The 69525-nt window shown below is 36.5% G+C and overlaps 3 protein-coding genes across 6 annotated transcripts; 1 reads left to right on the forward strand and 2 right to left on the reverse strand.

Moving 5' to 3' along the window:
* The first annotated feature begins 8282 nt into the window (after positions 1–8282).
* Positions 8283–15677, forward strand: atic (5-aminoimidazole-4-carboxamide ribonucleotide formyltransferase/IMP cyclohydrolase). Its single transcript, XM_026204681.1, has 15 exons — positions 8283–8428; positions 9072–9198; positions 9313–9456; positions 9943–10031; positions 10521–10672; positions 12058–12214; positions 12309–12434; positions 12513–12620; positions 12740–12825; positions 12930–13019; positions 13554–13679; positions 13948–14040; positions 14146–14328; positions 14776–14931; positions 15094–15677. The coding sequence occupies exons 1-15, from the start codon at positions 8413–8415 to the stop codon at positions 15211–15213; spliced, it is 1773 nt and encodes a 590-aa protein (XP_026060466.1). The 5' UTR covers positions 8283–8412; the 3' UTR covers positions 15214–15677.
* Positions 15678–15679: 2 nt separating this feature from the next.
* On the reverse strand, positions 15680–38798 carry LOC113044581 (fibronectin-like). 4 transcript variants are annotated; one of them, XM_026204679.1, is made up of 46 exons: positions 38457–38798; positions 37933–38058; positions 37551–37688; positions 37313–37444; positions 36818–36955; positions 36109–36270; positions 35366–35563; positions 34757–34939; positions 34327–34503; positions 32856–33008; positions 32082–32210; positions 31689–31829; positions 30187–30299; positions 29307–29475; positions 29028–29204; positions 28689–28817; positions 28334–28423; positions 28008–28202; positions 27165–27443; positions 26777–27040; positions 26599–26693; positions 25835–26003; positions 25554–25640; positions 24983–25174; positions 23834–24112; positions 23213–23398; positions 23030–23119; positions 22656–22922; positions 22461–22577; positions 22195–22368; positions 21936–22091; positions 21693–21806; positions 21223–21522; positions 20929–21116; positions 20711–20798; positions 20435–20617; positions 20084–20173; positions 19712–19891; positions 19514–19603; positions 18019–18146; positions 17775–17913; positions 17520–17681; positions 17318–17443; positions 17134–17240; positions 16904–16993; positions 15680–16745 (listed from the first exon to the last, which is right to left on the reverse strand). In XM_026204679.1, exons 1-46 carry the CDS (start codon positions 38614–38616, stop codon positions 16668–16670), a joined length of 7128 nt encoding a protein of 2375 aa, XP_026060464.1. In that variant the 5' UTR covers positions 38617–38798; the 3' UTR covers positions 15680–16667. The 4 variants fall into 4 exon arrangements, with proteins under 4 accessions (XP_026060464.1, XP_026060462.1, XP_026060465.1 ...); XM_026204677.1 differs by having other exon boundaries at positions 18019–18491; XM_026204680.1 differs by lacking the exon at positions 23834–24112.
* Positions 38799–59526: 20728 nt separating this feature from the next.
* LOC113044584 (carboxypeptidase O-like) lies at positions 59527–63523 on the reverse strand. Its single transcript, XM_026204683.1, has 9 exons — positions 63217–63523; positions 62916–62976; positions 62738–62839; positions 62420–62524; positions 61872–61988; positions 61673–61766; positions 60921–61123; positions 60736–60820; positions 59527–59875 (listed from the first exon to the last, which is right to left on the reverse strand). The coding sequence occupies exons 1-9, from the start codon at positions 63264–63266 to the stop codon at positions 59601–59603; spliced, it is 1092 nt and encodes a 363-aa protein (XP_026060468.1). The 5' UTR covers positions 63267–63523; the 3' UTR covers positions 59527–59600.
* Between the last annotated feature and the right edge of the window lie 6002 nt (positions 63524–69525).

The raw sequence follows: 69525 nt of genomic DNA on the forward strand, positions 1-69525 counted from the left end.
CTCATCATTTATTTACCCACTGTGATAAAATAAAATAAAATATTATCTGGCTTATTTATATAATTTAATATGATTGATTTAAACAATTAACATCAATGGAAGTCATTTTTATCATCCAGATCAGGTAGAAATGGTTGTTGTTATCCTGTGGGCTGTTTGTCAAGATAACTGTTTACAAATGTTCATCCTACAATAAAATTACAAAATGTACATTAAATTTAAAGAAAAGAAAAGAAAAGAAAAGAAAAGAAAAGAAAAGAAAAGAAAAGAAAAGAAAAGAAAAGAAAAGAAAAGAAAAAAATCTTAAAGATTTTTTTATCGACATCTTTGGTTCCATAATGACCCTCGAACATACACTATGGAACCTATTGCACTGAAGGTTTATATAACGGATCCTATAGTTCCTTAGAATATTACAATATTCTCTATACCAAGAAAAAAGGGTTCAAGAACTGTTTACTAAAATATTATTTGAGGAACCAAAAATGGCTTCCATGGCATGAAATACTTCAGATATGGACTATAACTGTTTGTTTAATTTCTATTTTAATCTTATCTGGATTTTGTCATACATAAATATGGACTTCTAAGAGGGTGCAATGAAAATCTGATTTACAATGTCTGTGTAGAAGTCTGTCTGAGTAGCTTTATACCCAAAATATTGACCTGATAGATTGAGGTTATAGAGTTAAGTAGTTTAACGGTTTTGCCAATAGGAACCCTGTTGAAACTGCAACATGTGCCAGTTTTGCACTTCACTGCTGACTGTTGAGCTTTGATGACTATTGGACTGCAAGATGAAAAAAATCAATTACTCAGTCAAGCTGACAAATTTTATTCAATTCCTCATAAATTGTCTGGACAACAAATGGCTTTTTGGTGGCAGTATTTCGATTGAGTGTCTGTGTCACCTTAGCTGTGATCAAATGGAGTCCAACATCTCACTTGAGCTCTTATTGGATGACATTCATCAACGGTTGCTAGGTAAAGGCCACAGTGTTGGTGAGTGGCTGCATTAAAATATAAGAGTATGGAAAGCAATGAACCTAATATTGACTTCTGCCTGAATCTTATCATTCATGAGCACATGTTGCCACACTTCACTACTGTAAGTTAAGACAGCTATGCATTCCTAATTTTTGTGTGACTTGGTGTATTTTTAAATAATGTTTTTACTACTATTTTACTACTGATGTAACAGATACAGGAGGTAGTCACATTATTTGATAGATATGACAGATGTGTAATGCAACAAAAGTTAAACAATAACATTTCTGAAGTGCATCATTTATTTTTACTTTTAAGTTTAAGTTTAAACTTTAAATTGATTTTTTTTTTACTTTAAAATTGAATTATAACTAATATATAACATCATTGTGATTATAAAATCATTGTTTGACGATGATTCAAAAATATCAATTTCGAGATCTCATTAAGTTTAGACATATGGCAAAAATGTATTAATTAATAAAGAAAGAAAGAAATTATTTTGAAGTCCTTGATTAATAAATGAGAGACAAAATCTCAACAATTACAATAATAACAACAATTTAAACAAATAGATATAAGATCTTCTAGATTTCAATATGTTTGGCTTTGTTCAGCTGTTACTTTTATTTAAATAAAAAAAAGTAAATACATATTTATTTAATACATTTCAGGATGTTTTCTCTCACAGTGACCCATGAAGTATTTTGATGTCCTTCCCAAATCCTCCTGGAAACTCTACTGAAGATGAAGGCAGTCAGCGATGTCATTGATAGATGTGGTTGGGGATATAATACTCAGTTCATTTCATCAGTAGGGTTAATTAACTGGTGCTCCATTGGACCTGAGGTTAATCTGTGTGCCGATCTGACACATTGCCGTTCATCACTCTCATCACTGAATCTCCCTCTCCTCAGCTCTCACACACTCGTCCAGAGGAAGACGGGTCAATTAGTTCATGTCTTGTTGCACAGATGGCCTCGTGGCCCTGGAGCCGGCAGCTAACTGACTGAAATGAGCAGCCACGCCCACTTATAAAACACATTCAACATGTTAAATCAAGACACTGCACACTGCCAAGGACTACTATTTGCACACACTAATATAAATGCTTCCCAAATGCCATTTTACATGTTGATTTAACATGAAATCTAGCCATCTAGCCATCAGTCTTAAGGATGTGAAAATGTACTTATATATATATATATTTTTTTTTTGTTGTTGTTTAATTTGTAATAATCCCAGCAAATGTGACTTCTCAGGTTTGAGAATGAAGTAACCTTGTTTATTGAGTTTGACATGAATGGTACCTCAAATCCAGCAGCTTGTTGATGAAAGGTGTGCTATTAGTTTTCTAAGCATTTTTACTTCGAGTTATTGCTTACTGGATGATATGAAATTGGTTAATCTGCATTATTCGTTTAGATGATAAAATATAACATTGCACTTTCCTTATACTTTAGGGTTCTTTAGGATTTAAAGAACACATGTGCCTACAGATGGGGACATTTTCTCAAAAAGGTTTTATGATTTTATTATTATTATTATTATTATTATTATTTACATTGCATTATATGATATGCACACATGATATTGCTTAAAATGTATATTAATGCTGTATTTCCAGTTATCAACAAGGCATTGAATTGAGTGCATAGGCACAAACCCGACTGTAATACTAGTATTCGGGAAAACAAATAAATTCTTGATTTTAACCAAAAAAAATGTATTAACAATTTTTGGATGTAACTTACAGAATGAGTCACTGAAAACTTTCCAGCACCGATACAATGGATGGTGTATCAGAAAATTACTCTGTTTTACCCATACACTCCCTTCATTAATAAACAAACACTTAACATAAACACATAAATGACATGGAAATTTCTGTAATGCTTAATATATCTCACCGGACAGGCAAACCTTCGAGGAGATGAATGTATGTGCATATATGTGCGTGTATATGTGTGAACCTGTGTATTTTTGTGTCTTGAAAGATTACACCCCTCATTTATCAGAGCACTTCAGCTTGTGGCAGAAGGTTGTAATCCAGAGTGAAACCATCCACTTGGTATAATTACAGCCATTAAAGGTGATGCCATCCTGAGTTCCATCACCTCATTCAACATTTCCCCTCATCGCTGTAAAATTGTTATACCAAAACTGACAATAAAGGTTATTCAAGCAATCGTAACAGTAATGTTTGCATGTCCAAATAGCAAATTGGATTTTCTTTTTTACAGCACAATAAAACAATTGCATGAAATGCATCATTCATACATTAATTTATAAACTTGATATAGCTATAAAGAGGTGAAAAAAATAACAAACACTTTCTTATAGGTTCATTTTGACCATTAATATCCATATCAACTAATATCACTCGTATCAACCGTTCTTTGTGTCAACATTCCAGCAAGCTGTTTAATGCAAATGGTTACTGCTTTCTCACTGTAATCATGATAAGTGATACTAAAATGTAACTGGATGAATGTGTGTGTTTGTGTATGCAATGAGATGAGAGGATGAACAGCGTCCGGGGACAGATAACCGAGTGTCACTCCATCTTTGCATTTGTCTCCTCACACTCCATCAATATGAAGCGGCTGTCAGCTGCCTATTTCAGGAAAATTAAACGGGCTTACGGTAAAGATGCTCTGTGAGGGAGGGGTGTGCATGAATTTATTACTGTGTGTTTTTATAACCTCTGCTTAATACAAATGCAAAAGTGCTACACATACCTTGTGTGTTTGACAGGCTGCGTAATTGAGCAAATGGAAGGCTAGTTGTCACACTTTTACTGCAGTGAAAAAAAACCTTTTTGTCATTGGATTTCAATTTTTGATACAGAAAACAAAAAGATTGAGTGAACACACACTGATAGTAAATCAATAAGCGAAATATTGAATATTACTTTAAATAAGTAATAATAATAATAATAATTGTACCTTCATTAAAAACAGTATAACCTATATTGAAATAGAAAATTATTATTATTATTTGTTTTTGTCAATGTTTTTGTAAATTATATACTATTTGTAAATTAAATATTCTTAAAGTTAAAATGCAAAAACTTTGATTGAAAATTGTATTGTTCAATGTTATTTAGTATCCTTGAGATACTTTTATAGTTGGAATTTTTACTTTTTTTATATATAAAATTTTTACAAATTCTGATATGTTAATGTCATTATTATTTATTTATTTAATATTCTATATAATACATTTTTTATTTTAACAAATTTTAGTTCTAGTTATTTTAGTAGATCTAGGTAAATTAACTAAGTTATTTTAAATAATCATATATATATAACAGTCCTTCCCTGTGTGACAACTAGCCCCAGAATCCCAGAAAGGGCATGTTTGCAAGACATTAAAATACAAAGAAATAGATGCAAACACACACACACACACACACGCATTTCTCGCATGAGATTGATCGCCTGCAAAGCAGTCTCCTGCAGATGGCATCTCTCCTTTTGACATGATAATGGCTCTAAATTGATGAAGACACCTCACTCATTCTCTACCAGCTCACTGACAGGCCTTACCCAAACACTTCAACCTGCTGCAACCACCCATCAATCACCCGCAGCCCCTCCCACCTTATGTCCACGCGCTTGTCCATTTTAATCAGCTAATTCTCTCCTTCACGTCACCTCGTTCACCGATATAACACTGTGTTTTGTCCATCTTCCCTCACACTTAATCTGCTTTAATGAAGTCCTGATCTGCCAATTAGATATAATCACAGCAGCGCAGAAGATAAATGATAACACTGATCAAGCTGGTGAAAAAAAATTAAAATAAATAACCTGTAAAAGATATACAGATATGGTTAGCAAGGACAATTCAAGGACGATGTTCCAAGATTTGTACTGTAGGAGTATACTTTATTATCAATGAATCAATGAATCACCAAATGAAATGTTGGAAACCAACTGAGTGTGAGATTTCAAACAAACCTTAACACCTAAAATTGTGCCGTTTGTTGAGAAGAAACGTGCCATTTTCATTTGATGGATGATAAAACAGGTGAAAAAAATCCCATAGGTTTACACTGAAAAACCATTAGACATCAGAACAGATTTGGAGAAATGTAGCATTACATCAGTTTACAGTGAATAGGTGCCATCAGAATGAGAGTCCAAACAGCTGATAAAAACATCACAATAATCCACAAGTAATCCACACCACTCCAGTCCATCATTTAATATCTTGTGAAGTGAAAAGCTGCAGGTTTATAAGAAACAATTTAATCAAGGTGTTGAGTCCTGAATGCATTATATTGCTTTCTCCAGCAAAAAAAAAATATCTCTTCTGAATCAAGAGAGAAATATGCACAGATCAAGCGATGTTTACCAGCAAATTAGTTGGAATTTGATGTGGGAGGCCAACAGAAGATGGTGTTTTGGCCACTGTAACTTGCACATAGCTTTTCACTTCACAAGATGTTGATTGATGGATGGGAATTATCAGCTGTTTTTGGGCTCTCATTCTGATGGCACCTATTCACTGCAAAGCATCCGTTGGTGAGCAAGTGATGCTACATACATTCATCCAAATCTACTCGGATGAAGAAACACACTTTTAATTTCTTGGGTGAACTATTACTTGAAATAGCATGTTATACCACAAATAATATCATGTTTTAACCTCCTCAAATGTTAGCACAAGCAATCCGGAATATTTGACCGTTATGTTGCATATGTAAGTGGGTTTCAAAACATATGTTATTTTCCCTGGTCTAGGCCACTTTCTCGCCTACCTCAGCATTTTGCGCTCCTCGACTAAAGAGAGTCGTGATGCATTTAAGAGCATCAATAACATCCAACCTGTGCTGACCCTGAGGCAAATAAAAAGTTATTGATTCCCCCAACCTCATGGCACCCTTAGCAAAAGATACTTTTTGTTGCCCCTGATGAAACACTTCCATCTAATCACTGGCAAAATCTAACGAGGTGGACTGTGGAAGGCTAAATAAAGAAATAAATAATGCCTCTGGAGATAGAGTGCACACCTTGGGAGATGAAATTAGCCTGAAGCTGTTGCAAATCAATGAAATCGATGCAATCAACTTAACTGACATAGGTGGCGCAAATCGTCCAGTTGGGGTTCACTCGCTCGCAATTCTGTCTTAATTGCCCTCCAGGGCCAAGTTTGCGCATGCCATTTGTTCACTTTAATTAAATTACAAAGACAGGTTTCCAAAAGTCGTAAGTGCGCTTGGATTGGCACAAGCCCAGTAATTAAAACGACACCCTTTTTGATTACTGGAATGTGCCCTAATGAACTCATTATGTATTTTAACCCAAACACACCAGTTACTGAGCTGGCAGAAGACATGCGGCTTACTGTAAAAACTCGAGGCTTTTGTAGAAGCAAATAATTGAAGTGCTCCTGATGGGTGGGTTTTTGATTTTATTTTCCACCTTGAAAATAAAGTGGTACTTGGAGATGTGGCCTAGTTGTTTGCACACATGCTGTGGTGCTTGTGTGGACAACTTGATTTTGAATCTGGGCCAGTGTTATTTTTGTATCACTGTGATTAATAACATAAATAAATAAAAAATAGGAATTATCTTTTCTATTTTAATTTCCATTTTAGGTGACATTTTATAAATGTAGCGGTTTATTGTCATTTTTTACTTTTTGTGTTTTAAAAATGCCTTTTTTATTTCAGTAAGTATTATATTTTTTATGCAATGAAAATTTCATATTATTGTTTTAGCTTTAGTAATCTATAATAATCCTGAATTTGACTGGTTTTCTTCGCCAACTCATTTTGATGGCCAAATGCTTTAAAAAATTTTTTACTACATATAGTGTCATGGTATTAATCATGTTCTTGCTAAATCCTGATTTGATTTCAACTACAGCACATATAAAACCAGTCTATATAAATTAGGCTATTAAATATATATACAAGGAGCAGTGTATTGAAGAGAAAACACTACATTGGATTGACATAAATGGTCAGTATATATTTTTTTATTATTATTTGAATATAGAATTTATAAATTAACCACCAATTCAGCTAAATGTAAAATAGTGAATTGCCATGAGATTAGTCTGAGATTAGATTAGATTAGATTAGTCTGTTTTTATGACATGCATAGGGATCAACCAGATATGATAAAAAATTGAAAAAAAGAAAAACATAGTTTAGTTGTTTGCCTTTAAAGTTTGCATCATCTACATTGTTATCTTGCCATAAAAATAGGTGAAATTCTTCTGTAAAAAAAAAACAAAAACAAAAAAAAAAACATTTCATTACCTGCTTGAAACTTTAAGTATTTAATCTGTTATACTCCAAAATGAGCTAGCTTACTTTACAGTTCAACTATTCTTTTATTAAGTTACTGCATTGTTACATTTGGCTAAAATAGCTTTTGTCTTCATAAGAAACATTTTTTTTTAAATGTTTTTCATTGTATTATTATTATTATTTACAAAATCTTGATATAAAAGGCTTTTTTACATTTTGTTATCAGATATGTTGCATTCAGATAATTGGTTCCGTTAAAAGGTACTGTAAAAGAGCTTGATGCTCTGAGATTTTCAGTTCCATGTTTTTAGATAATCATCATGTCAATCTCTCTGAACTGTTCATTCTCTACTGGATCAAAAGTGGATACTGAGGACAAAACAAGGAGCCTGAATGCATACAAATGATGTGACGTGTTGTACGAACGCAAGCTGTGGTCGAGGCGCCATCTATTGGTGTGTTCAGGAAAATGTCAACTTTGTTATATCACTCAATTATAAGTCTTTTCTTCATTCAATTTCAGATAAACTATAATATAATTGAAATACCTTGCATCCTACATTTTACGTCTCCTTCGTCTAAGCGTTTATGTTTTTGTGTTTTCATTGCTTAACTTTATATTTATAAGTTTGCATTTACATGTACATGTAATCATTTAGCAGACGCTTTTATCCAAAGCGACTTACAAATGAGAGCAGAAGCAGTCAGGCCAACAAGAGAACAACAACAGTATACTAGTGTCATGACAAGTCTCAGTTAGTCTAGTAACATACAGAACGCATAGCCAGGTTTTTATTTATTTATTTATTTATTTATTTTAATGAAATACAAGAAAAGGAAAAGTGCTAGTATTAGCTGGTTACGTGCTGGCGAAAAAGATGAGTCTTTAGATGTTTCTTGATTAAATATTACTAATGCATTATGGTTTGTATTATATATGCATTATTTGTTATATATATTTTTTCTGTCAATAATAAAATTGAATGAACACTTCCTTGTGCTACAATAAGTTGGGAGTGTCGTTTGATGTAAAAACTACTTTTCCCGTCATGCATCCACGCGGATAAAACTACTCCATCCACGTGTTTTGATTAACATCGCGCGGTGCACGAGACGCTACAGCACAAATCTTAGATTTTCTCTATTTTACTTGCAGCATGGCATCCGAACTAGGTAATCTTTTATCTTTTTTACCTTCTGCACCTTGGTGCCTACAAATCAAATACTTTGTGTTGTGTTTGTTTTTGTTGGAGCTGTATTGTCGTAGTAGCTTGAGCTGTCGCATAACTTACTTTACTGACATTAAAATGAAACTTTATAGGCCATTTCAAATTTAGAAAAGTTTGTATTTGGTTCTCATTCTGAAATAATACCAAAGATACGATGGTAATACCATGTTTTTGACACTACCGGGATAAAAGTACTACATATGCTAATGTATTTGAACTGGTCTGGATACAGTCCCGTATCAGCACAGTATAGCTGTTTTCTAAACCCTGGTATCAAGGTAATACCATGGTTTTCTTTAAAATACTACCTATAATGCGGTGATGGACGAGTGATGATTTTTATTTTAATTTTTTGCATTAATTGTAGTAACACTGATTATATGGAAGTACCTTCAGATTTACTATCTGAAATGGTACTGTGACAGTATTTAATGAAGTACCATGGTATTAACTAACTTTGTGCAAACACATGCATCACATGCAGTTGAAGTAAAATAAACCATCCTGCTGCAGTTGCTAAATACCAGATGCATTTGTTTCTTGTAATATGTGCATTGAATTGATGACTAATTTATGATCTGTTTCAGCATTGCTGAGTGTTTCTGATAAAACCGGACTGGTTGAGTTTGCCAGGCGTCTGGTATCAGTGGGTCTGTCCTTAGTGGCATCAGGAGGCACCTCTAAAACTCTCAGAGATGCTGGACTCACTGTCAGGTCACTCTTTTTTTTTTTTTTTTTTTTTCTGCATGTCATTTAAATGTATTTATAGCTGCTGTGATTTTTGTAATGTTTAGTGTGTGTGTATGTATATGTAATTTGTTCATACAGGGATGTATCTGAACTCACTGGATTCCCTGAAATGCTTGGAGGAAGAGTCAAGACCCTTCATCCTGCTGTCCACGGTGGGATTTTGGCCAGACAAACTCCCTCTGATAAGGCTGATATGGAAAAACTAGGCTTTAGTCTTGTCAGGTAATACTGTTCAGTAAGCAAACCATTCCAATGCGATCTATGTTACGGTGGTAATACCATGGTACTTGTTTTGCAAGTTCTGCATTATTGATTTAAAATTCAGGTCATGTTATTTCATGAATGATCCTCATGTGACCCCAGTCTGGATATAATCAGTTTTAGTGGTGCTAACATGCTTTCCATTGGCTTTTTTGTTAGAAGTCGAGACTCTGCATGGGTAATCTAATCACTGATAATTCAAATAGTGCTGCTGTGGTGTAGCCAAAAGTCTTCATCACATTTTCTGGCTCCCAGCTATTTAGAGAGAAGTTTGATTGGCTGACAGGGTCATATGATCACTGTGAATAATGTATAGTAGTAATGATGCAAACTAGTCTAGCAACTTGTAGTCTACATATTTTTGTTAACTGTAAATGATTTTTAAATGATTAAATCCAGAGCAAAGAAAGTAGTGCTTAATATTTATGTGCCCTTCTGTTTTTCAAGAGTGGCTGTGTGCAACCTTTACCCATTTGTGAAGACCGTTGCATCCCCCAGTGTGACTGTGGAAGACGCTGTTGAGCAGATTGACATCGGTCAGTACACTGTTAATAGTACACTGTTAATAGTACACTGTTAATGGTTCACAGGGTTTTGATTTAAAGGGCTTATAAATGACTCCTTGTTTAATATCTGCTTTGGTTTTTGTACGTTTAAGAAATGTGATGATGCATTTCTATTGAAGAAAACTATTGAATACGCTTTAGAGGAAAGATAAGCAATATTATAAGAATAAGAGTTAACTAAACTAGGAAATTATGCCTTCAAATAAAAAATAAAATATATTTTGGAAAGAGGGGAATTTTTTGTTTTTTTGTTCGTAACCAGTCAGCACTTTTCCTCCCAAAATTAATCTTTATTGTTATTTTAAAAAAAATACTCTTGCATCCAATACATGCATATTTATACTGCTTATTTACAATTTTCTATTGATAAATAATTTTTATATAATTTTTATTTTATTTTATAGCCTTTTAAGAGATTCACCCGGTTAACAAAAAAATGAATCCCACAATCACATTTAGGTGGAGTTACTCTTCTTCGAGCAGCAGCTAAGAATCACGCCAGAGTCACTGTAGTCTGTGATCCGTCTGACTATGATGTTGTTGCCAAGGAAATGGAATCCTCCGACAACCATGACACCACAGTGGAAACCCGCAAGACTCTTGCACTCAAGGTAACCTCACAATCCCTTCTGAAAGGAGTTTAGATTGAGCTTTGACAGGCCACTGACCGTTGTGTATCCCAAACTCATGTGAACATCACCTGACGTGATCTGAACCTCCAGAGGAGGATTTTCACCACTAATACATTTAATGTTCAGATCAACACAACGGATTCATTTAAATGTAAAACTGAACCATATCATAGGCCTATACATCAGTGTTGTTGTTCTTTCTCAAGATGCACACCTGTAAAAGGCATTTTTATGAAAACTGCTTAAATACCATAATTTAACTAAGGCCTAGTCTTGGCTTAAGCTGAGCACCGTCTGTGAAACCGGCCTTTAATATATAAAATACTACATAATTCATAATGGTTAATGATGGCCCTTTTTAGATGCAAGACATGAATAGCTAGTGTTCTGGATTTTATGGAAAATCATGTTGAGACATGCACAAAGACTTGCTGCTAGCATTGAGCAATAGGCTTACGCCTGTTCCATTCATTTTTGCATGCCTTTTATCTGAAACAAACAGTAGACTTGGCCTATTAGTCATACTTAACCAAATTGAACAGAAATAGTTTTTTGTCCCACAGTTTAAACGGGGGAATTTTTGCCCTGCTTATGTTGTGACCCATCTACTTATCAGCACTGCTAAACATGATAACCCTTTAAAATAAACAATACAGCTGTGTGATCATGAGACGTTTGACTGATTTTAATCAGATTGGGTTTTAGATGATTGCTAAAGATGAGGAAAATTACAGTCAAAGTTCAAGCATCTGAGGTTATCAGTTTGAACATTGTGGTAAATAAAAGTATTTGTTCTTATGACCTTTTTATATATATATATATATATATATATATTTTCCTGTAATGGCAAAGCTGAATCTTCAAAAAATTAAAAAAATCAGTGTCTCATGATCCTTCAAAAATCATTCTAATAATAATACGATTTGCTGCTCAAGAATCATTTATGATTGTCAAAGTTGTAAAAAGCTGGGCTGCTTCATATTTTTGTACAAACTGATACATTTTTCAGTTTTTTTTTGATTAATAGAAAGTGCAAAACAACAGGATTTGTTTAAAATGTAACACACCTGTAAGTCTTGTACCATTTGATCAATTTAATGATTTCTTAAAGTATAAATATGAAGTTTGAACAGTAGCATGTACTTAAAACAGTATAAAATTTAGCATTTTAATGTCAGCATTTTCATGTAACAGTCTCATCAAATTATCATCTAACATATTAGCACCCCTTTTTTAGATGCCTGCATTAATCCTTGATAAACCCATCAGCTGATTTGTTTTGATCAACAATTAACAAGGATCCCAATTTCAGTTGTTCAGATAACTTGGAATGTATGTGTGAATTTATATTTGTGATGTCTCAGGCATTCACACACACCGCTCAGTACGACGAGGCCATTTCTGATTACTTCAGACGTGAATACAGTCGAGGAATTTCCCAGCTGCCCCTGCGGTACGGCATGAACCCCCATCAGGCACCTGCTCAGCTTTACACTCAACGCCCTGCACTTCCACTCACCGGTATATAGGATCACATATACTGCTTCCAGATCAATTTTCAACCACAAAACAGAATTAATATTAATGTTCCGCTACATTTCTGACTTGGTCTCAGTGCTGAATGGATCTCCAGGCTTCATTAACCTGTGCGATGCTCTGAACGCCTGGCAGCTGGTGAGAGAGTTGAAGAAAGCTCTTGGGTTGCCAGCTGCCACTTCATTTAAACATGTCAGCCCTGCAGGTATGCATTCAAGTTAAGCTCATGTCTTGTAGAGTTTCATGAAAGGGCTTAGAATTTTTAAGCTTTTTTACCTTTCAGGAGCTGCAGTTGGCGTGGCTTTGAGCGAAGATGAAGCCAAGGTGTGTATGGTGAATGACATGCTCCAGGATCTCACCCCTCTCGCCACTGCATACGCCAGAGCCAGAGGTGAAAATTCTGTCCATGCATCTTAACTTTAGTAATAAGAATAGAAGAATAAATCATCAAGTGTGCAGTTTGGCATGTTTAACCCTAAAGTGTGGAAAAATCTGAAAAACATCTTGTAGGTTCTGACAGGATGTCCTCCTTTGGAGACTTCATTGCTTTGTCTGACATCTGCGACGTCCCTACTGCCAAGATCATCTCCAGAGAGGTTTGAGAACTTTCTGAATCGCATCTAAGAGTTCTTATTAGCCTCTTGTTTAACAAATGGATTTATTTGTACGTTTTATACAAAACTTCACCCAATTTCTTTAGGTTTCAGATGGGATCGTTGCTCCTGGTTATGAGGAGGAAGCACTGCGCATTCTCTCCAAAAAGAAGAATGGAAACTATTGCGTCCTTCAGGTAAACCATAAATGTTCACGATTTGCCATAGCATTTTCTTTTTGGTTAATGCACATTTGTGAATGTGCATACAGTAGGTTTGGGTTCAGTAAGTTTCTCGTGCTCACCAGGACTTCATTTATTTGACCATGAAAACCGTACTATTATGAATATTGTTACATTTTAAAATGGCTGTTTTCTATTTTAAGATATTTTTAAAAACTTAATTCTTTTGTTATGGAAAACCTGAATTTTCAGCATCATTACTCCAGTGTCACATGATCCTTTAGAAATCTCTCTAATATGTTGGTTTGCTGCTCAAGAAACGCTTCTTATTCTTATAAATGATAATAATAATAATTATTATTATAAAAAATTTTTTTATACTATTATTTTGTTAGTTTAAAAGTCTTTACTGTCCTGTTATTAATAATTTTTCAGAAAAAAAAATTGCTGGCCCCAAGCTGATAAATGGTACTTCAAGGAATGCTCAAAGCCCATTTGTTTCAACTCTAAGGCTGCATAATGAAATGTATTTTTTATTTTTTTTTATAGATGGATCCCGAGTATGAACCTAATGAAGAAGAGGTGAGAGTGCTGTTTGGTTTGCACCTCAAACAGAAGAGGAACGGGGCTGTCATTGATAAAGAGCTCTTCAGCAACATTGTGTCAAAGGGCAAGGTGAGAAACACTTTTATTTTTGTCCAAAGTTCTGATTTCAGTTAGGCAAATTGATCAAAATGTTTTCAACATGCATTTGATTTTGTGTTAAACTTGTGAAATATACTATTTGAAGCCATATTATATAGTAAAAAAATTCAACGTATAGTAAAAATCACATTTTGATTTGCGATTTGATTGGACTGTGGAAAGAGGGCTGTGATTATTAATGGTAATATGTAAATGAATAACAAATTAAGTGATTATTATTTTTTTTACCCCACGAAAGCTCTCTGAGAGTGCGCTGCGAGACCTCATTGTAGCCAGTATCGCAGTGAAGTACACTCAGTCCAACTCTGTGTGTTACGCAAAGGATGGTCAGGTAACCAAAAACTTTAAAAACAAAGTTTTAATTTAAGTGCCAAAACATGTAAATAGTTGTAAATGAGTTGTACAAAATAATGTATTACGTGTGTGTGTTTGTTAGGTGATTGGCATCGGTGCTGGGCAGCAGTCTCGTATCCACTGCACTCGGCTGGCAGGAGACAAGGCTGATAACTGGTGGCTCAGGCATCATCCACGAGTGCTCAATATGAAGTTTCGCAGTGGAGTGAAGCGTGCAGAGATGGCTAATGCCATTGATCAGTATGTCAGTGGAACAATTGGAGAGGTAGTGTATTCAAACATTGGTTTTCTACTGGTCATAGAGGCATGTATTGGCCAGCCTAGTTAACTTATGTTCCTGTGGCTCAGTGTAGAGCATTGTGTTTGCAGTGTAAAATGATGTGGGTTAAATTTCCAGGGAACAAACACACTGGCAAAAAAATTAATAAATATTTGTATAGCCTTAATTAACTAAGTCTCTTTGGATAAAAGTTTCTCCTAAAATGCATAAATGTAAATGCAACTAGCTGAATATTTGGCTTGGAGAATATTTTTGAGATCTACATCAGACAAAAACCATACATGACCAGTTCCAAAATCTACAGTACTTTTAGGGAATAATGCACATTTTCTGTTTTCAAATAATTTGTGAACCAAATGTGTCATTGATTTAGTTTGTCATTTTGTTTTTCAAATGATATTGAGTTAATTTTTTTTTATTTTTGTACATTAGGGTCCAGATATGGAAGTTTGGAAGGGTCTGTTTGATGAGGTTCCCGAAACTCTGTCAGAGGTTGAGAAGAAGAACTGGATCAGTTCTCTGCAGGCTGTGGCCCTCAGTTCAGATGCTTTCTTCCCCTTCCGGGACAATGTGGACCGTGCCAAACGGGTAAACACCCTCTGCTAGTCTTCCCAAGCTGAAGTCATTGTTTTGTGCACCTCATCAAATTTGCTTGTTGCTGTATTATACATTCCTTATTGTTTCTTAAGATGGCATATTAATTGTAGATACATGACTTTAAGTGGTTTTATATTTGTGTATGATTTTTAGAGCGGTGTGGAGTATATTGCCGCCCCCTCTGGCTCTACTGCGGATGAAGTGGTCATGAATGCCTGCAATGAGCTGGGTATAACCCTGGTGCACACCAAAATCCGTCTTTTCCATCACTGAAAAGCACTACAAAACATCCAGTTGAATACAAATATCCAACTAGTTTCACTGTTACGAAAGTATGTTTTCTTTTTAGACGCACATTTACTGTGATTACAAGTTGTTATGCATATTTCATAACTTAGTCTAATAGATAGCCTGTCCACTTTGACACTAACTCAGTAGTTTTGCAAAGTTTCTCTTTGTCCTCACATCCTAAAGCCAAGAGCAAAGTGAAATTATTGCTAAGTAGTTAGGAATATCATTCATACATGGCTTCTTTAATACTGATGTGCTCAGGATGACATGATCCATTACTGTTCTTTTTATATTTTTTTCTTTGCATCATTTCTGCCATGCCGACCTTGTTGGGAGCAATGAAACATTTGCAATGTGAAACTGTCCACAACACTTCCTGAGACATTCCAATGTGCTGCCTTTAGTGTCCAAGAGCATTACAAAATAAAAACACAAATCAGATATAATAGATTGTCATAGATTCCATCAAGGGTTTATTTGCATTTGTTGACATGATTTGCAAGGTTTCTTTACTTTTATTCAAAATAATCCAAAAGAATTTATTTTTAGTGACATTTTATAAATACAATTTGTCATGAGTCTTGCAATATATCAGAAAATGGATTTAACAGTAATGAGAAATGGTGTAGACAGCAGAACGATGACAATCAAATGAGACAAAAATAACGTTCTATACAATCCAAACACTTCTGAATGAAGGGGATAAAAACTCAAGAGAATTTAGAAAATTAAAATTTGTATCAATCTGAAAACAGTGCTGACCCAAAATAATCAATGAGCCATGTTGAAAAAATAAGTATATTAAAGATGCATTGAGACTTAATTTTTGGTACCTCAGTGTACCCCCAGTGGTGCGCTAACATTCTTATAAAACAGTGCTTATTTTTACTACTTAGTCTCATGATTGCCTCTGTATCAATTAATAAAGTCTGAAAACCTCTGACAATAATGGTTAGGTTGATTTGTAAATTTAATTGATTAGAAAGCTGTGCACACACACACACACACACACACACACACACACAAATATCTATAATATTTCTTAACATATTAACAGAGAAAGTACACTTTCCTGTTATAGTTACGGTTTCGACAAATGGGTTTAACTGACTGCAATAAGAAATATCGTTTTGACATTGCAGTCATTTTTTTTTTTATTGATTTGTATAAAACACACTAGCAGACAGAATGTGTAAAAGCCATTGAAATTCCTCAACCAAACCACAACCAATCAAAGGCTGTGAATAAATGCAGCTGTTACTATGGCATCACAACAGCTGCTGTAAAGCAGCAGCTGGGCGGCAGTGGAGACATAAACTGTTTTAATGCAGTATGTGATTAGCATGTTCTCATAAAATCACATCTTTATTGCATGTCCCAATGAAATGATGCATGGGGGGGCAGAATGTCATGGTGCAGTTTGGTCAGAAACAATTTTACTGTCTGGGTTTGGCATTGGCCACAGCATCTGCAAGAAGCTCAGGTCTTAGACATTCAATGGGACATTGGATGTTCTGGAAGAACAAAAGGGAATATGTTATGTAATGAAAAGCAGAAGTATTTATCTACCTACATTCAAATATATGTGATGTATATTGTCAATGAACATTTACCATAAATATTACACTTTTTGTCTTTTGAAATACTTGCATGATTGAAAGCTGCTACTCACCATCCTCTGGCCAGTGTTTAAGCGGACAGGTTGGAGCAGGTCAGAGCTAATCTCAGCACCAGGCCTTCTGCAGTTCTCACATCGCCAGCCCTGAGGAGCAGCACATATACAGTACAATCCATTTCACCAGACTCAAGCATATGACTTTGAAACACCCCCACTGATTTGCATTTTATTACATGTTTTAAAATTTTCTTCATGTTTTGGCATAAAATACATTCTGGTCTTACCTGCTGTCCGCCATAGCATGTGCAAGTGCAGATGGCCCCTAAGTATTCTTTCTGCCACTGGTTTCCAACCTGGTACATCTTTCCGTCATCGTAACATACAGACTCATCTATAAGAAAATGCTAGATTTTTAATTCCACTGACTGTGATAAACTTGACTATAGTGTCTTTAGAGGAAGCACTTACGTGGTTCACACTTGAACTCTCCTTTGCCATTGCCCAAACAAGTGCAGCTCATCAACTGACCGTTTTCTGCCTGTCGCTCCCACTTTTCACCAATGCGGTAGTTGTTTCCATTGTCATGACACCATTCTGTTTAAAGTTGATATTTAGAGTAGATGCACTCAAACAGGATTGTATACAGGAAAGAAATCCACAAGTTACTCACTGGAAGAGTCACATCTGAAATGTCCACTTCCCAGACCGAGACATGTGCACCAGAGTTTGAAGCCGGTGTCAGACATGCGCTCCCATTCCTGTCCGACATCATGGTGAGTGGCTGTGAAGGTGTCATAACACGAGTCCTTGCTAGATGAACCATCTCCTGGAACTGTTGGTGTTATTGGGAACAAAATCAAGAAACATTCAGACAAGCATTTTAAGCGTTTGTGTTTTTAAGCCTTCATCAATGTTGATCCTTGACCTGTGTTTCCAGCAGTGACCATTTCCTCCAAAATTTTGTGTTTGAGGTCTCCCTTCAAGGCCTCCACAATGACATTATACGAGGCACCAGAGGTGAGACCGATCAGGGTGGCGCTTGTTGTTGTTCCTGGAACACGCATCTGCAAAACAAGAAAGGGTGAAGGGTAAGGTGATAAAGGAAGATATGGGACCTCTTTCTTTTGCATTCATCTAAAGTTTTCAATAAATCCTTCCTAGGTCCTCACCTGAAACATCTTCTCATCTGGATGGGTAAAGGGGTGACAGGACACCAGGTAACCAGAACTTTGCTGGTAAGGCTTCCATGAGATGGTAGTCTGGGTCTGGGCCTCCTGTGGTCTTCCAGTCTTGTCTTCTGGAAAACCAAAAGGATGGCCATCGCCAGGCCTCTCACTAACCTGAATAATTTGAGGCACACGAACCCCATCGGGTCCCACTTTGGGGATGTAGACTAGGGTCTCCCCAACTTGAGGCACATAAGGCTGGGGTCGGGGTTGGTTAGGTTGAGGGATTGTTTGACGATGGTGAGGCTGGTAGCCTCTGTTTGGTTGACTGGGCTGATTATTGAATTCTGTGTACTCCACATGCTGCCCGTGTGCATCCCCAGTGGGAACCAATGTATTAACCTTGTCAGGCTCAGGCACATCCAACTTGTCTGGGCCACCGTGGTGGGGTAAACCGGGCAGATCAGAGGTCAGCTCTGGGCGGGAAAAAGGTGTTAAAAGCAAAGCAGCAGGTAAAGAGGCAGCCACAGTTGCATCTACCAGCCAGTAAGGCACCAAAGATTCCGTCAAGTAATGGCAGTACTTGCTGATATCGTTTTAAAGGGCAGTTGGTCCAAGAATATTTTCAAAATTTACCAATGGTTTTCAGTTAAACATTGAGGATGATGTGCATTAGTTATATATAATGCATAATAATAATTATATATATATATATATATATATAAACCAACAGATTGAGAGTCAAGTTGCGAGTTTCTGTCTTCAGCTGCAGGATGTTTGTTTATTTTCAGTTTGTCTGTTTGTTTCCTGCCCATTTGTTCAAAACTCTTTATTAAACATCCAATATGGTCTCATTGTCTGTGATTTTTTTAATTGTTAAAGGAACTTTTTGCATCATGTTTGGTTTGGATATGGTGTTAGATTCAGTCCAAGAATATACTTCTCCTTAGAGTGAAACCGTTGTATGGACCAGCCCTTTAAACACTTATCAAAGGGTTTTGTCCATAATAGTCCAATAGTAGTCCAATGAGGGAACACTTATTTTGAATGAATTAAACTGTGTTGTGATGAGCTAGCAGTCCAGTCAGCATAGTGCATCAGTTGAGCAACATTAAATGCATTTTACCATCATTTTAGCATTTCAGTTCTGAGTGAATTTCATAATTAAAAAGCTAAGCACTGGGAAAATGTATGGCTTTGCCAGGGATACTAGTGAAATGCAAGCCAGCATAATCAAGGTTTTATAAAATCCTTTGTAGGCTAGTTCAACAAAAGGTGCTGTATCTGTTTCAATTGCTACAGCAGCAGTAGCTATCATGCTCGCAAAACACTTTTCGCTAGCTTGTACCATTCAGAAACAAAGCATAAGGGAGTACACCTTATGTCTCAATATGTGCATTAACATTCTGTATTCACATTTATCCATTAATCAGACACTTTTATCCAAAGTGACTTACAAATTAAGAAAATGTATGTTTTTATTTGAGCAAATACTTACGAGTTGTGGCCGTGCCAACCAGTGGTGCGCTTCTATGGCTATTCATTAGGACAAAGATCTTTATGATGTATTCTGTGCCTGGTTTCAGATCTGTTATTAAAATATCACAATATGGTCACATAGTGCATCATAAATTTTGTTTTACAATCCTAATTTACCAACATCTATGTACATCACATCTGGTATTCTGGGTCTTACCAGTGATGGTGGCATAGTTCTGGCCAACATCAGAGCGGCGTATAAGCTCACGAGGCAAACCACCTGATTCTTCATAAGTGATGTAATATCCTGTAATGTGTGTTGGAGGGGCTTGCCAAGTGAAGGAGATGGAATTGGGGGTCAGCGAGGTGAACCGGAGGTTAGTCGGCGATGGAACAGCTGGCCAAGGGGTGACAATATAGGACAAAAATAAAGTTTAAGGTCCCACTAGAAAATTTGTATTAGTTAATTTTTAGACTTAATACATTAGCATTAATATATATATATATATATATATATATATATATATATATATATATATATATATGCATATATTACTCTTTCCACATTGGCAGATTTGCTTAGTTGTACCTGTGTTTACAGTCATTGTGTAAGGAGGGCTTCGAGTATTTCCATTTAGTGTGTACATGTTGACCACATACATGACGGATGGCTGCAAACCTGAGGCATGGAATACATTTCTTTCAATAAACAGTAATAGTCCCAACATGTTTTTTTTTTTTTTTTTTAAACATGGTAACCCCATAGATTTTAGAAACTACTATGATGGTAATAAAACGGTAATCTTAAAAGTAATTTTTTAAATACCATGGAAGTTTACAATACCAGAGCCAGTTTACTTTTTGAGCAAACAGTGCTTAACCATTAATGTTGAAACAGATGGCCTATAAGGGGCTATTTATGGATTGTATGGTAACCTACCAGTGACAGTGTAGGTACGGGTGTCAGCAGGAATAGTCTGCCTGAAGGTGGGGTGACCTCCAGTTTTGGGTATGGCTTCAATAAGGAAACCTGTCATTGGCTCATTATTGACAACACGCCATGCGAGAGTGAATGAAGTGTCTTTCACATCAGTGATACGGACTCGGCGAGGAGGGGTTATATCTGCAGAGTCAATGAGATTATAGTTTCCATTTAATATAGGAAAACAAATAAAAATCACAATACTGTAATACAATATATTGGTAACCCACTTACTCTCTGCGGTGGTGCATTCTCCAGTGAGAGGAGAACTTCTGTCTGAACCTCTCAGTGCATAGACCTGAACTTCATAAGTAGTGGCCACCTAGAAGTAAACAACAGATATTTGGGCCAGAAATATCCAAGTCATGATTCAGTAAACAAGGTTTCTACTTATACTTGTGCCTGCAAAGATTAAATGTATTTGTAAATTACAAGAAGGTAGAACCTATTACCATAAGCCCAGGTATTAAGACGTGTGTGGAATCTGGTGCAACATTCATTTCTTTGGCTGGGACATCATGATCCTTTGGTGATACCACCACACGATAGCCAGAAAGCCTAGCATTGGGTGCTTGCCATGTCACGACAAAAGAAGATGGACTAATGTCGGAGAACTGTATATTAATAGGAGCAGGGACAGCTGGGAAAGGTAATGGGACAAGAATCAGGATTGATCAGGACAGCGACTCAACCCCATTATCTAACTGACTAGCTTGAAAGCTAATTTGTATTCAGACAGGTCATACCAGTGGGCTGAGTCTCCTCATGGGTAGTTTGCTGAATGCCCTCAAGAGCATGGACTGCAGTATGTCCTTTCATGGGAATGACTTTAATGTTGTACATGGTTCCTGGGCGCAGACCTTGGAGAACCACGCTTTTATCACGACCACTTACAGCTGGTTGGTACTCCCTTTGTCCCTCTTCTGGACTAGAGTACAGAACCCTGTAGGAGGTCACTCCTGGAACGCGTGGAACATCCCATGACACAAGCATGGAGGTGGAGTCCACATCAGAGAAGGTCAGATCTCTTGGATGCTGTGAATTTGCTAGAGAGTTGGAAGGATACAGTTAAGGAAGTATGTTTAAGGTGGCGTTGCATAGTGGCTAAAGCTCAGCAATGTTAATTGGAAGGTTGCTGGTTTGAAAGTTGATTTAACAAGTTGATTTCAAGGGTTAACAAGTCATGTAAGATAAAAAAAAAAAAAAACACACTAACTTGTAGTAGCTTTCTGGACCACGGGGGTGCTTTCCCCTTCTTGGCTGAGAGCAATCACATTAATTGTATATTCCAATGTGGGAACCAAGCCACGGATGGTCATTTCTGTACGTTCTGAAATGGCAGATATAGAATAGTTATTACATCAAGTCCAAGAACTGAACCAGTTCTTCCAAAATTAACTTAAAGGTTATGAATAGTAATAAATGTTGATAAAAAGTTAAAGAGCAAGAGATGTCTCACCAGGGCCAACCAGCTCAGAGAATGTAGGACCTTGCCCACCCTTGGGCGTTCCTGTTACTCTGTAGCCTGTGATGGGACCTCTAGCTGGGCTCCAGCGGACAGTTAAGGTATTGTCTTGAATATCAGTAACATCTAAATCTGATGGGGATGAAACACCTGAGAATGGAGAAAAAAACAATACAGTCACAAGAAATTTGTGGCAAGCTAATGATCAGACACTGTAATAGATACAGATGTCTTGTTGAGCATGAGTACTTACTTCCACCCGCAGTCCTGTGTGTGATGATGACTGGTGTGCTGGAGGCTGGGCTGTCCCCTCTGCCTGTCACAGCATACAACGTGATGGTGTAATCTGTGTCTGGACGCAGGCCCTGGATGGTGGCAGTGGATTGTGTTCCTGGAACAGTGAACTCTCTGGGTGCATCTCTTTCACCTAGGAGTCAATGAGAAGAAATCAGCTGCATTTACAAGTTCAAGTGAACTTGCAGAAACGGAACACAACACCACAAAGACACTTTGTCATACCTGTTTCACCATGTGTGATCTTGTAGTAGCGTACAGTAACTGCAGGGGCATCCCAGGAGATGGTGATGCTAGTGGGAGTGGAGGATGTCACGGCCAAGTCAGTGGGAGCATCAGAGACTACAGGAAGAAACAAGAGTTGCACCATTATACCTCTCAAATATGATTAAACAAATCCTTAATTTTTTAACCTCTTACCAGTTGCTTGAGTTCCAGTAAGTGGCAGACTCTCTGTATTGCCACTGACAGCATAAATATAGACAGTGTATTCTGTCTCAGGAGCCAGGTTCACCAGTGTGAAGAAATTTCTCGTCGGGGGAAGCCTCTCATCTTTAGCACGACCACCACTGGTTGGCTGATAGCGTAGATGGTAACCTGAAATGACGGAACGTGGAGCCATCCAATGCACGGTAAATGAGTTGGTAGAGACATCAGAGAAGTCCAGATTTGTTGGGGAGTCTAATTCTGTGTGGATGATGGGAACAAAATCAAGTGGATGAGTTAACGGACTAAAACAGAGGGTGGTAAGAAAACTAAAAACTGAACACCATTTCTTATATACAAATACGTACTTGTTTTCTGAGTACCAGTTACAGGTCCACTCTCTCTGTCATCATAGACGCACACTACTTTTACCAGATACTGTGTATTTGGCAGCAAGTCTGAATGGAGAAAGATCAGAATCAGTGTTTAGACTCCAAGATGCACATGGTTAAAATTAAGATCTTTAAATGAAAGCATCAGTGAACCCTTACTCTGGAGGAGGAAGTTATTGATGCCACCTCCTACATTGACTTCCTGAGTGTCGTCATTTTTTGTGGGATGGTAGCGGATGACAAAGCGGCTAATTTCAGATGGCTGAACAGAAGGGGGAGTCCAAGACACACGCATGGAGTCTGATCCCACCTCAGGAAAGTTTAGGTTTGTGGGGGATGGAATAGCTAAACAAGAGGGGATTGAGAGACAGTGAAGTTATAAATGAAGTCAAAACTTTATCAGCATAAAAATAAGTAGCCAGAAATGTGCCATTTGACCTTTTCTTATTAACATGAAAAAGGTATACAGTAAATACAAACAATATGATACCCCACACCAAGTGGAATTTATAATAATGCATTCCCCAAAAATGCAAAAATTCACAAAATACATCAATATTCAGATATAAGCATACGATTTATTCAAAAAGCTGCATTGAGATTGGGAAATAGCAAATTGTTAATCTTGGCTAGCCGGACTTGTAAGTAATGAAATGAAGTGGCTTGAGTGAATGATGAGGGTCTCAGCCTCTCATTTATGTCCATATTCTCCATTCCTTTCCCTCTGCTTTTACCCCCGCCCTCTGAAATGCAATAAGAAACCTATGTAGGATAATTCACCGGTTTGGGTTTGCTGTGTGATCACCGAGGGGACACTCTCTGCCTCATCTGCAATGGTCGACACACTGATGTCATAATTGATGCCTGGCTCCAGTCCACGAATGGTATAATAGCTTACAGTGGAATTCACCACGTCCTCCAAAATAGGAAAACTCTGGCCGGCCGTAACAACCATAATATGGTATCCGGTAACTGCAGTGTAATTTAGCGGGGTCCATCTAATTCCAATTGTGGTATCCGTGAAATCAACAAAGCTGAGATCACCCACCTTGGGCACATCTTTAATTGGTTTACAAAGTTGCATTTGTGGGAAAGGGAGAGATGAGACGAGAAACACAAAGGCAATGACAATGACTAATTAAGACAAGCAACAAATTACTGTTTTCATGCCATCAGTGCTAACAAATGATTAATCATCAAAAGAGACATGCACACAATAATGGAAAATGAATAGGCTTTTGATTTGAATTAGGCATACTACAAAAAAGAGTGATAGAACCAAGCCATTATCTTTTATCAGCTATTAAATAAATTAAATATCAGCTATTAAAATCAGTATATATTTTCAAACATTTAAAACCAAAAGTGAAACAGCCATGCTTGTTGAGAATTACACAATTATTTTCATAATGCACAAGCAGATTAATCAACACCAAGGAATTATTGGAAAGAAGAAATTCCCGGATTTAATTTAGTTATTCTAATATATTAAATGCAACTGTTTTTATGGATCTTTGCAGGGTTTGTGTGATGCCTCTAAAAGGACCTGTAGCATCTTACTAGAGCAGAAGCAAGATTATGTTGTGAAGTAGATATAGCTCAAGGATGGAGACTGATCTTTGGGCTGGAGACTAGTAGGTTGGAGCCCTATGAGTTGTGAGTCATGAGTTATCACCATTGTGGCTAACTAATAGACCTGACTTCACTTTTGATATTTCAGAAGTAGACTTGTGATCAACAGTCTATTATTCATATATGCTTTAAAAGCAGCAATTGGCATTTTGGTTGGATTTGTGTTTTGAGAGGGGGCAAATTTTTAAATCTATGGATCCATAATCAGGTGATTCTCTGGATCAGTCGTGGTGGTTCTGATCCAGCATAGCATGGCTTGAACTTACCTTAATTTGTTGACTATAGACGGGGTCTTACCTTGGGTAATGGTGGTTGAGATAGGCTCACTCTCCAGATGGTTTTTAACAGTGTAGACACTGACATTGTATTCAACGCCAGGACTGAGGTTCTCAAGGGTACATGAGGTTTCATGCCCTCGAACACTCTCCTCTATAGTATTTCCATGCTGCCCATTGGTTGGTGTGCATGTCACTCTATAGCCAGTGATATCTAAGGGGATAGAAGAGATATTTTAACAACACTTGACACTTGCAAACTAGTATAGTGACTTTAATAGGGTCCAAAGATTGTATTACCATCTGTATTACCATACTCATATACCATAGCATTATGAATATAAGGCTCTTCAAAGAATACCATAGTGTTGACAAATGAATATAGGATTAGAATTAAATGCACTAAATGCAATAAACATTACAAACCCTGGGAGAAAATGATGACTGCAAGAACAGATAATTCTTGGAAGAATTTAAACTGATTATTTGAAGTGGTCACATACACACCGCCTACACAAATAGCCAAGGTCCACCAGCATGCTTCAAAGAAAGGGTGAACAAGGATAAGAAGTGGGTGTACAGTCAATATTTACCTGGACTTTTGGTGCTGCTCCATCTGACATTGAGGTCGCCAGTGACAGGGTTAGACACCACATTTAGGTCAGTTGGTGGGGATAGGGCTAATGTGACAGCAAAGAGTAATGAAATCCAACATTAGAAAATGTTTATAGTACTCTGAGGTTAGAAATCTCTTTATTTGTTTAATGTCTTTCATCAGATCTACTAGAACTCTTAAAAAACACCTAGGCATTTGAGTTCTAAAACCTTTTGGGCATCATCAAATTTACTTGAATTAGACTTATCAGTAACTTACATGTCACAGCTTTGTTTGTGAAAGGGTTGCCATGCTTTCGGCCATTGAACAAGGGTTGCAAGCTGTAGATATATTCCGATCCTGGAGTCAGACCAGAAAAGTGAATAGTGCCTTTTCCAGAGGTCACATCTCTGGGAGCCTCACCACCTTGGCTGGGCCTCACAGACATCTGAGAGAAATACGCATTTTTTTGTTGTTGTTTTTTGAAAATGTACAAGCAAAATCCTGGTGATAACAGCTTATGGTGAAATATGGCTGATCCAAGTTGGTCTATCATCTTGAACAACAACTGTTCTCTAGGGCAATCTAGTGTTCCATATATGACCATAAATTATCAACTTGAACCAATTTTGTCAGCCGTTAGGCACTCAATGCCGATGGTTGGGGCCTATGGTGAGAAGATGACTATTCGCCAATGTCTTTCTCTGGAGGCAGTGTTTATGCAAACGACTGAACCTATGTGGCATCACCTTGCCCCAATGGAACCAAAACGAGCAGTTTTTGGAGCTTGATTAAATAAGTGTTTTGTTTACTATGAAGAGGACATTTTAAGCTATGAAATTTGCAGGATGTTTAATAGTACAAAGACCTCTTATATGCCAATGAAAGATGATGCATTTCCAAAGTTCCTGAGAACAATATGCAAAATCTCTAAAGTTCCATCCAATTTATAATTTTTTTTACAATATCGTTTAGTTCTTTTCAACTGTTTTACACAGCAAACTAATAATGTGGTAGAAAAATAAAAAATACAGTGTTTATACCCTATAGCTGAATCGTGGTACTGGGGTCCAGGTAACAATGATGGATGTATCGTTGACATCTGTGCTGAATCGAGGAGCATTACCTGTTGGCTGAGCTGAAGAACAAAAGCCAAAATAAAAGGGTTTCACATTAGGCTCAGGAGAGCACTATTACTCTATTGTTTCACACATTACACACATGTTCTGAAGTAACCAGTGGCTCCCTCGCTGAGTGTGTTCCCTTTCTCTGAGTGCAGGGTGACTATGTACTCTGTGTCAGGCTGAAGGTCGGTGAGCTTGTATTGAGACACGTGGCCGGGGATCCTCAGCTGTTTGGGACTAGAGCTGCCCATGCTGATGAAGAGACGATAACCTGTGACCTGAGCTTTGGGGACAGACCAGATGACCAGAGCGCTGTCATCAGTGATGTCAGTGAACTGCAGGTCAGTAGGGACATCAGGCTCTGAGAAGGAAATGTGGTGAAAAGTTGACCAAAATGTTTTTAACTATAAACTGATTCAGTTTCTTTTGTGAGTTGCAGTTTAGAAAATGATTAGCTTAAAGATAAATATTTGAATGCCACCCACTTGTAGACCGCTCCCCAACCAAAGGTTTACTCTCCACTCCTCTGTTGACTGCATAGATATGGAAGCGGTACAGTGTGCCAGGTTGCAGGTGCGTGAGCTCGGCATAAGCATTCTGGGTCAAGGGAAGCTGAAGTGGTCTCTGGGCCCGGCCATCTGTGCTTACGGGTGCAAAGGTCACGCGGTATCCTGAGACCTCATTAGGAGGACCAGTCCAGGTGATGGTGATCTTGACATCGGTAACTTCATAAAACTGCAGGTCTGTGGGAGCTTGGACCTCCTCTGTTAATGAGATTGAAAGCAAAATTACAATATTTTGGTGCTCTACTACAAGGGGAGGTAGGAATTACCATGTAAACACTTTGGGCAAGCTAGGATTAGGAGCCCCTAACCATAATTAAAAGCAAGAGAAATAGTGATGCTTGGTTTAACAAGTACTACTAAATATTTATTTAATTTGGGAATGTCTGTATCATCAGTGCATGCTTTTGTGGAGTTCAAAACGAGTACTCTGTTAGCTTCAAGAAAGGAAAGCAAAATCATGCAAAACAGAAAAGAGTTTACAAAGTTCTCTGATTAAAAGACCTCAACTGGCAATACAAGAACAGAAAGACATGCTCAAAGCTTCCCAGTCCATCCTTTTAAGGTTGTTTTGGCTCAGAGAAAGCACTAAATCTCCTAGCTCAGGCATTTGCTAGTGTCATCGAGAAGAGACATAAAACTGGCAGACATGAAAAGTGTATAAGAAACTTTCACAAGCTTAGAGAAGAGTGAGAAAAAGCCTCTTAAAAAGTAGTTTGAACTCCAGTACAGACATAAAATAAGATAGATCATCTGAACTCTTACCAGGCTGTTGCACTCCAGCGGTGCTGACCTGTAGGACCAAAGGTTTACTCTCCAAGTTGTCTTCCACTGAGTAAATACTGACATTGTATGACAGGCCAGGTAGAAGGTCACCCAGTGTCACAAATGTTTGAGTATTAGGGAGGATGAGCTCAGTACTGCTGCCCTCGATCGAGGGTGTGTACACAACACGATAGCCTGTTAAAATACATTACATGAAAAAATTGTTAAAACCTATTCCACATTCATACATTATCTGCAGATGTAGTATAAATGCAACTTTAAAGACAATCTTATTTGCATGATATCGGTACACAAATGTTACTCACCAGTTATAGGTGCTTTGGGTTTGGACCATCTGATAGTGATGGCTGTCTCCTGTACATTTGAGACCTCATAATTAGTTGGAGTGTCAGGTGCTGTGAATAGACAGTCGATTAATTTGAATGTGCAATGCAATCTGATCATTTTAATGTATGGATGTTAAATGTTTTGAACAAAATAAATGTTTCTTTTGTTGTCGTTACCAACCACTTCTTGTGGCAACTCAATGTTAGCATCAAACCAACAACAAAAATTGAGCAACAAAGAATGCTATGGAACTAATTCATGCCTAGTAGGAAATATTCATAGCTGTTAAATGATCTCAAAAAGTTGATTTTGTCACAGTGGTGGATATCTTACCAGTGGTCTGAGTTGTTGTCAGGATGAGATTTGTATCTCCTTCTGGATTGACTTCAAAAACTTGGACGTGGTACCTACGGCCAGGCAGAAGATCGTGAATGTTCACTGATGTAGCTGTTCTCGGGAGGTCTGTGGAAAACAAAGGGTAATTATGAAGTCAATAAAATGTTACGAAGCCACGTTCAAATTTCAGTTAATTATAATTGGACAAGATTGGTATTAGAAATCTAGCTTCTTTCGCTCTGAAGTTGGAGTGTTTCTTCTCACTGCTGTCCATTTGAGCATTACTATTTCTCCTATTCATTTTTTAACAAGTTGCAGGTCTCCTACAATACTTACCAATCACTTTTTGTGGGGCTCCTTCCTCAGAGAGTTCATATTGAACTCTAAATCCAGACACTGTCTCGGATGCAGATACCCAGGAGATGACGAAGCTACTGGAGGTTATTTCGGTAACGGACTCTGAGGTATCCACTATTGGCTGAGGCTGGGTGGTCTCACCCTCAGTTTTTTCCACTGCAGAAATGGGAATATGCTGGATGAAGTTTTCATGTTTTATTTCATAAGCAAAGTTTTTGAAATTCCTAAAGAACAGAAAATAATTAAACATGTACGTACAAGAGCCATATGTAGTGGTGAAGTCAAAGCGAGTGACCTCTCTCGGTCCGTAGCGTAGAATGCTGATCAGCTGACCTTCATAGGTCAAACCTGGTTTAAGCCCTGAAATAGTGTGTGAGTTGATGTTCCCAGGAATGGTTACCTCTTTCCAGGCTGTCCGTGTGTTTTTCTGGGAAATGAAAAGGTTACACACTGAAAAATATAGAAGCTAAAAAATCTTGTTCAAAAAGGTGAATCTGTGGTAAAACTAGCATGAATATTTTTGTTTTGCCTTTTCTTGTTAAACAATTCTGCTTCATTTACGCCTTTGAAATAGCTTGCAGAGTAACAAAGAGCGGCTAATTTACTTGCCAGTTTACTTTACTTACTTGCCAGTTTCTTAAAAGTCTCTTGGTATTCAGAATCAAGTAAATTGAAAGTACATTCCAGAGATATTTTTGAATGTACATTGGCTTGCAAAAATTAAATATTGTTCAAACAGAGCTTCAGACAAATTGCACTTAAAAATGCCCTGGCAGAAAAAAAATAAATACAATTCTGAAAAGCCTCTTTCTTTTAGTTAAATGCACAATTTTGCAACTTTCCACTGAAGTCAATGTTTCATCGTTTCAGACTGAAGAGTAAATGTGTGTTTTTAAGTTCAAGGACTGTAGCTTGTTTGTGTATGATGAAATCTCATCCTGTGCTTTTAGCATAGGCGATCATCCCTTGCAGTCAGAGTTACACAAACATTCAATGAAGGGACAAAATGTCTCTCGTTCCAGGAATCTGGGTTACAGTCGATGCTTTTGTACTCTACCTTATCGACATAAAACTATCTCCATAAAAATTCAGCTCTGAAAATCTTCATAACGTGAGACTGCAAAACACAAAGACTTACAACTCTCCACTTGAGGATATATTGTGTAATGTGGGCAGACGAGGGAGCGTTCCATTGGATGGGATGGGAATTTGGCTGATTTCCAGCTTCGGTGATGATGACCCGAACAGGAGCTTTTGAGGAGGAGAATAAACATTAATGATTGTTAACTGATTAGATAGTTTCATATTGTATAGGGCATGTTCTCTGCAACTGTATTTAATAGAGAATATGAGACAAAATGGGTGATAAACTCTCTCGGAAATTAAAGGAAATCATAGAAAACAGAAAAGTCTTTGAAAACTGTTTCGTATATATATATATATATATATATATATATATATATATATATATATATATATATATATATATATATATAAATCTGCTGTATGGCCGCATCTGAAAATGGGGCAAAATTACCCCAGTTTGTTAAGTGAGGGGTGTTAAATAGTCTGGAGGATGATTGCAGGGGTGCGGTGTGAAAAATCACACCCGGCCATAACATTCCACACCCACTTTAGCCTTTATTATCCCCAGGCCTTTACAGAGTTTGGTTAACAGCTGCATGCAATTCAAGGCAGTGAGGTCATTTTGAACAATTCTTCTGTCCTCTTCACCTCCGGCAGAAAATATATCTTCCTTTGTGGTGTCAAACCAAAATTACACAAAACAGTAAGATGGTCACCAAGATACAAATTCACAGTGGCCCTTCAAAAGTACAACCTTCAATATACAGTGCTAAAGACAATCATGTAAAGGTTTGAGGCTGTTCTTTTTTTTTTTTTTTTTGGTTCTATTGAAGGTTGTAAAAATACAACTCACACTTTCCTCAAAAAAGGCCAAAAGCTAACAAACGGCAACCTGTCTAACATTACTACAGGCCTTTTGGTTGCACAGAACTGCAAATTAAAAGTAAACCATGGTATTAAACGCTATAGACGGTATTTGAGAATCACATTTGATATTTTGCACAATTGTACCATAACTACAGACAAAAATAAAACCTTGTAAGAGCTCTAACACAATGGTGCTCAAAGGCATGATTGTCAATGGAAAACAATTATTTCTCACACCACGATATCATTCGGCTATACTTAATGGTACTTTCTGAAGCTTGACAACCCTACTTTATATACTTTTATTATAAATAAAAGGCCAGCCTAGATGTTCTGCTAAATCCATGTTCCATGGAAGAAAATAAAATATACATAAACACCTGTCCCATCTGGCTAACTTCAACTGGTTAATGTTCCCCCTGTAAAGACATTAGAAGGAGGTTGACATCTGCTATATCTGCTGAATTTCAAAGAGATTGTTGATTGTAAACGACAGATGAGAAATCGTTCAGTGGGACCATTTGAGACTTTTAAAAGAAAAAGAAAAATGCATAATCAACTGTTTGTAAAGGAGGGTAATTGCGAGAAAAACAACAGATGTCCTGTTTCTTGCCTTTGAATTCACAGTCAATCTTAGTTATGTTAGCTTTTTGTAGTTTTTTTTTGTAGTGAGATGAGATCTCTTACCGGTAGACTGCAGAGGCTCACAGGACAGTTCTCCAATGCCGTTACCATAGCAGGAACATCTATAAGGGATGCTTTGGATGACCTTGTTCCATGTCTCACCAATCTGATAAAAAACCTTGGTCTCTTGGTCCTGGCACTGGTCTAAAGAAAAATATTAAATGTTTTTTGTAAACAAAGCAAAAGTAACCTTTCTTTCATTAAAACTCTATGTTAACAAAAACTAATGTTTAAATCGGGTCTGTTCGATTTGAATTGAAGGAAGCATGGGCTATTCATGGAGTAAAATACTGTCAACATATAAAAGGAAGTTCTGACATTTTGAAGAAAAGGTTAGAAAAAGAAAACTGAACAAAACACTGAACATAGCAGCAAAATGAGAGAGTGTCGGCTTACCGATGGCATCACATTTCCAGCGACCGCGGCCTTGGCCAAAGCATGTGCAGTTCATCATGTAGCCCTGGTCATGACGCTTATCAAAGGTCTCGTTAACATCATATGTCTGTCCATTCACAACGCACTGGTCTGAAATAGAGAAGATTTATTTTTATTTTTTTAGTAACTTTACGATGGCTGTGAGTGACAAAAGGGGAAATCTGGAAGCAATTTGGGAGATCTGCACCCTTTATACTCCAATTTTAATCTGTAGGTAGAACCTGAACATAGTTTTGGACACTATCTAAAGAAAGGTAAAGACCTTTATATTGTTAACTCTAATAAAACAATAAAAAAGTACATATATATATAAATCTGTTAGTGTTAAGCAGCACAATTGAGCACACTTTTTCAACATTGATAGCAAACAGAAATGTATAAAATCAGCATATTAGAATGATTTCTGAAGGATCATGTCACACTGAAGACTGGAGTAATGACATTGAGAATTCAGCTTTGCAAGAGAGATAAATTACTTTTTATATATATATATCTAGGTAGAAAACAACTATTTTAAACTGTAATAATATTTTTACCATTTTTGACAAATAAATGCAGTCTTGATGAGCATAAATATCATTGTAAATAAAATGATAAAACATATATAAGAATATATATTCCATGTATTTTTTTATTTACTATATATCACAATGCCATGGCATAATCTAATGTCTTGTCCAGAACTACTTTTTGAAATATCAGTAGTATATTTGTAAGATAATTGTGTTTAATGACCTCTGAGTTGAGTGTGGGAAATGCAGTTCCACTCTCCGCGTCCGTTGCCCTGGCAAGTGCAGCGCATCATGTGACCAAGAGTTTCATGGCGTTTGTCCCACTCATCACCCACACGGTACATGACATCATTAACGGTGCAGACTTCCTCATGAGCTGGGTTAAAATGAAGAAAGGGAATTTATGATTGCATAAAATCCATCCAAAAACTTACAACAAGCACATCTATTCTGAATGCACACAATGATTCATGTTCATTCTGATCTCATTCTCCCTGGTACTCAGCCAGGAACTTTGTCTGGTCTGGACCAGAGCCAGGATTAAAACCCTGACCAGGGCGGACTCCATAGATCCAGTCAGTAGAGCCACAAATCAGTACCCCATTACATGGCCTTAAAAACTCCAGCTCCCTTAATAGCTTTTAAATACATCTCAAGAACTCATTTGCAGGCCACTAAGTGTCATGGTCTGGGCACATAAATGACCAGTTAAGGCCAATAAAGCTATTAATGTCTATAAAATGTGACTTCAGCTGAATGTATTAAAAAGAACCAATAATTTAAACATATAACAATGCATAGTGACAAAGTGAGTACATGAAAACTATATTGTGACTGTATAAAAGTGACTTTTATGCAAAAATGTGCTGAAATCTTTCAGTTTTTACAGTGTACTCAAATTTAAATGTTTTAATGTATAAAATATGTTTTTTAACCTATTAATTGGTGCTGTCAAACGATTATGATTAATCACATCCAATATAACAGTTTTTGTTTACATAATATATGTATGTTTACAGTATATATTTATTATGTATATATAAATACATACACATTTTTTATATATTTTTTATATTTATATTTTATATTTTCTTAAATATATAAAAGCATGTGTGTGTGTTTATATATACATAATAAATATACACAGTACACACACACATATATTATGTAAACTAAAAATTAAATTTTGGATGCGATTGGTCGCAATGAATCACTTCACAGCACAATTATTACAGGAAACATTTCCTCTACTATCCTTTGAGGAAATAAGGGCCTTTCGCACCGCTTTAGTTCCAGAACTTAATGTATAGTACTAAAGTACTGGGACAATTTTGAGCAAACTATTTCCTAGTGCTATTTAAAGGGTTGCATTCGCACAGACAGTGTGTACTAGGATGTGACATATGCCGATTGACAGCAATGTAATTTGTGCACGGCATTAATCAACAACGTTAACAAAAAAAGAACAATGTTAACAACAGGAGGATGGAGGATGCTGTGATCGGAGCTGTGTTTTTGTTGTGTCTCGCGGGTTTCACAATAATGAACATGGAATGTCAACGTATACGTAAAACGATTGAAAGAACGGAAAGGAGGACCAAGAATCTCCAATGATAACTGGCAGTGCAACATTTGCTACATGTGCCTGCACTTCAGCGTCCGTACATTTACCGAAAATGATTAAACATGCTCACCAGCCATGGGACAGAATCCGTATTTCCGATCTGAATCATAGTCAGTAGTGGTACCACACCACTTCATGCTGTCACGGCGGCCGTCAGATGTGCAGTCTGTGTAGTTGCGTCCATTATACTTGAAGGGAAACTGGCACAGAGCACCATTAGAGTTTCCTCCACGAGTCGTCACAAGCTCTGAAAGACCAAAAAAAGGAACAATCAGACAAACCAAAAGTGAAATCTTGAATCATCACATTAATCTGCACCCTACTGAAAATCTATTGTATGCTGGTTTCAACCAAGGCTTTGCCCACTTGGTCAACCGGTTTTACCAAGAAGACCATATAGTGTGACTAAGCTGGTCGAAACCAACAAAAACTAGGTAGTTTGCTGATTTAAGTCAAAGTCTTCAGGATTTATAAAGAAAGAGGCTCTGAGATGCACTTACGGTTCTTTCGGGTACAGAATGAGTACAAGCCGTCACTATCATAGTCAGATGTAGTACTACACCATAACTGCCCATCTGTTCGGCCCTCAGAGATGCAAGAGTAGTGGGTGTTCCCACTAAAAACAAATGGGAACACACATGGCTGCCCACCGGAGTTGCCACCGTAAACAAAGGACTGTCCATCTGCATAAATCAAGGAGAGGACAACTTTAATAATGGCACTGGGGTGTTTCGAATAATCAAAACATTTAAACTTGTATACTCATTTCGGAGATATCCACTTTGCACCAAAACAGTTTGTTTTAGGACTTTTTCCTGTAGCTCAAACAGTAGAGCATGGCAAAACTGATTTGATTCCCAGGAAATGCATTAACTGGTAAAAATTGTATTCCATAAAATGTAATTTGCTTTGGATCAAGCATCTACCAAATGCATAAAGTAAAGTCCTTTTTATGAACAAAAGTAGTAGAAAAAATACAACAAATGGGTGAGAAACTACTTAAACCTACATTGGTCGCATGTCCTTCAAGGTTTCAGAGAACTGATTACATAACAAGTGTACAACATTTTCCTGAAGCCCTAAATGCAATTGAAATAGGTAAAGGTCACCTTGCTCTTCGCAGCTGATTCCTCCTCCAACACAAGTGCAAAGCATTTCCTTGCTGCCCTGACTTCGGATCCAGCTCATGCCATTAGAATAGTACACACCAGAATCAGTTTTACAGTTGCCCTCCTCAAGAAGTTCAGTCAGGACATTGACTTGGTTTATCACTTGTGAAACCCTTTGAGTCGCAGAAGAGCCAGAACCTAGTCACAAAGACAACGGAGACAAGCTTTGAAGCTATAGCAAAAAATCCCCTTTAGGAATTAATATTCCAAAGACTTCCTTTTGGATTTTTTTTTTTTTTTTTTTATCAAATTCAGGACCAGTCACATTGGGATCATGAGATACATGACCCTACAAAAATGACTTATTTTGACTATATGTTCAAAAGATTATTAAGCAACTTATTGGTCACTTGGGATATATGTGCTTTAGGATCTAGATTTTGTTTTATATTATTTTTCATTCATTGGAATTTCCATTTGGATCCTTTTAGATTTTGATGTTGTTGTTGTTGTTTAGATAGATCTTCCAATTGGTCTCCTTTGGTTTATGTAATGAACATCGGGGCTCCTACACACTTATGCTACAGATTATCTAGGCAAATAATAAAATGTAACAAATGTTGCACCTTTCATCGGCTTCAGTGTGATCATGTGAGCACTAACTCACAAAAGCACAGAGAATTGGAATTTAATAATGCAATAACACATTTCCATCTATCTGACAGCATATTTTGTACACGTACCAATGGCAGTTGTTGCATGGGAAGAAGCATGTCTCTCACACTTCCATTCTCCACGACCATTGCCTGTGCAAAGACACTGCAGATTGTTTCCATTGGAGTCAGTTTTGGTCCAGGTCTCACCAATACGGTATGAGGTTCTAGTATCCTGGTCATTACAGCGATCTGGAAACGACAATGAAATAAGTTAAGGTGACAAATGGCACATTGCAAACATGGAAAATCCTATTTAATAAGATACATTCACATTTATTAAATCAACCCTTTTTTCCCCACTTTTGCTTGGCACAAGCTTGTTTAGGAAACACCTCCACACCGTCACACTTCAGTAGGTTGTCTTTATTTATGACCATGATGAAGTGTTTTCCGACACTTTCCAAGCAGAGAAGGTGAAGGAAGTCAAGATCGTAATACTGTTTGTTCACCCCCACCACTTCCTTTCATTACAAGACTTTAACTTCAATAGGCCTGGAAAGTGTGCACTGTAATTTTCCTTGTGACTTGCATTTCTGCAGAGCTCATTGTTAATTATGTAATAAGGGTGTGCCACACAAATAACTATGAAGTCATGAAAGAAGACATGGAAAACTGCTGTGCTTTGGAGAAAAAAGCAGGACCTTAGAAATAAATAGGCGTCTACTGAGCAACAAACACAACAAAAAGGTGCTTCTACTGATGCTGAGTCCATGCAATATTGAAAATGAACTTTTACTTCTCGAGGTGCAGGTGATGCGTCCGTTGCCCTCTCCCAAACAAGTGCAGTCTACTATCATCCAGGTTTGGTAGGGTTTCTGCCATGTCTGACCAACCACGTACGAAGATCCCAGCGATTCATCATAGCAGCGCTCCGCTGTGAAGATACAGTAAACTTAGCATCTTGTTCTTTCCACTTGGGTGTGGCATGTCAAATTTCCAAAAAGCTTCACATGTAGTTTCATCTCAGTGTGCATATACACATAACCAACCAAGCAACAAACAAATGACAGGGCTTTTAAATAAATACATACATACATTCATAAAGAATGTGGATAAAATTTCAAAGAAATTCAGATTTAATGCAATTTTTAAATTGTAAAAAAAAAAAAAATAATAATAATATCTGCTCTGTAACTGCTTGCGAAACTTGACTAGCCTATTTATACAGATTTAGAGGAATAGCCATTAGTTTGCAAAGACAAATGTACAGTGCGAGTAAACACTGACTCACCAACTGGTTTACAAGTCCACTCTCCCTTTCCATTGCCAAGGCACACGCATTCAAGCATGTAGTCTCCAGTGTCGTGTGGTCGGGTCCAGGTGTCTCCGATTCTATATGAATTTCCTCCTTCATGGCAACGATCTAGAAACAAGAAAAAGCGGATAGTTTAATATTGGATTATTATTTTGTATTTTTTTAATGTACAGTTCTTCTTTTCTTGCTTCTTTTCCTCCTTTCGTTTACTTACTTGCGATGGTGCAGCTAATTTTGCCTCTGCCGGAGCCAATGCAGGTACAGTCCCATTTCATGCCATCCTTCGGTCGCTCGTAAGTCTCTCCGACTCGGTAGGAGCGCGCATTGAATTTGTCATAACAAGTCTCCTCGGCTACAGGTGACAAAACATGCAGATTAACCATATATATCTTCACCTATGTCATACTGCAAATGCATCACCTAAATGAAGCTTCAAATTAATTACAGATATTGACCAAACAACTCGTTAGGCGCGCATACAGTAGGCTACGTGCGTAATTGCCCATTATTGCGCCCTCAAAGTAAATCATAAATGCTAACTTAAACATAATCTCAGAAGCTCAGAATAAAAAGATCTGAATGATAAAAACGCTTACCTGAAGGTTTGGATTCACACTTGATCCCTGAAGCCCCCTCACAAGTGCAGATGAGAGTGCTGTCCATGTACTGACGCTCCCACTGATCGTTCATTTTATAAAATCGACCGTTTTCGTTGCAGCCAGCTAAAGTAAAAACAATACACTTTTTAACACACCTTCTTTCTATCTCTTCCGTGTACAGTGGTCTTATTTATAATCTAAATATATAGATATAAAGTTTTGGTCACACTCTCTTTTAAATATCTTTTTTCCCTATTAACTAACATGCATTACTAGCATTTTATCCGTTTATTAGTACTACTTATAAAGCACATACTAATGCCTTATTCTGCATGGCCTTATTCTACATCCCATAATCCTACCCCATACATAAATTTAACAACTAGCTTACTAACTATTGATGAGCAGCAAATTATGGGTTTACTGAGGCAAAAGTTAATAGTTAGTTAGTTCAAAGTGATAATTGGATCTTAAAATTATGTATGCAATTTTTACGCCCCAAATAAATAAACTGAACTTACTTTGATGGATCGCTAAACTCCTGGCTTCCTCGTAGACATTGTCCAGACTGATTTGTTGCTGCGATTGTCTTTTACTTTTTCCTGCAGATTTTGGCATACAGTGGACAGATCCCCCGATGCACAGCAGGAGCAGAAGCCTCTTTACTGAGATACGGGTCATTTTCACCCGCTACGGAGAACACCTGTGTCAATGTGCAGTGTTTTCTGTTGCGCACTAAAGATGAAGGCGCGGAGAGGTTCGCGGGGGTTGATTGCCTTTGCACACGGTTGTATTTCAACTGCCTTCCCCTGACTGTAATGAACCTCCGCCGTCCAGCTGATGTGGGACGACTGCTCTTTTAAAGGGGGATTTTATGTAGAGAGAGAGGGAGCGCGCGCGCGTGTGTGTGTTTGGGGGCTTGAGGGGAGGGATCTCACCCTCTCCAGTCTCTGCGTCAGTGTCGGGAAATCTGGCACAATGCAAGCATCACCTGCGCAGTCATGAACCCCCAGGTAACTGTCAGAGTTCACAGCTGTTCAGAGTTAAACAAGTTCTGTTAACATTAGATATATTTGGAATGATCTAACCATATATATATATATATATATATATATATATATATATATATATATAGAGAGAGAGAGAGAGAGAGAGAGAGAGAGAGAGAGAGAGAGAGAGAGAGAGAGAGTATACTTACATATTTTAAAATAGGCCTCTAAATAAGGTTTAACTAATGCAATAATGGAAATAATGAAATATTCATATTATTAAATATTAGCAACATATTAATATTTAACAAGATTAAATATGAATGTGACATAAAATATATAATATAATGCTTAAAATATTTATTCATCAGTAAATAATATATTTATCTCAAATATATTATTAAATTCATATTTGTTCAGTTAGAATAACATACTCTTTATACATGCTAAAAAAATTTAAAACTTCAGGAAAGTACATAATTACTAGATTAAAGTATGTATATATGAAAATATATGAAATGTTTACTAATTGTTACTAATTAAAGAAATGTAAAAATAAATAAAAAAGCATTTAAAAAAAATGATAATATTATTAATTTATTTATTTATTTACATTCATGTACTTTATTTTAATAATTAACAATTTTAGAACCAAAAAGACTTTGATCAAAATAACTCATGACATGATGAAATTGTGGTAAATTTAGAAAGTAAAACTGAAATATTGCTCCATGGACGGTCATTTGTATAAGGTTTGTCTTAAATGTATTTCTCAAAATTCACATGTAACAAATGTGCTATCTTTTCTCCAAGTCTTTATGTTTTTGATTTGCTTCACTTTAGATGTATCCTCCATGCTGTATAAAGTGGAAAGCGAGCAGAACGATTCTGGGCACGCTGCTTACCCATCATGCCCTGTGTTCTTTTTCATGGGTGGAAAAGATGCAGTGTCTCTGGTGCATGTTTATGTCTAGCCTGAGTGATTATGGAAGGCACTGAGTAGAAAAAAGTAGAAAAAAGAATGATTTAGTTCTCTTAAGCACACAAACAAACACTTACAGGAACTGATGTCCAGTACCTGGTGTCCATGTCTAGGCATGTGACTCAGTACAAAACCTCACTGCACACAATGTCAGCAGTCTACTGCTGCAATTTTGCTCAGTTTTGTCATCCAACTCTTTCCTTTTCACATCTGTGGAACACATCGAAAGATTTTTAGTCATCATTTGAGAGGATCATGTAAGCTTGCTGTCAGTAAAGCAAAAGAGTCCAAACCAAGTAGTACAAGACCAAAACATTCATAAATTCCCATATATTTTTCAGTTCTTTTCACTTTTCACTAAGAATATATGATATATATATATGACTTAATGCCGCGATTGACCAATCAGAACCAAGCATCCCACATAGCAGACTAAGTTTTTGTTTTTATTAAATATTTATTCTATACAAGTTTATTTATTGTAAATATTTTTTGTATTAAAATACATTATTGAATATATGTATTAATAAATAGGTATCTACTTCAGAATATTGCTTAATTAATATTTTAGATATGGTTTGTAATTATATATTTCAATATACTCTCCTAATAGGTCTCCTATTGTATATAGAATGTAATGAAATATTATGACTTTACACTATAACTGACCAATCAGAAGCAAGCATTCAACTAAGCAGCATAATAAAATTAATCAATTAAAATCCCTTTTAGGCAAAGTAATCTTCCACGTATTGCATTCCCTGCAATACAGGGAAGAAGTTAAGAAGTTTGTAAGAGGTGACATGAGCTTGTGTGTGAATTATTTTAAAGAACAAACTAAAATCAGGTTTCATAGTTAAAATATTACAATTTGTACAATGCTGTGCTTGTTAGCTGTCTTAATACTTTTTCTGAACTCTGCATATGGCACATATTCACAAGAACTTCTCTGTATGAAGTCGTCTCACACCTCATATCCAGTTACAGTACAGCAGTGTTGTAACAGACCAAGTTCTGAATCAGAAGCAAACAAGCACTCACACAAACACCGCAGTCAAAAGTACACTGACCATCTGACAAGTTCAAAAATGATTCAGTGAACTGACATAACAGGCCGTGACTCAGCGACAGACAGGTGAGCACATCAAGACTGAGATGCGGCCTCTACACGTTTTTGCCTCCAGCTGTTTTTTTCCACTACATTCTGTGTAAAACTGCAGTCTCATCACATTTTATTTTTCTTTTTTTAAAATGCACATACTGAAGAATCAACAGAGGATAAACTGTTTAAATATAATGTCACTGAGAGAGCCATATAGTTGCATAACAGAGTGGATCTGTATAGGATAAGTGTAATATAAAGTCAGTGTGATTCACTCCAAAGCACTTTTGCTGAACTTTTCCCCTCAAAACTGATGCAAAACAGGACTTCACTGACAGCACCGCCTAGCATTCTCCAAAGGTTTACAAGCCCTACTTCTGTTAGTGCAAAAAGTCATTTGCCTTCTCTTTCATGCAAACTTTAGTAGATGTTGCAGTAGACATCTTTGGAGATTTTGTGATTTTATGCTCAATACGCTGAGTTCAATCAGTTTAAAAAATCCTTTGCATCTACTTAAATCAAAATTTGAGATCAGAAAACAAACTGACAGAGGTTTCCATTGTTGTGGGTGCAAAAAATTAATTGTTATGCAAAAAATAGTTCATGCAAAAACAAGAGAAACAGAATGGATATATTAATTAATAAAAAAATAAAAAAATAACAGAAACAGTCAATAAATTAATTAAAATTATTGTAATTAAAATATTTAACCATAATTACACACAGTTTACATTTATTTATTTATTTTTTATTTATCTATTTATTTATTTATGTATAAGCATTTTAATTAGGTTAGATAATTAAAAACGATATTACTTAAAAATATTAATTCATGGTAAATACATATTATGAATATTATGCATGTTAATTATGTAAATAATTTATTGCAATATTATATTAATTAAATAATATTAACTATATCAATTGTATGTTTAATTATATTAAATTGTTGATATTACAATAATTAATTTATTGTTAATTTTAACTATCAATAAATGTTACATAACAATATTATATTTATTAGATTTATGAATTATTATTATTATTAATATATAATTGTAAGTCATCCTGAAGCCCCTAGTTGGCCCTGGCACTCTTGTGTAGACCACTTTTATAGAGGTCCAAAGCTGTCAAAGTATTTATTAAAATATGCATATATTGGTTTCAGATTTTTGGAGCAGATAGTAAAGATTTAAAGTTATATTAAGTACTGTTTGTATCTCCTATAAAACATTTGAGTTCTTTAAATGTTCCAGTAACACCATCTTTTCTCTTTCTTCCAGTGCTGTTAGTGCACAGGCACAGATATATCCCAGACCACTTTGCTGATAAATGACCTGACATTCTCTAAGGCTCCCAGACGGTGCAAAAGCTTCACTCGCCCTCAAATTACTCTTTCACCTGACCTGAGATAAAATTCACAAATATGATTTTAACTGATAGTAAGCCGTTTTCTAAATCAGTCTTTATCTACTTTATGAGACTGACCATCCCACACTGACCATTATTCCACATTCACTGCTTTGAGCATTATTAACTCATTGTTTAAATAATTTCTCAGCTAAAGCATAAACAGATGCCATACTGCAGATAACAACTAGCATTTTGCAGTTAGATTTTGCTAAGCCATCTGAAAAATTCTCATAACATTTCAAAACAGCTTTGGTCTCCACATTTTCCATATTTTGTTGGCTGAGTGCTTAAGTATAATGGTCAATGCAGTGTACAAACCCAAGAACTCAAGTGTTCCACGATGAAATATTTCCTCCCAAACACTCAGAGTTCATCCCTAAAGTGCCAGTGTCTGCGTCATCGCCCCCCTTTGGCAGCTTTGTCTTCAACATATTGTCAAAGTCAAAGAATCATGGAGTTGATAGTAATTGTATATAGAAATTCAGCATATTAGACTGATTTCTGAAAGATCACGTGACACTGAAAACTGTAGTAATGATGCTGAAAATTCAGCTGAGCGTCACAGGAATAAATTACATTTTAATACGTATTACAATAGAAAACAGTTATTCTAAATTGTAATAATAATTCACAATATTTTACTGTTTTTATTACATAAAAACATAATAATAATAATCTAACCAACCCTAGACTTTTGAATGTGTACATGTCGGTCAGATGGTCTCTTCTTGTTTAGGCTGGTGATTCTTGGTCAGAAGAAGCTGCAAAGTAGACCAGATATTATGATGATGGCTGGGCCATGCAAGACAAGAGAAAAGCAAAACATATCACAAATATAATTTATATGGAAAATAATTTTCCTTCAAATTGCATCCATTTCATTCATCTATGAATGCAAAGGGCATGCTTTTCATTAAATGTGAAGGCATGAAGGGTTAGGTCAGCTTGAGCTTCGATCCAGAACTGGATTTGTGAGGTTTAATCATGTCCGGCACCCATGTGTCTGTGAGGTGGAGGGATTTTCATGTTTTTGCAGGAAGGAACAGAGATCCACTCACCTGGGCAGACAAAGGAGCATTCACCCATTTGTTCACCATTAAATCACTGGACAGTAAATGCACCTTTATTTTAATAATATGAAACAGTTATATACTGTAAAAGTGATTTCAACCTCTCCTGTCTGTGCATTTCATTTGTAGCAACTTGCGGTTGAGATGTTTTCAACTCATTCTCTTTCTGGACCAGGTGGGAGTACATTTACGGTCAGTGAGATAAAGCCTGAGAGACATAAGATATTATTATTGTCTCTTGACAAACACAATCTTTAGCCAGAAACTGCTGAGTCACAAATTGGATGGTTCAATTGCCAGATGTTACTAATTAGTGCATACAAAAAACACAAAACTTCTTCCATGTGTCCAAAAAGCACTATTCTTCTATAATAATCCATCTATTTTCTATACTTTTTAATCATATCTTATCCTGTTCTGTCTGTCCATTTCGTTAAAAATAAATTAGGGAAATTGCAACACTTTTTTCAGATATAAGCTTGAAAAACAGTCATGAATATTTGGGTCATTTCTCTATTAAAGTAGATGGTCTTTTTTTATTTGAATATCTAGATGTATACAAGTGCATGCAAGTGGGCTGTTTATGATTAACAAAGAATTTCGTCAAACTTTATGACATTGTGCAATAGGAATGAATGATTTTCTGGTTAAAGTGATAAAAGGAAGCCAAGTGAGAAAATATAAACTCAATATTCAGTTTAATAAAAACAAAAGCAAAGGAGGAAACAGAAAACACAAGAGACTTCCAACACTTCAAAATAAAAGACACAACATCTGTATTTAATGCTGATTAGAATTTTACAATGTTTGGGGTCAGTCAGATTCAAAAATAAATCAATGACTAGTTACAACCAGAGAGGACATATTCAATTGGTTAATTAAATTGACAGTAAAGATATTAATGATTTCAAAAATATACCAAATAAATGCTGTTGTTTCCTAAAAAAAAAATCCTGAAAACAGTATCATGTTTTTCACAACAAATACGAAGCAGCACAACTGTTTTCAACATTGGCAATAATAAGAAATGTTTCTTGAGCAGTGAATCAGCATATTAGACTGCTTTATGAAGGATCATGTGACATTAAAGATGTAACCCTTACAGAAATATAGCATGGTTTTATTACTATGGTTTAACTATATTAAGCATGGTTTTTGGTTTTATTTGTAGTGAAACCATGCTTAATTGTCGTAATGGAATGGCTGCTGAAAATGGCTTGATGAACTCCCTTCTCCTTCCTGTCTGACACTTATTTTTTCTCTCTTCCTCACTCCTCACCTTCTTGTGAAAAGTGCTTCACATTCACACACAGAATTCTGGTTTCTGCATACTAATCTCAAAGAAACGTCACTTCAGCTCATCCAGCTCATGTTCGGCTGATGGAGTTTGACAACGTGCTGGATTCCACATAAACACGATGCTCCACTGAACCAGATTCTGTTTTCCGGGACGCTAGTGAATGGCCAGTGGCGGCGAGACTCCCTTATCCTCAGGGATACTCAGTGACTCATCGTTGATGCACAGGTGGATGTGTGTGTGTTGACAGTGTGAATAGCTATGGTTGTTTCAGTCGCTCTGCAGTGTCTGTGACGTGTCTTTAGACCGAGCTTGTGTCTGCGGACTGTTGGTTCGTTGATGTGTCTTGTTTGCTGTGTTCCCATGATGTCTGGGATAAATAATGAAGCCTTTCACAGGGGTCACTCAGGTCATCTGTAATTCACTAATAAATAGCATTCAGTTTGCATTATCAAAACGTGTCATTAAAGCAAAGAAAAATAAATGTTTGATTGGTCATACTAGACTTATACTCAAGATTTGCACAAAGAAACTAGATTATTTCAATATAATTTTTTAATTAGACAAAATTCCTTAGATGAATTTTAATTTGTCAAAAAAGTAGCAAAGATCCACCATGGTTTTGCTTATGGTACTGTGGTATTCTTTAAAATAGCTTGGTATACTATGGTGAATGAATGTGGAAATCCACTGTGCTGCATTTACACTTAAGCTGTACCATCGTGTTATCGTTTTGTGTCCTATAGAAGAAGAGAAAAAAAAACACACAAAACACAAACAGAAAAGATTAGATTGTAACAATTTGAGGCAGTTTTACAAATGATTATGTGAGGCCACTCATTAGAAGTAGTTTATTTCCATTCAATATCCCAAATAACCAGATGGGTTGCTTAGTTTTTCCTATCTAGACTGTGGGCCTGTGGTCTGTCACACAGAGCCAGACTTTCAATTATTATCGGCATGAAGTCTCTTCACTTTTGTAGCTTATTCGTCATCATCATGAATGTTTAACCGACATGTGAAAGTGACCAAATGTTTTTTCATGCTTTGTCAGTTCAAGTTTTATCTGAAATTGTAAGAAATGTAATAATTGAAGAAAACGACGCAGTCTCCACAAACACAGTAGAAAATACTTCAGATTCATATTCTTATAGATATTCTGCTTATGCAAAAGTAATAAGAGAAGATTTATATATAATAAAGCCACAAATCACGTAATCAACCATTGCACACTGATATAGCTTGAACTCAGGTCCAACACGTTTGCATTGTAAGGTGCTTGCAAGACTTCAGATTTCAGCCAGCACACCTTAGTGAAGTCTAAAGAGTGTCTGGAAACTGCAGTGCAGGGTGGGATTTGATCACACACACACACACACACACACACACACTGCAGGTGCAGGGTGAGAGAACTAGTGAAACAGCTGCCTCTACGAGACCCAAGAGGTGCTGTTTGCTAAGGTGTCTGACTGGTTTCTTTTTCCATCTCACGAGTCCACTAAAATGTCTGAATGACACTGTGGTTCTACAGCAGGATTTTTTTTTTTTTCTGAACCCAGTGAAATGCTCTTTATACTGTATTTGCACATAAATGCAATATCTTAACCACACATCTTAGCAAAAATGCTGCTTGAGATGTACCCACAATAGAAGGAATAATCTAAATGCAAATAATGAAACACCACTAACCATTATCATCGTTTATAAAGGTGGAGAGAATGTTTCCCTAATCTTTTTGATGTCAAATTTAGTCATTCCAGATATAGGTTCATAATGAATCTGTTTGTAGATTCATTTGTCTTTAGAATATAGGCTTATGCAATATGGGAAGGTGTATTTGCTTTACATCCTTCAAAACAAGATTTGTGTCAAATAATGTGGTTTATGAAGTAGATTACTGGGTGACAACATTTATCAAATTATCAAAATCCGTGAGACAGTTAGAAAATGTTTTTTTATTTTTATTATTGCATCTTTTTGGTAATAATTTTATACACGTTGTTTGGTCTATACTGTTCATGGTAATGCATTTTTGAGACATTTTTGTTTGCTTTTTTATGATAAACAGGTTTGGTATTGTGTTTGGTTGCCAAATGAGTTAAGAACCACCAGCTGAAAAAAACATTTTTCAAATAATACAATAAAGATAAATAAAACTTTCAGCCCAATTATGCCAAGGATTTACAATTATGAGTCAACTTCAGAATCTCGCTGGATGTAGTAATAATTTGCACACTTTTTTTGCTAATACTTTTAATTTGGGCATTCTACTCTTTCCTCATATGGTAGGGTTAAAAGAGATTTCAGATGCAGTTCCTGAGACTGCTTGGTTAAAAATCATTGCAATAGTGATTCAAAAAAGTAAAGATAGTGAAGAAAAAAAATGCTAATTGCAAATTCCATTTTGTTTCTGATGCAATGGCTTTGGTATGTACGTGCAGTTCATGCATCCACTTTTTTTTCCAGGGCCACTGTGTTATTAAGCAATTAACAAAATCTATATATACTCATTTCAGGGGCGTAGCAACCATTATATCTTTTAGAAATGTCTATGTTTGTCCCTTCACGTTTTGACTCATGTATTCAAGACCTCCCACACACATTTTTCAAATATTTCATACGCCCTCATTTTAATTTGCAATAGAAAACTAATCCAGTGCAACATTAATTTCATCATTATATCTTCTGAATATCCTGTGTGAATACTATGAATCCTTGATGTCCTTTCTGATGACTATCTCTCTATTTGGCAACATCCAGACATCCAGGTCCTTTTGCCCAAACCAGGCAAATGAGTGTGTTGATTTAGTGGCCGTTGATAGTATCACCAGACCAAGTAATAGCCTCTCTGTTCCCTAAATGTACAGACACACACACACACACACACACAAAGTTGGGTTGAAAGAGACAAGCCTAAAATGGGCAAGTGTTTTCTCTACAAGCCGAGAGCAAAAATGTTCTGAGTCATTTCATTCAACCAAAGCCTAGTTAATAAATGCAGTCGTTCTGCTGTTTTCTTGCTTTATCATGTCATCTGGTTGAAGTTGTATTAGTGCTTTCATCTCAACCTGTTTTAAAGTTAAATGCTATAAATTAAAACATATTAGGCCTTCCATACTCTACATACTGTAAGATTATGATTATAAAGAAATTATAAGATCCGGTCAGCCAAAACAAATGAGCCAGAGATTTTCTTTCTGCATTATCTGAAGGTGACGTAAGCCAACAGCTGTATGTGTTGTTGATGCCCTGATATTTCAGCTTTCAGACCGTCTGAAAGATAACCAGCTCCATCCTGTTCACAAAAACTTCAGTGTGTTTATCTAGAGAACAAAATTCAAAGGATAGTAAACCTTTATTTAGACCTAATGCAAGAGCACTGAAACAGTCCAAGACTCCGGTGGAAATGAAACACTTGCTCCTTGAAGTAAACCTTCAAAAATTTTCTCTGATAAACAGCCAGTCTTCCTAAAAGCATAATTTGAAATGAGCAAATATTAACTTACAGACCACACAAAATGCTTGAAAGTAAGGTTTAGACATCCGAATCTCTTCTAGCCAAAAACAAGAATCAGTCTGCACCAGACACATGTTCGGCTGTGATTCATCTAATAGTGAAAGCAGATACTTACAGCACACCACCTTAAAGGAGAGTCTCCATAGAGTTGCTTTCTCAAGGGTTCAGTGGCTCTCTCTGTAGCTCTTTAAAGTCACAGGTCACTCACAGCTATAATCTTTGTGTTAACAACAGCTTACAACTTTTAACTCTTGGGCAACCAGCACCCAAACATGAAAACATCTGGGCCCGATCGAGAACTGGGTGCATGCTTCTTTGTAATACTCAAGTGGCTATTTGCTATGAATATTGCTTTGTCTTTAATTTAACAACAACAACAAAAGAAAATGCATTTAGATTTTTGATCCTAAACAAGTGCATTCAAGAGATATGTTTTACTATCATCATTGCTGAGAGGATATTTCTCATTGTAAATAGTTTCTTTCTTGTCTATCATTCAAAATATTGGGGTAAAGTAATAGCTATTGATTGATTGAAATTATTCAGTGAGGAAACATTGAGTTGAACAAAAGTGAAAGTACAGATATTTATAATGTTTCAAAAGTTATGTTTCAAATAAATGCTGTTCTTTTAAATGTTCTAAAAGGATCCTGAAAGAAATATATTTGTTTCTACAAAGACATTAAGCACCACAACTGTTTTCAACATTGACAATAAATCAATGATTTCAAAAGGATGATAGGACACTGAATACTGTCATAATGGCTGCTGAAAATTCAGCTTTGCTTCAGAGGAATTACATTTTTCCATTTAACATTTTACTGTTATCAAATAAATGCAGTCTTGGTGAGGATATGATAAATCTTTCAAAAACATATTTGAAAAATCTTACTGACCCCCAAACTTTTTATTGTATCTGCATGCTTGAGAAATTTTGTTTAAAGGTTTACTTGCGTTACATAACAAGACTATTTATTTATTTTTAAACTACTTTTAAACTTTTTTTTTCTTTTTTCTTTTTAACAAAATGTCACAGACATTGCATTATACAGTACCTGGAACAATAGCAACAAGACATTGCCATTAATTCACTGATGATGAATCATGTATTTTAGACTTTTGCAGCTGTTGTTATTCTCATATAAAACCTTGCATCAGTAGGCTAGATTGAATCAGACGGTTTTACCACAGTGTCACATTATTTAACATGGTACTGAATGAGAACCATGTCCGTGCATTACAAGGTATTCCATTGTGCATGTCCAAAAACCATGGTTTATGTCCAAAAATGGCATTTCAGTAGTTTTGCACTTTTTCTTACAAAACCTAGACTCAAATACTCTGCTTGGCACTGGTTTGCTCCCTGGTGCCAGACTAGTTTTGCAGAATGTCAAATGCACATTCCAGTTCCATTTTCTCTCACAGGTCACTCTATGAGTATGAATGCCTTGGAATTTCAAATATAGTAGGCTTTTGTTGCAGAGTATATTTGCACTGAGTGATAACTGCATCTCATGAGAGTCACCAGCATGTTGAAAACAAAGCTTTTTACACAGGACACAGTATTTAACATGGACCTGTCTGCTGGGTTCAGCTGGGTTCAAGATCTCACCATAGCTTCATCACAGTATTTTAGGACTCTAAGCTGTTCAGATGCAGTATATTCGCACACTTCAAAATTGAAGACAGTTATTAACCGCACCCTGGACTCTCCTTTTAACACAGGAACTCCAGAAGGACTAAAAAGGTGAAGTGCAAACACGGTCAGCACACTGGCTTCTGTTGGACTCTAACTGTGGGGTGAAACTTTCTCTCGTTTGGATCCGAGTCATTTCTGCTGTCCTCCACATGACTCAGACTCTGTCTGCCTGTTGGAGGCGTAGACTCGGTGCTAATTAAGGTATTTCCCAGCAACCATACCTCCTGTTTTGGGAGGGAATAACTGCGGGGACTTGTTTGGCTTTTTGCATGAGCATATTGCCAGAATTTTTCCATAGCTGGATGCTCAATGGTATTTTATATCTTCATAAAACTGTTCAAAAACTCTGTGTAGTATTTTTGTAATAAATGTTAAGCAAAAACAAAAAGATAACCTGACAGATTTGTTCTCGGCTTGCTCGTACGATCAAAGGTTTTTTTATTTTATTTTTTTTTTCCATCTGAACCTCTTTCACCTAATATATTTACTTGAAGTACGCCTGAGATTTTAAAATAAATATTTTAATAGTATTATATTTGCATGTTGTTGTCTGACCTTGCGTGGTCACTTGACATGAAGGTGAACAAATAAAATAATGCTAATTTGTATTTTAATTAATGTTTGTGGCGAGTGGGGCGGGGCCGAGAGGCGTGGGAACGAGGAGTGAGGCCAGGTGTAGTGATTGAAGATGAGCTGCACCTGCGCCCCACCGCCGGTATCGAGTCCCACGTAGGAGATGGAAGGATATAAAACTGGAGCGACGACCGTGAAGGAGGAGAGAGGACCAGGCCTGGGACATTATTTTATGTGTTTGCTTTTTATTTGCGCGCACCAGTCGTCTGCGAGGGGCTGGTGCGCTGTATTGTGTTTATTTTGAATATTAAAATTATGTTTTGATTGTGCGCCGGTTCCCGCCTCCTTCTTCCCGATGATTACAAAGGTTATATTGTTACAATGTTATTCTAAAATGATTAATTTTAGATACTTTTTATGATCTAATTAATTATTAGCTTTTTATTGAACTCACAAACGCAGCTCCTTAATAACCCCAATTTAGGAAACCTTGACATAATATGTAATGTGTAATGCAATTCACGTTGGTAATTACAGCAGAAAAATAATAATAATAATAATAATAATAATTATATATTTATATCACTATGATCAGTGTGATAAATGAGTAAGTCCAAAATCTACAAATCCATCTAAAAGTAATCTAAAAGCAAGTAGTCTGATTAGATTAAAATGTGTAATGTAATTGATTACGTTACTAACTACAATTTTTGTCATGTAATGTGGAATCAGTAATGGATAACAATTGGTAAGTAATCTACCCAGCTCTGTTTGTCAAAATTATTGTTTAAAATAAGTGCAACCCAACATTTTATATATACATCAAGTGTCTGTTTATACATCGAGTCATAAATCACTGAATCAACTTCTTTTAAAAATACAGATTTGTTTAGGATGAAAACTGACGACTGTCAGGCTATCATTTGTGAATGAGTCATTAAATAATTAATTTACTGTAACCGAACCATTAAAAACACTGATTGTCCCAGGAATTATTCAAGTGTCTTCAAGTGTGAGTGTCTTTATTAGCGAGACATGAAATCATTGAACCAATTTGTTCAAAAACAGTAATTCATACAAAAACAAGTGACAGTCATTATGAGCAACTCACTGAATCAATCACTGAACTGTTTTGTTCAGAAACAGTGATTCATCCAGGAACGCCTACGCTGTTTTCTGACTTTGTTTTAGTTCGAGAAACATATACCCAAATCAATGAACAATATTTTGTCATAAATATACGTTAATCAATATTCATCTCCAGTTCATTCTGGAATGGATGGGGTAATAATGAAAAGTGTTGGTTTATGTTCACTCCTTAATATAGAGCCCACAGGTGCTGTGTTCTGTGTATCACTCCTGCTTTCTAAAGGAAGTGAGTCTTACATAAGCTAAGCAGACTGAGTGCAAACAAGTCTGGTTTTGTTAGACGAGAGCCAAGGGAGGAAATAAATACTTTCCGTCTCTTCATGGTTCTTTAAAGCATACAGTGGGTGTGCGTACGGTGAGCGATGGTCAAACCTCAGACTGCGGCAACATTGGCTAAGACTGTAAGCTGGCAGGACAAGGCAGACCAAATAAGCCTGCTCTTTAATGTGGTTATGTGAGGTACAGTTTGTTTCCCCGACCAAACTCAGGGCAGGACACGGGAAGTGCCACGAGATTTCCAGAAAGTGTGACTTCATCGCAGATCTGTGCAGTAAAGTTACCATGCAGCAGAACATTTAACCATTGAACGTCTCCTTTGTGACTATTTTACTCCTCCAATAGAATTCTAGGAAAAACATCCGAGACCGATTCAGTGTTAAATTCTACTTGTTCATTCACACACTCGTTTTTGTAGGAATATTTAAGGGAACGTTTATGGTATGCATGATGGTACATTATTACAGTGTTTGGATACCAACAGAGTGATTGTAGACTAAACATCAAGTGTCATGTGAAGCCGTCTGCATATATTGCATTTATTAAACAGCTTGCCACCTTTCTAATCTGTAAACAGTAATATTTCTTAAACCATATTTCTCAAATGTTTAACAAGCTAGCAGCACTACTTTTTACACTACTAGATAGATAGATGTTATATGTGTATTCTGTCCTTTTCTTTATAAATGAAATAACAGATTATTTGATGACTAAATCTATGATGTAATCTCCACAGATCTGGAAGGCTGTTTCTGTAAACTTTTAAAATGACCGTCTTCAGGTCTGTAAGAAGACCCTTGAACACCACAATGATGTAATGAGTGTAGAAACAAAAAATCCCGGTGCAGCCACAAGAGTTTTTCATCCTTTAATCATGGTTGAAAGTTACAGGCCTCAATTTGTAAAGAGACAGATGACCCATGACATCACAGTACATGGATGTCAGAAGTGGGCTTTGACTTCTTAAGTACTTACAAGGGCAAAAATAAGGTCTTTTTAAGAGAACGTTTCTCCAAGCTCTCCATATTTTTAGGAGGGTTCCACCAAATGAACTAACCAAACTCACATTACTCATCCAAAAAGGAGTTGGATATATTTTCTTCCATCCAATTTTCTATGTACTCTGTATGTGAGCAATTTGTGTCAGACAAAAACATCTATAAACAAAGCTGATAGATCAGCCATGATTGATAACATTCACAGACGGCTGAGCAGTTGAAGTTTCCTCTTTGTCCAACTTTCTCAGTTATGTCTGACAATCAGCAGCTGTGTTGTTCCAGTCCAGCCATGTTCAAGAAAGCATCTGCACAGAGAACCGCCTGTTCCTCAGGGCTTGAGATCGCCGTCGAGATTTATGACTCAAGATGTTGATAAGAAAACAAAGACATTTTTACAGGAACACTGAGGTCTTCTGCTTATTTTACTAAAAGGTCTGGTTTAAAATGAGCTTGATACTCTAACTGTATGTCAACAATTGTCTCATTTCTGTACAAGGAATTTTACAAAAACCTTTTGAAACTTGAAATGAAATGAAACTTGTATCTATTCTTCAGACATGAAGATTTTGAAATACTTTAAAAGTTGATAGGATCATATCCACAAATCCTGCACTTTTCCATTCATGCAGTTTTTCAAGGAGAGAAATACAGCTAACATAATTCCAAAATATCCTTTATTATCTTCCAAGAATGACATAGACAGTTGGGCTGTGGTTAGACTGTTTTTGAAGTGGTGATGGGAAAAAACATATTCATAGTCTCAACAGTCTGAAAACAACCTGACTGATAAGAGTTTCTCTGTTGCTAGCAGCAGATAATTTGAGAGGCCTTAATATGCCTATCCAGAAATACAACATGAAACATGCAGTGAACGTGATGCTACATTTCTCCAAATCTGTTTTGATCTTGGATAGTCTGAGGGTGGGTACATTTCAATTTTGGGGTGAACAATTTTTTGTTGTTTGATGTTGTTGTTGTATTTCTTATATTTGCAAAGAGTAAAAGATACTACCAGAATTAAGTCCACTATAGACAATTAGAATCCAGAGGAAACTATTTGAACAAATATTAATAGTTGTGTTTGTTAGAGATCACATATGGCTAATGGCACCCATATTGTAAATAATGTTTGATGGGTTAAGGCTCTTCACACAAATGGCTCTCAGTGAAGAAAATGCTCTTGTCATTTATTCTCTCTCTCAAAACCCAGTCTGTTTGGACATAAACTCCCAGCCTTACAGGACATCTATCAGACTCGCTGCTTGAGAAAGGCTCGCAGCATCATCAAGGATCGCACTCATCCTGCTCATCACCTGTTTGCCACACTGCCATCTGGCAGAAGTTTCCGATCCATCCGTTCACGGACAACCAGACTGAAGAACAGCTTCTATCTCAAAGCCATAAGACTACTTAACAATCAGCTTTCCTCCATCTAAAAACCGGAATACATGCTGCTCTTATGTTTACTTCATTGTACTTGCCTTGCACTGCAACTTAAAAAAAAAAAAAAATACTCCTTAATGTTTCTCTGTGACACTCTACAATCACTTTTGGACATTGCTCTACTCAGGAATACATCTGAATGTGTGCTGCTCTTAAGTTTATTTATTGCATCTGCACTGCCACTTTAATTTTCCTACATGTAGCTCTACGTCACACTACAAAGACATTTTAGACACCGTTCTACCTCAGTAATCATAATACTACCTCAGGACTTCTTATGTACTCTATATATTCTAAACACTGATTACCTCTATTGTATCTATTACTTCCACTTATTTGTATATAGTGCTCTGTCTATGTCTTTCTGTCTAAGGGCACTGTAGCCACTCAATCTCAGTGCTCTCCATGTACGTCTATGTCTTATGTCTTGTTATTGTCACTGTGTGTCTGAGCCTCGTCACAAGCATTTCAATGCCCAGTTTTCCCCAGTGTTAACTATGCAAATGACAAATAAATGCCTCTTGACTCTTGTTTTGCAACCTATTTGTTTCGGTAAGTGCTTTAAATGTTAATGTAAAAATAATAATAATAATAATAATTTTGAAATAAAAGATATGAAATGGAACAATAATAGACAAATGTTCTTCCTTTTTTATATGAATGCATAGGGGCAACACAGCATTAAGACGTTAATAGGCAAAAGAGCTTGCTTGAATTAAGACATATGTGATATCTTACCACTGTTATTTGACATATTGTAAACCTCTATGCTATCTTTGGAAACATGAATCAGCGAATATAGTTCCCACATTAATACAGATTTTAAATTGGATGATTTCAATCATTTGACATGCCTAATCTGATGCGTTTCATTGAACAATTATATTGTGCTGTATTATTATTAAAAACCTATATTAGTGAATCTATATGTCTAGCGTGGTTATGGACATTTACTAAGTACTGAAGTAGCCTACTAAAAATACCTTCATAAGGACATCCATGGTTCTTTCGTGGTCATTTTTATGGTAATACATACTTTCGACTTTATTTTTCAAAAAACAACAAAATGAGGAAACGACATAATACACATAACTATTCAAACAAGCTATACTCATTAACAAAGCTTGTTAACTGCTCTCATACACAGTAAAACAGCAGGAGTGACTCTGTTTCTTGTCTAGATGCAATGTGGATCTTTTGCCCAACATACCAGACACATTACGCTGACCAGGCATGATATAACTTCCATGCACAGCTTGTGTAAGAGCAATTGCTGCAACAAAAAAAAGTAACTGAAAAGACAGACTGACCAGATACTCAGTTTTAAAAACGTAATTTGACATCGTATTAATATTTCACATACAATGACATTTAATTATACATATTCCTGTGACAATATGACTTTGAAATATGATATGAAATATGATGGCAGAAATGCTAAATATACATATTTTTTGTTTTCTAATCAATAGTTTTATTTAATTTTATTTTATTTTCAATTATATGACACAATACACATTATACCAGCTAATATATGCTTTCCTCATGGCACTAAATTCAGTAATGTACTGTTATGTAGACTGTATAAAACTGTAATAATAACTATAGTATTATCGACGGTTTATGCCAGATTGAGAATTTGTACCAAGACATTTGAGATCCCAAAGAGTCAATCATTTTGTCCTCTGGATTTAGCAAAATAATAACTATTTAAAGCTTTTGATGCTCCAGGGAAGTCGTGGCCTAATGGTTAGAGAGTTGGACTCCCGATCAAAAGGTTGTGAGTTCGAGTCCTGGGCCGGCAGGAATTGTGGGTGGGGGGAGTGCATGAACAGCTCTCTCTCCACCTTCAATACCACGACTTAGGTGCCCTTGAGCAAGGCATTCAACCCCCAACTGCTCCCCGGGCGCCGCAGCATAAATGGCTGCCCAGTGCTGTGTGTGTGTGTGTGTGTGTGTGTGTGTGTGTGTGTGTGTGTGTGTGTGTGTGTGTGTGTGTGTGTGTGTGTGTGTGTGTGTGTGCACTTTGGATGGGTTAAATGCAGAGCATGAATTCTGAGTATGGGTCACCATACTTGGCTGAATATCACGTCACTTTCACTTATAAAGAGAACTGCTTGCGTGTTGCGGAAGAACATTGTAGCCGGAGCTTCTTCTCTCTGTTTATGTCTATGAAGAATCACAACGGTACTGGGTTATTCTGCCGTGGTATTCGGACTATTTTAGATTGCCTCAGGGGTACCGTGGCGGAGTAACCCAGTACCTTTGTGATTCTTCATAGACATAAACAGAGAGAAGTAGTTCCGGCTACAATGTCCTTCCGCAACACGCAAGCAATTCTGTTTATTAACCGCTAGAGCGTCAAAAGTTACCGACTGCAGCTTTAAGACAACACATGCCAAGACATCCATCAAAGAAAATGCTCGAACTATTCATCATCGCAGTGAATGGGTGCCGTCAGAGTTCAAACAGCTGATAAAAAACATCACACTAATCCACAAGTAAATGCACATGACTCCAGTCCATATATATATATATATATATATATATATATATATATATATATATATATATATATATATATATATATATATATATATATATATTCATGAAATGGAGAGAAATATGCACAGAAACCAAACAGTTCTTACTGGAGGAAGAGTTATGGATTATTGACTCAATGGATTGAAGCAATGGATTAAAGTTGAAATGCCTTAATGGATTTGTTTCATGCAGCTTTTCACTTTAGAAGATGTAAACTGATGGACTGGATTGGTGTGTATTATTGTGATGTCACTCAGAGGATGCAACAAAATAATTACACAATATTAAAACCAAATTCAGTCATGTATGAATGATGACTCCAAACACATACAACTTTAATAATAACTATTATTACTGAAAATAAACTGCCAATAACGGCTTGTACCAAGGCACTTCCTGCGTGCTCCCAAAGAGTGGATTTAACAAACTAACAACTAATGACAACGCATGACAAGACATCGACCAAAACACGTGCTAACACTGTGTATTCAGCCTTTATCTTTTCTCTACACAAGTAGTGCTAAAATGTTTTTGGTTTCCTGTCTATATTTTTGTGCATAAACAGTTTTCTATTAGTCATCCTTCCCAACAACACCATGTTCAAACTGCAGCACGAGGCCTAAAACGTGCTACACAATGACAAAATCAGCCAAAGGCACTATTTGTACTTTGGGAGAAGGAATTTATGAGACTAAATAACACTAACCAACACTACACAGAAACTAAACTAATGGACACTAGCCAATAGCAGTACACATCTTTTTCCACATTGTGTGGTGTCAGCTGTGCTTTTTATCTGGATCATCGATGATGGGATCCTGGCATCATTATTAGACATGCTTTATGCCAGTAGTTCTTAATCCTGGTCATCAGAACCCCCGCTCTGAACTTTTTTTAATCTCTCACTTACACAGTTAATTTTGTGAATCTCTCTCCTCCTAACAAACTGATGATCTGAATCAGGTGTGTTAAATAAGGAAGGCATAGTGTGCAGTGCAGAGGTCTCCAGCACCAGGATTAAGAACCACTGTTTTATGTGTGTGGTTTTAGTATCACTGGACTTATCATAGCTACACTGTTGGTGTCTTCAGTCTATACTTGTTCTGTACATTTGTCAGCATTGCGTGTTGTATTTTCTGTTTGAGCGCATGGTGGATGAAAATCACATGCTTTTCTGTCTTTTCTTGTGTGAGCACATGTCTTCTGTCATGTTTGTTTGCCATGTGCTTTTTGCACATGGCTTTTTGTTTGTTTGTGTGCCATGTGCTCTTCTGTCATTCTCTTGCATTGGCCCCGCCCCTAGCAGTGTTTCCAGGGTTGTGGTTTTCCAGAAAATTGGGCTATTTGGGAAAACTGTCACTGGAAAAATTACAGAGCCGCGGGGTTACTTTAAAATGCCTGTAAATAATTTGTATAAATTAGACTAATTTTCATTTCAAAAGGTTTTGAGTCATCTTTGGGGTAGACATTTTCTGGGAACTGGCAACCCTGCCCCCTTGTTAACTCATTATTTGTTCATTTTTCGAAGAACTCAAAACACCATACACTGGTGACACCTGTTGGTCAAAAGTGTGTAGATGCACCTATAACTCAGCTTATTTAAAACGCTTTTTTTTTTTACAAACCAACAGCAAATGTTTTTTTTTTTTTTTTTTTTTTTTAAGTTTTAAGCCATAAAATGTAATTAAGAAGAGCACTTCATGCTTCCTGGTGCTGACCAATTTTATGGAGATGCAGATTTCATTTTCCAACAGGACTTGGCACCAGTACCTGGTTTAAGGACCATAATATCCGTGTTCATGGTATCCCTGTTTGCTGGCCAAAGTGCATGGTGGATGAAAAAAAAAAAAAGTATATATATATATATATATATATATATATATATATATATATATATATATATATATATATATATATATATATATATATCAGTCTGTGTGTAATGAATTAATATAATATACACTTTTCACTTTTTAAATGGAATAAGTGGGAGTGAAATAAATAATATTTTTGATGATATTCTAATTATATGACCAGCACCTGTTAATATATACGTATATAAACCAAACAAAATAAGTGTTGACCCCTAACCTTCGGTTGAAATGAAGAGAGGTATACACTCTTGATTACTCTGGGAATTGTTAATATGACAAACAGGGCATATCTCTGTTTTCTTTGTCATGCAGTTAGTCAGTAATAAATAGAGGAGGGTTTCAGGTCTTAGTGTGTACAGGAGAAGCCTGCCACAAAGGAGATCTTATCCCTCATTTCTCTTATATGATCAACTTCTGTGCTTGAGGACACTTTGACTGTTCTTTCCCACAAGCAGTGTCCCTTTTTCATTACTTAATATACCATAATATAATCAAATCTGTGGTTGCTGATGCTGACAGCAGTTATACAAGCTTGCAAACATCTTCAATGATATCTGTGTATATACTGCCATCAGCTGGCCAAATAGAGCTCTGCAATCAATCTTAGACATCACAGGAAATCCTGAAAAACACCAATATAATGTTTCATGATATTTCTATAATTTTATTGCATTAGACAGTAAAATACCAAACCAGATGGTTTTTGTTAGACAGTACTTATTTGAGCACATGGTCCATTTTAATATAGTGGTTTAAAATCATCACATTTGCACTCAAGATCCATAAGACAGTCACAGTTGTCCACAGTCTGACTAACCGCTGCACTTTTGAAATTCTTATCATGGATGTAGTTTATGATGGACATCGCTCCCTGATACGCTTCTTCACATGAGGGCTGGATTTGATTCTCGGGTAGAATGAAGTGGTACTTCTCTTTATCTCGTAACTCTAACCCAAAGGAGTATGGGATCCCTATGAATCTTGCAAAATCACGTGAAGAGCCAGAAGTTGCATCTGCAAAGAATGTTTCAAAATGATTAAATGACATTCATTTGATAAAAAAAAAGAAAAAAAAAAGAAAATGCATTATTTCATACAGAAACACCTGGAGTTGCTAAACATCTGAATGGGGGGCTTTGTTGTAATTAAACCAGTTAAACTGAATATTATAAACATCATTAGGGCGAAGCTTATTTTTTGTTTATCTATCTCTGAAAAATACACCAGAGGTTTTAGACTTTATAATTTTAGAAATGCATTGCTAATTAAAATACTGTCCGATACGAATGTAAAATCTGATCAAATAAATGTAAATACAAAACTAAAAAACTAAATTTCTGCTCCACGTACAGTATGAAAAATGGACATTGCATTTGAGATTTGCTAAAAGGTTAAAGTTTTTAATAATTAACTTTAATTGAGCCATAGATACCTGTAAATTAAAATATGTCTAATATTGCTGATAACTGATATGTAACTTTATTGACTGTGTTTTAAACAGGTTGAGGAAAAATGGCAAGATGTTTTAGAATTCAGTTTTAGCTCAAGGAAAGGATTTGGGAGTTTTACAGAGGTGAAGAAAATGCAGTCACAAATTTTGAGGTGGAACTGAAGAGTAAGACAACTTGTGAACATCCCCTTCTTAAATGAAACCGCCTTTTAAATGTGTGTGATGTCGCGCACTGTATCTTCAATATATATATTGTGCATCCCCATAATAAAGCACAGTATTGCATGTGCGAAGTGATTTAAAAAGAGCAGTTTATTTGAACAATTTGGCTCTTCGTGTGATTTAAAAATGGCAGTCCACTGTATTTTTTCTAGACCTGATTGTCTTCAGGTCATGAGTGTGTACATTGGTTTAAAGTACTCACACAGTACATCAGGTGGAGTGCCCACTTTGTAGCTCTTTCCGTGCACTGCTGAGATGGCTTTAGCTGCAGCAAGACCGACTTCCATCTGAAAACACAGACAGATGTGCAGATTTCATTCAAAACTGACAGTATGTTTGAAAGCTTCCAATCCTAACATATCCCAAAGAATTTGCTCTTCTTCTTACCAGTTCATCATAATTGGGTGCTGAGATGTTGGGGACTCCATAGGGGATGAGGATCATCTGACTGTATGAGTGGATGGTGAGGTAACAGAGCATTTCATTTTGATGTGCTCCCAAAAAGTCCGTGACAGCTTTGGTCTCTGGCTCAGACACAGCAGTCGGTCCATTATAGACATCTGAACAGCAATTCCTGGAGATCCCCACCACTAGTGAACGAAAACAGATGGACCTTTTATTAGCTCCTTTAGCTTTGATTGCATGTCTGCGCTTGACAAAATGACGGTTTGGAAGATTAATTCATGATGTACTTGCTCATATACATGTTTAATATTTGAATACAGAAAAAGTTAAATAGTGTTGCTTTAAGGCATCTGTTAAGTCATGCTTATAACCCTTATAATATATTACATTTGAATTAATTTACATATTATATCGTATTAAAAATGCATCTATAATGGTTTAGAAGCATATAAAAGGTGGAAATATCGATAAATATAATATATCTGCGTTGCAGGATTATTTATTTGTTTATTTATGTAATACAGCTACGTCACAATTATTTAACCCCTATTCAACCATTTTTAATTCATTTATGTTTATCGCATGACACACAATTGTAAGCCTTTAAGAAAATACTGGAAGCCTTTGCAAACTTTATAACAAAGCTGAACTACACATACTTTACCCGTGAATGTGCTAAAATTAAGAAACTGACATTGAAATTGATCTCTAATGAAAAGAAAAATGTAACTTACTCCCCCAGTAAGCAGGAAAGTTGCGGTTAAGATCAGTGCCAAAACATCTACAGTTTTCAGTCCCTGCTGTTCTGGACTTCCTCCACAGTCGAGTCTTTAAAACATATCACATATGTTGACATATAAAATGTGCAGATATATTTTACCTTTATCAAATGTACAGTATGTTACATAGAATACTTAAAATGATGAAACTCACTGTGTTATCCCTCCAGGAATAAATATATCCATCAATGTTTAGCACTGGGGTGATATAGAAGTCCAGGTTTTTAAACAACGTGTTCACATTCGAGTCAGTTTTGTAGGAGCCCAGTATCTTTCCCAGCATAACACACAGTTCAATTCATTTTAGATTAAATTTATTTAATTCAGATTAAACAAAACATTTTATATTTTAAGAAACATACACACATACAAAAACATTATTATCAAATTGAATTGGCATATCAATATGAATCTCAGGGTCAGCAAGCTACAACAGGAGTTTTACATTCATTATAATAGCAGTATCAGTATCTGTGAGTTCTGCACATACAGTATCTGTTCCAAATAGCAGAGCAAAATATAAATATAATATAAAAATAAAAAAAAACATGAGTGGCATTGCATTTACCGACATATGCAGTACATTAAAAACACTGGCCTCTCATGTAATAAAATGGATGTGATATTTCTGGGAGCAACACTTCAGGTGTATGTCGTCACGACTATCTACATCATATTAAGTTTGATGCAATTAGGTCTCACCTCTTTAACAAAATACTGGCAGAAAGCTGGAGCAATCCATTCCCTGGCATGAATCCCACAGTCCATCCAAACAGCTTTCTTGGGTGTGGTGTTTTTGAAGCCAATCTGCATATCAGATGCAAACAAACAAACAAGTTGCTAATATCATGGCATGAATTTCAAGTATCCTGAATTATTATTACTGCCACATGGTACCACCACATGACTTTAATAATCTACATTTTAGAATTATAATTTAAGCTAAAACAACTTGAAACTCGAAATTCACCAAGTGGGAAGACATTTATGATAAGAAGTATTGCACTAAACAGGTAGTACCTTTAGTAATGTAATGTTCCTCTTCTCATAAGTTTGTCCATATACCATACTGGACACAACGTCTGGGTTTTCCCTTTCCATCTGATTCATCCAAGCTGAGATCTGTTTGGAGAGATTTACCAGGTCAATAAAAGAATCAATCAATCACTATGGAATTGCTAGTACAGGATAACCTCACCTCATCCATGGGGTGGTACTTCGTATAGTCATACGATCTGTGTTCCAGTCCACTAGCCAATCTGTGTGGAATTAAAACACTTGAGGAAAAATCTCTCAGATGTAATGGTTAAAAAGAATGATCTTATGTCCCAATGTCAGATATCCTATTTAATAAAATAAGTTTCACTCTTCACTCTTTTTTCATGAATGCTAAGCTAGAATTATCTCAGCTTTCCCAAAAAAAAAAAAAAAAAACTTAATGCTTAGTTCTGTCCTAATTCAACCTCCATCAAGACAATGTCATAACCCTGAAATGTTACCTGTCCAGCACAACCAAGACCACCAAAACAGATATTACGGAGCCCTTCATGTTTGTCTGTTATCCAGGAGTTTTGAACCTGACAGTAAACCTAGTACAGCCTGATAGTGACTTATAAAGCTGCTCTCACAGAGAAACCACCTCAACTGATAACGGTGTATTTGTCATAAATCTGGTCTAACACACTGAGCTGTTATAAACTGGATCTTCCTGTAATCAGGGAATGGAAAGAATTAGGGCAATGTACTCAATTGCATTTGATTGTCATGCGCATCCCGTCAGTAAAACCGGTGTTACAAGATCGTTGGTTTTCGAGGTTTTTGGTTTCAGGGGGCAAAACATACTGTACATGAATAATCTATCCGAACGTCTTGATCTTTGAGCGTCTTACTCTGCGGGTTTCCCAAGTGGAGGCCAGACGTGACGTCAGCGTCTTGACATGAGCTGTAAACATTTAAGGATCCAAGCTATTATGTAAAGACTATAAATGGACATTACAAGCATTACAATAAAGGTATTTTATACCTAAACGTACCCTCAACCATTTCCTGCACCCTGCTGTGCTTACCTGCTGTACTTAAATGAGTACTTAAAGAAAATTGTTGTAGGCTATTCTAAGTTGTTCTGAGTAATTTAAACACAACCTTCACACACATCCGATAAACAGATAAACCCAAGCTGTTTTTTATTTTATTTTGTGGAAATTTCAGCAAACAGTTTGGTTCGCTCCTCCTTCATTATAACCTTTTAATTTTGACAGGCAGAATGACAGTCAGAGCAAATAACATTTTACATATAATTCATTTTTCTTGAAGCAGGAATATGTTGTTGGGCACATCATTTGTTATGCAGCGACTTTGAAACAACCCCTTTAATGATATTTTAAAAGTATTTTGACAGATTATTTCTAAATTATAGGATTTAATTAATATTGTGTAATGATGAATAGTGTATCAATGAACATTGAATATTGTCCCATTAATAAGAGCATTGCATGTTTGTCTCTATGAATAAAAGTGAAGTGGAAATAAAAATCAAGAATATAGACTGAACAGTACCATGATAATATGTCCTTAACATTTCTCACTCTCGTCTTTTATTTATATCAAAAGGCAAGTATGTGACACTTGAATAAATGTCAAATTGTGAATACCAGCCTATAGAAATTAAGTTTAAATGAATGAATGTAAGCATGTAGCATACTCTGTTCAAATAAAAATAATCTAGAATCAGTGAATGTACTGACGGAAATGTGCAGGGTTTGGGACAATTCAAGTCCCTTTGGTTGAAAAGTATGACATGCCTTAAAATTTTCAAATACAATTGTATTGCACACTAAATTTGTTGATGTTGAATTTGTTGATGTTTCTCTGAGGCTTCTTTATTAGGCAAGGCAAGGCAAGTTTATTTATATAGCACATTTCGTACACAATGGTAAATAATGGAAATGGAAAGTAAAATAATAAAGAATAAAACAAGCAATTTTAAAACTTTTATAATTATTAAAAAAAATACTTATTTAAAATGAATTTAAAACAGTTAGAAAATGATTTTACATAAAATAAAATAAAATAAAACAGTGAAAATATGGTGCAATCAGTTCGGACATTGCACAGTGCTCATTCAATAAATGCACAGCTAAACAGATGAGTTTTGAGTCTAGATTTAAATGTGACTAGTGTTTAAGCACATCTGATCTCTTCTGGAAGCTGATTCCAACTGCGGGCGGCATAGTAACTAAAGGCGGACTCCCCTTGTTTTGTGTGAACCCTTGGTATTTCTAACTGACTTGATCCTAGTGATCTGAGTGGTCTGTTAGGTTTATATTCAGTGAGCATATCTGAAATATATTTCGGTCCTAGGTCATTTAGTGATTTATATACTAGTAAAGGTACTTTAAAATCAATCCTAAATGTAACTGGAAGCCAGTGTAAGGACCTGATGACTGGTGTGATATGCTCAGATTTTCTGGTTCTAGTCAGAATCCTGGCAGCAGCGTTCTGGATGAGCTGCAGCTGTCTAATGGTCTTTTGGGAAGGCCGGTGAGGAGTCCATTACAATAGTCCACCCTGCTGGTGATAAAGGCATGAACATGTTTCTCCAAGACTTGGCTGGACACAAAACGTCTAATTCTTGCAATATTTTTTAAATGATAGTTTGCAGATTTAGCTATTGCTTTGACATGACTACTGAAAGGTCTGTCTCCAGAATCACACCAAGATTCCTGACTTGATTTTTAGTTGTTTGACCCCTAGAGTCAAGGAATGCATTCACCTTGAACACTTCATCTTTGTTTCCAAATGTAATGACTTCAGTTTTTTCCTTGTTTAACTGAAGAAAGTTCTGGCACGTCCAACTATTAATTTCATCAATGCATTGGCAAAGGGAGTCAATGAGGCTGTAGTCATTTGGAGATAAGGCTAGGTAAATCTGGGTATCATCAGCATAGCTGTGATAGGCAATTTGGTTCTTTCGCATTATTTGACTTAGTGGGAGTATATACAAGCTAAACAAGAGCAGTGCAAGAGTTGACCCTTGTGGGACTCCGCATGTCATGGACGTCCACTTAGACTTATGCTCTCCTATACTCACATAATAGCCTCTCCCTTCTAAGTATGACCTGAACCATTTGAGTACCATCCCAGAAAGCCGACCCAGTTTTCCAGTCTCTTTAGTAGTATGTTATGATCGACAGTGTCAAACGCAGCACTGAGATCTAGCAATACCAGCACCGATATTTTGCCAGAGTCACAATTTAAGCGAAAATCATTTCTTATCTTAATGAGTGCTGTCTCTGTGCTGTGATGCAGTCGAAAACCAGATTGAAAATTGTCCAGGTATCCATTTGAGTTTAAGTATTTGTTCAGCTGATTAAAAACTACCTTTTCTATAATTTTGCCTATAAAAGGAAGATTAGATATTGGTCTAAAATTGCTCAAAATAGTGTTATCAAGATTGCTCTTTTTCAGGAGGGGCTTAACAACTGCAGTTTTTAAGTAGTTTGAAAATGTCTTAGAAAGAAGTGAGGTGTTCACCACTTCTAAAAGATCTACTTCTAAGCAGTTAAGCACACTTTTGAAAAAAGATGTGGGAAGTATGTCAAGATAGCAGGTTGACGATTTTAGGTGCTGCACTATGTCTTCCAGAATTTTGCTATCAATTGCTTCAAAAATAGACATAATATCTTTTTGATATTGTGGCCTAATCTGTCTGACCTCTGCATTACTTGAGGATGTGCTAATCGCCTTCTTGAAATTGATGATCTTCTCAGAAAAGAAGGAAGCAAACTCATTGTATTTGCTGTCTGAGAGCATTTCACTGGGAATCTGACTTGGGGGGTTTCTCAGTCTCTCAACAGTGGCAAAAAGAGTATGAGTGTTATTTAAGTTACCGTTTATAAGGTTTGAGAAGAAATGCTGTATAGCTGTGGCTAGTTTCACATTAAAAGCATGAAGGCTGTCTTTATAGATGCTATAGTGAATTTCAAGTTTTGTCTTCCACCACATCCACTCTGCTTTTCTGCATTGTCTTTTTATAGTCTGAACTAGGGCTGTCGCGATATACCGGTTTTGACGATAACCGTGATATTTAAAATGAACAGTTCTCTTATGATGACACCACATGTAAATACTTGGTAACAGTACCTGGTTGAGTGCCCAGGTGGCAGTATCGTGCCTTAACTCTGACACCTGTCACACAAGAAGAAGACGCAGCACTCACTGCTACTCTCAGGAGAGCTGTGTTCATCAGAGTAAGTTGTTATTATTTTACTAGTCATAGACTGGGAAATATTATATAACCTATTAACAGTGGCTTTCTGTGTTCATATACTTAAGTAAAGGGTGTAGGGCTGTGCAAAAAATCAAATGCGATTTTCATGCACATCTCATCAGTAAAGACGTTCCTGTGATTAGAAGTATATCCCCAGCACGTGAGTTCAGATCAGGGTTGCCAGGTTTTCCCAACAAATCCTGCCCAGTTGCTTCTCAAAACTAGTCCAAAACTAGTCCAATCGCCCTTCTGGGGAAGCTTCCAGAAGGTTCCCCGATAAAAAAATTGCTTCCCGGGGTTAAAATATACGTTTTTTTTCAGCAGGGTTGCCTTGATAAAATTCGCATTTTAATGGCTAAATATCAAGTTATTTGTATTGGGGTCGCTTTGACCCGCGGACATGAAAAACAACCACAGACTTGGCAACACCGGTTGGCATTTACTACACTGAGCCGTAATTCACTGACAATCTACACAAAATCGATGTTAAAATCGCAGGCGATTCTTTGTCGATTTTGAAAGCGATTTTGTGTTAGTTGTCGGTAGACTACGGCTCTGTGTACTGTAGTAACTGCCGCTCCACCTGAATCAGTGTTGCCAAGTCTGCGATTGTTTTTCATGTTCGTGGTTTGAAGCAACCCCAATACCAATAACGTGATATTTAGCCCCTAAAATGCGAATTTTACCAGGGCAACCCTCCAAAAAAATTATATTTTAATCCCTGGGAAGCGATTTTTATCGGGGAACCTCCCGGAAACGCGATTGGGATAGTTGACTAGTTTTAAGAAGCAACTGGGCAGGATTTGTTGGGAAAACCTGGCAACCCTGATCTGAACGCACGTGCTCGAGATATACTTCTAATTACAGGAGCGTCTTTACTGATGAGATGCGCATGAAAATCGCATTCGATTTTTTGCACAGTCCTAAAAGGGTGATTATTTTAATAAGTACCGCGTTTTCTTTGCTCGTCTTATTTTTGTATTTGCAATCAATATGGCCTGTGCGTAGTAACACTTCATTTCTTTCTTTGTTCAAATCTATGAACAGTTACATGATTAAAACGGATCTTGAAAAAACTGAGCGACCACATTGCTACATTAAACTCTGTAAAATGTTAAGTTGGTCACAGTGCCATGCACTTAATGCCTCATCTGTGGTCATTCTTCAATAAGGTTCATTAGTTAACATTAGTTAATTACATTAGTTAACATATATCAGGGGCGTAGATTACGCGGGGGATGTGTCCCCCCCACTTTTAATATCATGGAAATTCGTCCCCCGCACTTTTTCCGTCAAATGTGTTCACATAGAGGTTTTCAAGAGCTGGTGTGAATAAATAAAGATTTAAACTCAAAGAGACAGGATAGTCTGCGCATGACCTGATATTTTCTTCGGACCCCAGAAGCGCTAAACACTCCTGCAGTGTGTGTCCCAGCTAACACAGTTACGTTGTGACGACGTAACTGGACCAGACCATATTCGTTGCAGCGACATCCCAAATAACGTTCCAGCGACGTAACTTTGTGATTCCCATATCCGTCGTGGCGACGTTATAGTGGAACGTCGCTGGAACGTGATGAGTACGTCCCAACGACCAAACTGTCACGTTATGAGAACGTTACTATAAAGTACCATATTGGTCTCAGCGACGTACCATATAACGTTCCAGTGACGTAACTTTGTGATTCCCATATCCGTCGTGGCGACGTTATAGTGGAACGTCGCTGGAACGTGATGAGTACGTCCCAACGACCACACTGTCACGTTATGAGGTCGTTCCTATAAAATACCATATTGGTCTCAGCGACGTACCACATAACGTTCCAGTGACGTAACTTTGTGATTCCCATATCCGTCGTGGCGACGTTATAGTGGAACGTCGCTGGAACGTGATGAGTACGTCCCAACGACCACACTGTCACGTTATGAGGACGTTCCTATAAAATACCATATTGGTCTCAGCGACGTACCACATAACGTTCCAGTGACGTAACTTTGTGATTCCCATATCCGTCGTGGCAACGTTATAGTGGAACGTCGCTGGAACGTGATGAGTATATCCTGACGACCAAACTGGCACGTTATGAGGAAGTGACATTACAGGATCATATTGGTAATTCATATTTTCACCTCACCATTACCTTGAAATACATAAAGAACTAATAAACTCAATCCATCTCTGGTGCAAAAAATAAACCTTATGAAATCTAATTGTAATCTAATTATAGGGGATTCATAGTTAATACATTAATTACATACATGCAATGCAAACAAATACAAAAACATTACATTCTAATATAAAATATACAAAAACACACTGCATTCATTCACAAATCAATATTTATTCAGCACTACTTTGTACAAATAGGAAGCCAAAACATTTTGAACATCGCACCTGTTCTTTAAACATGCAAAATGTTACTAAGTTATGAGCACAGAAAACTAAACACAACAATTCATAGATTACACAATATAAACAATAGAACATTTTTGTCTTAAAGATGGGGAGATGGTTAATGACGTTATTAGTGAAAATTAA

Source organism: Carassius auratus, chromosome 26 (genome assembly GCF_003368295.1).
Source record: "Carassius auratus strain Wakin chromosome 26, ASM336829v1, whole genome shotgun sequence".
Lineage (NCBI taxonomy): Eukaryota > Metazoa > Chordata > Actinopteri > Cypriniformes > Cyprinidae > Carassius > Carassius auratus.

Excerpts from the sequence above, each read along its gene's own strand:
- atic (XM_026204681.1), top strand. Across the intron at positions 9,457-9,942 it reads CTAGGCTTTAGTCTTGTCAG|AGTGGCTGTGTGCAACCTTT; the intron begins GTAATACTGTTC and ends CTGTTTTTCAAG. Across the intron at positions 12,826-12,929 it reads CCAAGATCATCTCCAGAGAG|GTTTCAGATGGGATCGTTGC; the intron begins GTTTGAGAACTT and ends CAATTTCTTTAG.
- LOC113044584 (XM_026204683.1), bottom strand. The coding sequence starts at position 63,266 with ATGAAGGGCTCCGTAATATCTGTTTTGGTGGTCTTGGTTGTGCTGGAC. Across the intron at positions 62,525-62,737 it reads GGAACATTACATTACTAAAG|ATTGGCTTCAAAAACACCAC; the intron begins GTACTACCTGTT and ends TCTGATATGCAG. Across the intron at positions 59,876-60,735 it reads CACTCCACCTGATGTACTGT|ATGCAACTTCTGGCTCTTCA; the intron begins GTGAGTACTTTA and ends CATTCTTTGCAG.
- LOC113044581 (XM_026204677.1), bottom strand. The coding sequence starts at position 38,616 with ATGACCCGTATCTCAGTAAAGAGGCTTCTGCTCCTGCTGTGCATCGGG. Across the intron at positions 37,689-37,932 it reads GTGTGAATCCAAACCTTCAG|CCGAGGAGACTTGTTATGAC; the intron begins GTAAGCGTTTTT and ends TGTCACCTGTAG. Across the intron at positions 17,914-18,018 it reads CAGATGAGAAGATGTTTCAG|ATGCGTGTTCCAGGAACAAC; the intron begins GTGAGGACCTAG and ends CTTGTTTTGCAG.